Source organism: Mytilus edulis, chromosome 12 (assembly GCF_963676685.1).
Source record: "Mytilus edulis chromosome 12, xbMytEdul2.2, whole genome shotgun sequence".
In the NCBI taxonomy this organism is placed as follows: domain Eukaryota; kingdom Metazoa; phylum Mollusca; class Bivalvia; order Mytilida; family Mytilidae; genus Mytilus; species Mytilus edulis.
Window position 1 is genome coordinate 5,704,976 of NC_092355.1, and position 72,089 is coordinate 5,777,064.

Below are 72,089 nucleotides of genomic sequence, written 5' to 3' on the forward strand. Positions count from 1 at the left end.
ATGATTTAATGTGAATTCAAATTTCAAATAAAAGAAATCTTTTTTTTCAATGTATTAAACAATGAACTGTATGGAGAATTGTTGTTTTAATATTTGATCTTTAGATTTTCTATAAATATGTTTGTTTCAGGATGCTAATGTGAAGAATAAAAGAAAAGTGAATTCAGTATTGATAGAACATGTCCAGTTTCACAAGGTACTTTTCTTAAAAATAGGGAATATAATATGTATGTCCATTTAACATGTAGAAAAAATGGAGAGGAGGCGCAAATAAATAATATGTGAGGTTCCAGTCACATGTAAAAAAGGGGGTGGGGTCAAATAAAATTATATGTGTGATTCCAGTCACATGAATAAAAAATTGGTAGGGGAAGTTGGGGTGTATGCATGGTTTCTTTTCAATCAGTGTAACAATATAAGCGCTTAGAATGGTGCAAAACAGAATTCCTGATAAATTGCAATTTCAAAATGGCTGCCAAATATCAGTAAAGAATGGTCCCCTTCCCTGAACGAGGCATAGAGATAAAGTATTTGACAGTTAGTTTTAACCAATGGCAATGCAAATGTGTGTTACATACATATTGCATTAGAATAGACAATCAACATTAAAAAAAATAGCCAAATGACATATAGTTGATTTATAAAAACATATATATCATACTTTTACAGGAATAAAGCAGATCATAATCTTTTTGATTTTACTGCCAAATTAGAGTTTTGACCCCAATTTCATGTTCAACTTAACATAGAAAATGTACGTGCGAATGTGATATCTGTGTAGTTATATAAGGACACTTTCTTGTTTTTCACTTCTTCACATCTAATGAACAACATATGGTTTTTCTTATAGGATGCCTGGAACAGGGCCTAACGACTTCATTTGTTTCGCATGTGGAATAAGGACGAAACCAGACAGAAGGAGATTTATTGCTGGTCCTGAATATGCTAACTACAGAAAACATTTCAAAGTATTTTCATGCAAAGACAATGATGTAACCTGCATAAAATGTTACTCTCAATTTTACCGTAAAAGTAATTCTCAGGCAAAAAGATATGAAGATAACCAAGAGGAATCTGAAAACCAACTGTCTGAATCAGAAGATGACTATGAACCTCCCGCAAAGAAACAACAAAAAACTACATCAATTAAAAGTCCCAAAATAATACAGCTACCAATAACATCAGCTGGGGAAAGTTCGGATGGATATCTAGAGTAGATGGGATTGACATGGTCATATATAACACCTGTTATGATTGGATATAGCTTTCCCGCCATTAGAACTCAATGAGCCCTGGGTTGTGGCAGGGTTATTAGTGATCAACTCGATATCCCGGATGTTATGACGTCGATCCAATCAAATTTGAATGGAAACACATTCAGAGTAGGGGCCTTGTACTTCCGGTAATCTAGAGTCCTAACTCTTCAAAATTATTTACCGTTCATATGGAACTATAGTCAGAACTCGAGTTCCATCCGAACTTGGCCACCAATGTTTCAAACTGCAATAATGTAAAAACAGCAAAGATAATGAATAATAGAGATGGGCCATTTTGTACATTTACAATGAGGAAACTTCGATCAAGCATTATTATTTGTAGTTTTATTGCATTTAAAAGTTAAACGAGATTTTGTGTCAAATAAACCAAGATTTTTGTAAAAAAATCCACAGATATTTTTGTTATAAAATTTTAAGCATAGATTACTCAGACACTTGATTTCTATGATGCGCTAGCGTTTGTTGTTTACAAAAAGTCCTAGACAACCATTAATGTAAGTTAAAAAAAATCGTCCGAGGTCACGAAATTCGAGCGCACCCTAGAAGGTGTACTTGAATTGGTCCATATATATATATTTGTTTAAACCAATATCTAAATTTATAAACTTGTTTTATGTTTTAATGAAATCATTGCTAGCACTGCTTGCAAAAAATCCAACATATATCAAGTACTAAATTGTCAACTATGAAAGTGCAAATGAAATGCTGTGGATTTTCTATAAAATTTCCATTTGTTTAGCATTGAATCAACACAAGGGTACAGCATCCTTGAACAAAACATAAACCGTAACTCCGCTTCTAATTTATTTTAATACATAGAATTAATTTTTTAATTCAGTCAAAAACTATAAGAAATGAAATTTAATTTGCAAAGTTATTTTGGGAAACCTGTTTGTATGAAACATACATATTATAAACAGGCCATTGATATGAGTGTTTTCATTGGATGATGAATTGGTGCTATGCTACTCCCAATTTTGTGGCAATAATCATTTCATGGTTGAGCTAACAAGGAAGCTAACCAAAGAATCTTCCTGTAGCTTCATACTCGTTGGAATCTGCTGTAATAATGTTGGCATCATTGTTCTTGTAATCAGCGTGATATGGCCCTAACACTGATACAATATATCCTGTAGTCGATACAATAATCATCGGCTTAACTAAAGGCCGTTTTTTATGAAGACTATATGACCGTCTTTGAAATTTAAAGTTGTTGCTCTTTTGAATGTAGATGTAAGTACCATCTGCAACTAAAATGACAGGATTTTTAATTTCCAATGACTAATTTTATGTTATCTCCAATATGTGGTATCTGTGTGTTCGGCAATTATTGTCAGGAAAATATATTTTTTTTATAGTGCTTGCCGTGAAACAAGCAGGAAATGTTCAGCAAACCTTTTATTTCTAACTGTTTCTAAGACTTGTCAATTCTTTTTATATTCTATATTATAAAATATTCAATGGTATCATAATGATATTGGGAATCAAACAGTACCAGATACCAGTAAAAAACTAAAATTAAAGTAATTATTATTCTTAATTGCTTATGTTGTATAATTATTATTTGAAGATGTTAGCATCCAAAGGAAATGCCTTGTTTGAAAGAGTGGTGGAAGAGAAATTAGATAGAAGGATTGCGGCATGGGAAAAAATGGATTCAGAGAATGTGGTAGAAGAATTTCCGAAACGTCTAAGGAGGAATTAACAAACATAACTGTTGGGGTATATCAGCTTAAACTAGCTAGAAGCTACACTTGTGAACATTTAGATGAGGATGGCGACTACATTATTATGTTAAATGATGAGATAGAGGATACACTGCGTGTAAAAATCCAAAGTCGCCATACCTCATCAAAATTATACCAGCTGTGGATCGAGTACGGGCCTGCAGTAATTAAAGGGTGGTATTGCCAATGCAAGGCTGGTGCTCGTGTTGTGGGGGCTTGTGCTCATGTTTCATCAGTACTGTGGTACTTAGGATATGCTAGATATGCTGATTTCGTGCGCAATATCAAGAACTGGTCAATGTATTTAGAGGATGCATCCAATGTACCAGAAGAGATTGAGGACTCAGATAGTGAAGCAAGTGGTCCTGAAGAGTAACAACTTCAGTATGTGTTTTATTTTACTGTCAGTCACTGAATATGCATAATATTGATGAACATGTATATAAAATTATCTATTCTCTGTATTTAATTATATTCAGAACTATTTTGCATAAATTGCTTCAATGAAAGTATGATGAGCTTTTGTCATTGTTTTGCATCTGTCAACATCTATTTGTTGTTGCTGTCTATAGACATCAATCTTCTCTTCCATATCCATTGCATCCTTTGCATCTTAAGTAGTAGGTCATTGGTCAATAGAAAGTGTGACACTGTCTTGTACATTTCTGTGTAATTCTAATGTCCTTTTCAGTATCTAGTAAGTAGTAAATCAACCAAAATGTATGCTGGTATATATTTCAACTTGAACTCAATTTAAGTCTTATCTGATAAGGATATCTTTTGAATTTCATAATTATAGTTAGTTTAAGTCAGGAAAGGTGTTATACAGAGTGAGAGTAGATCATGCATTGCAATCAATATTGCATGCTCGTATGTATTTGATTTGACAATTTTTCATGAGTAAAATGATAATCTCAAAAACCATAGCAAGTATGATGAAGCAATCCCAGATATTCTCATTGCTGTAGAATTTTTATAGATTTTTGCCCAAAAATAATTTGATGTCTTTTAATAAGTATGAAGTGATGTTGTTTTAGTATCAAGTTAAGTGTTTGTTATTAAATGATTCCAGTAATCCTCATGTTATTAAGATTTTTACAGTATTTGGCCAAAAATGACTTTCAAATGCTTTTAACGGTTTTTTTTACAACTTTGATATTGTAAACTGTATCAATTCACAACATACGCACCAGTCTTGTTATTCAAACTATTTGTGCAGTGATTGTTATTAGATTATCCCAGAAATCCTCATTTTATGACGATTTTTACAGTATTTTGCCAAAAAATGACTTTAAAATGCATTCTTATGTATTTTTACAACTTTGATATTGTAAACTGTATCAATTCAAAACATATGCACCTGTCTTGTTATTTTAACTATATGTGCAGTGATTGTTATAAGATTATCCCAGAAATCCTCATTTTATGAAGATTTTTATAGTATTTTTGCCAAAAAAATGACTTTAAAATGCATTCTTATGTATTTTTACAACTTTGATATTGTAAACTGTATCAATTCAAAACATATGCACCAGTCTTATCATTTTAACTATTTGTGCAGTGATTGTAATTAGATTATCCCAGAAATCCTCATTTTATGAAGATTTTTATATTATTTTTGCCAAAAAAATGACTTTAAAATGCATTCTTATGTATTTTTACAACTTTGATATTATAAACTGTATCAATTCAAAACATATTCAATATACTTGTTATTTCAACTATTTGTGTAGTGTTTGTTATTAGATTATCCCAGAAATCCTCATTTTATGAAGATTTTTACAGCATTTTACTAACAAAATGACTTTAAAATGCATTCTTATGTATATTTACAACTTTGATATTGTAAACTGTATCAATTCAAAACATATGCATCATACTTGTTATTTTAACTATTTGTGCAGTGATTGTTATTAGATTATCCCAGAAATCCTCATTTTATGACGATTTTTACAGTATTTTGCCAAAAAATGACTTTAAAATGCATTTTTATGTATTTTTACAACTTTGATATTGTAAACTGTATCAATTCAAAACATATGCACCTGTCTTGTTATTTTAACTATATGTGCAGTGATTGTTATAAGATTATCCCAGAAATCCTCATTTTATGACGATTTTTACAGTATTTTGCCAAAAAATGACTTTAAAATGCATTCATATGTATTTTTACAACTTTGATATTGTAAACTGTATCAATTCAAAACATATGCACCAGTCTTATCATTTTAACTATTTGTGCAGTGATTGTTATTAGATAATCCCAGAAATCCTCATTTTATGAAGATTTTTATAGTATTTTTGCCAAAAAAATGACTTTAAAATGCATTCTTATGTATTTTTACAACTTTGATATTGTAAACTGTATCAATTCAAAACATATGCATCAGTCTTATCATTTTAACTATTTGTGCAGGGATTGTTATTAAATTATCCCAGAAATCCTCATTTTATGAAGATTTTTATATTATTTTTGCCAAAAAAATGACTTTAAAATGCATTCTTATGTATTTTTACAACTTTGATATTATAAACTGTATCAATTCAAAACATATTCAATAAACTTGTTATTTCAACTATTTGTGTAGTGTTTGTTATTAGATTATCCCAGAAATCCTCATTTTATGAAGATTTTTACAGCATTTTGCCAAAAAAATGACTTTAAAATGCATTCTTATGTATATTTACAACTTTGATATTGTAAACTGTATCAATTCAAAACATATGCATCATACTTGTTATTTTAACTATTTGTGCAGTGATTGTTATTAGATTATCCCAGAAATCCTCATTTTATGAAGATTTTTACAGCATTTTGCCAAAAAAATGACTTTAAAATGCATTCTTATGTATATTTACAACTTTGATATTGTAAACTGTATCAATTCAAAACATATACATCATACTTGTTATTTTAACTATTTGTGCAGTGATTGTTATTAAATGATCCGTGAAATCCTCATTTTATGAAGATTTTAACAGTATTTTGCAAACAAATGACTTTAAAACGCATTCTTATGTATTTTTACAACTTTGATATTGTAAACTGTATCAATTCAAAACATATGCATCATACTTGTTATTTTAACTATTTGTGTAGTGATTGTTATTAAATAATCCCAGAAATCCTCATTTTATGCAGATTTGTACAGTATTTTGCCAAAAAAATGACTTTAAAATGCATTCTTATGTATTTTTACAACTTTGATAATGTCAATTGTGTCACTTCACAACATATGCACCATACTTGTTATTTTAACTATTTGTGCAGTGATTGTTATTAGATTATCCCAGAAATCCTCATTTAATGTAGATTTTTACAGTATTTTTCCAAAAAATGACTTTAAAATGCATTCTTATGTATTTTTACAACTTTGATATTGTAAACTGTATCAATTCAAAACATATTCAATAAACTTGTTATTTCAACTATTTGTGTAGTGTTTGTTATTAGATTATCCCAGAAATCCTCATTTTATGAAGATTTTTACAGCATTTTGCCAAAAAAATGACTTTAAAATGCATTCTTATGTATATTTACAACTTTGATATTGTAAACTGTATCAATTCAAAACATATGCATCATACTTGTTATTTTAACTATTTGTGCAGTGATTGTTATTAGATTATCCCAGAAATCCTCATTTTATGAAGATTTTTACAGCATTTTGCCAAAAAAATGACTTTAAAATGCATTCTTATGTATATTAAAACTTTGATATTGTAAACTGTATCAATTCAAAACATATACATCATACTTGTTCTTTTAACTATTTGTGCAGTGATTGTTATTAAATGATCCGTGAAATCCTCATTTTATGAAGATTTTTACAGTATTTTGCAAACAAATGACTTTAAAACGCATTCTTATGTATTTTTACAACTTTGATATTGTAAACTGTATCAATTCAAAACATATGCATCATACTTGTTATTTTAACTATTTGTGTAGTGATTGTTATTAAATAATCCCAGAAATCCTCATTTTATGAAGATTTTTACAGCATTTTGCCAAAAAAATGACTTTAAAATGCATTCTTATGTATATTTACAACTTTGATATTGTAAACTGTATCAATTCAAAACATATACATCATACTTGTTATTTTAACTATTTGTGCAGTGATTGTTATTAAATGATCCGTGAAATCCTCATTTTATGAAGATTTTTACAGTATTTTGCAAACAAATGACTTTAAAACGCATTCTTATGTATTTTTACAACTTTGATATTGTAAACTGTATCAATTCAAAACATATGCATCATACTTGTTATTTTAACTATTTGTGTAGTGATTGTTATTAAATAATCCCAGAAATCCTCATTTTATGCAGATTTGTACAGTATTTTGCCAAAAAAATGACTTTAAAATGCATTCTTATGTATTTTTACAACTTTGATAATGTCAATTGTGTCACTTCACAACATATGCACCATACTTGTTATTTTAACTATTTGTGCAGTGATTGTTATTAGATTATCCCAGAAATCCTCATTTAATGTAGATTTTTACAGTATTTTTCCAAAAAATGACTTTAAAATGCATTCTTATGTATTTTTACAACTTTGATATTGTAAACTGTATCAATTCAAAACATATGCATCATACTTGTTATTTTAACTATTTGTGCAGTGATTGTTTTTAAATAATCCCAGAAATCCTCATTTTATGAAGATTTTTACAGCATTTTGCCAAAAAAATGACTTTAAAATGCATTCTTATGTATATTTACAACTTTGATATTGTAAACTGTATCAATTCAAAACATATGCATCATACTTTTTATTTTAACTATTTGTGCAGTGATTGTTATTAGATTATCCCAGAAATCCTCATTTTATGAAGATTTTTACAGCATTTTGCCAAAAAAATGACTTTGAAATACATTCTTATGTATATTTACAACTTTGATATTGTAAACTGTATCAATTCAAAACATATGCATCATACTTGTAATTTTAACTATTTGTGCAGTGATTGTTATTAAATGATCCGTGAAATCCTCATTTTATGAAGATTTTTACAGTATTTTGCAAACAAATGACTTTAAAACGCATTCTTATGTATTTTTACAACTTTGATATTGTAAACTGTATCAATTCAAAACATATGCATCATACTTGTTATTTTAACTATTTGTGTAGTGATTGTTATTAAATAATCCCAGAAATCCTCATTTTATGCAGATTTGTACAGTATTTTGCCAAAAAAATGACTTTAAAATGCATACTTATGTATTTTTACAACTTTGATAATGTAAATTGTGTCACTTCACATCATATGCACCATACTTGTTATTTTAACTATTTGTGCAGTGATTGTTATTAGATTATCCCAGAAATCCTCTTTTAATGTAGATTTTTACAGTATTTTTCCAAAAAATGACTTTAAAATGCATTCTTATGTATTTTTACAACTTTGATATTGTAAACTGTATCAATTCAAAACATATGCATCATACTTGTTATTTTAACTATTTGTGCAGTGATTGTTTTTAAATAATCCCAGAAATCCTCATTTTATGCAGATTTTTACAGTATTTTGCCAAAAAATGATTTTAAAGTTCATTCTTATGTATTTTTACAACTTTGATGTTTTAACTGTATCAATTCACAACATATGCACCAGTCTTGTTATTTCGACTATTTCTGCAGTGTTCGTATTAAATAATCCAAGAAATCCTCATTAAATGAAGATTTTTACAGTATTTTGCCAAAAAAATGACATTAAAATGCATTCTCATGTATTTTTACCACTTTCATGTTTTTAACTGTATCAATTCACAACATATGCACCAGTCTTGTTACTTCAACTATTTCTGCAGTGTTTGTTATTAAATAATCCCAGAAATCCTCATTTTTTGCAGATTTTTACAGTATTTTGCCAAAAAAAATGACTTTAAAATGCATTCTCATTTATTTTTACCACTTTGATATTGTAAACTGTATCAATTCAAAACAGATGCACCAGTCTTGTTATTTCAACTATTTGTGCAGTGTTTGTTATTCAATAATCCCAGAAATCCTCATTTTGTGTATATTTTTATGGTTTTTACCCCAAAAATGACATTTGACTGCAGTTTAATGTCAATAAAAAACTCTGATATAGTTGTTGGTGTTGTTATATAACATATGCTTCATTGAATACATTTAACTTGTGTTTAATAAATTTGTTATTACTGAAATCCAAAAATTTACACTTTTTCTTGATTTTTTTACCTTTTTGCCCAAAAATGGTGTAAAAATGCCCAAAAGTGTTAGAAAATAACATTTTATGGCAAAGTCATGTTAGTTTCACCAGGAAATCCTTCACAGCACTAGTTTTGAGATTGGGCCAAAAATGGCCCTTAAGGGCTTCCGATACAGTTTTTCGATATAATGTCATTTTGATAGTTTTGAAATATGTTGTAGGCCTTGGCGAATTATAAAATAAAACACAAAATAAAACATAGGTCACCGTGCTGGTTTTCGAGAAAATTGAGGCTGAAAATTGGGGATTTGTGCAATTTTGTAAAAAAAGGCAGGCAATGTTATAAAATTTTTGGAGAAAATATTCTTCGTCGTAAATTATTAAGATCGGGTTTAATTTAAAGCTGTGATAAGTGACAATAAGGAAAAAAATAAATTCCTACACAAATGACTATACAATTATTCAAGCCTTGCTTGACCTTGCGGACCAGATGCTCAAAGTGGTATTTTTTTAATCTAAAAATATGGAAATAAAGTGTTTCTGGAAATGTCATTTGTATCCTTTTTCTGTATAAACTGCATTTTGTCATGCTTTCTCCAAAACTCAAATAAAAAATATATGTCACCGTGCTTGATTCTATGATAAACGCGATTTATCCTAAAAATTGCGTCCCCCTTTGTAACCTCAACGTTAGCGCTAAAATTACACGACGTCGCTGGCAGACTTTTTCGACGTTATCGCTGCAAATTACCGGAGATATTTTTCAAAATGTATAAATATTGCTTGTAAAGAGCTAACTATAAATAGGTAATGTTGTTTTCGGACATAAAATCATGTAACTCATAAATAAATCTCTTTGTTTGTGGTCTAAGTGAGAAATATCTCAAGAAAAGTGATTACGGACTGTTGATAATTTTTACGGCTTTTAAAATTAAAGACTCGGCAATTTAGAAACAGTTTTAAAATTCACAGTTTTTATAGCTCACTATGCGGTATGGGCTTTTCTCATTGTTGAAGACCTGTACGATGACCTATAGTTGTTAATTTCTGTGTCATGTTTGTCTCTTGTGGAGAGTTGTCTCATTGGCGATTATACCACATCTTCTTGTTTGTTGTTGTCAGAAAACAAAAACAAAATCTTATAAAGGAGAATTTTCAATATGCTAAAGGATGCTTCTGTCCAGATAGAGAAACTATACCATAACTATTACAATTTTTGATTTGGCAAAAACGATTGAATTAATAGCTAGATGACTGGACATATTACTTATGCATAATTTCATTGGTAAATTATAACGATATATTTTTTTTTCACCACAGCACGACGCATTGTGGGGTTTATAAAATATCGCACATTCATTCCTCTGTCTGTCCTTCCGGTCCTTATGGTTAATTAGATTTTTCAAGTGTACAATTCTTGCAGAATTTCTATTAAAATGATATCGTATGGACACGTTTGAAAATTAGCGCATATCAACTATCCTTTAAAAGAGTTATGCCATTCGGAAATATTAATAATATTGGAAATTGCATTGTATTTGATGTCATTCTTTGATGTCCTTCTGTCATTTCTCTAATATATTTATAAAAGAAATAAAAGAACAAAATAAACTGCTGCACTACGAACGCATGATACGCGCGTCGTCTTATGAAAAAAACCACAATACATGTTTTTAAAACAACACAGGGTTGGTACAGGAAGTCATGGGAAGTATATTCTGACTCATTCCTTATTCTTGCTCAAAAGGAATTTTGTATATCACAACATGTTTTCTATGATAGCTAAAAAAAATCGCCGAGAACTCATAATGAAGAATCATCACGAAAAAATATACAGAATGAGATCTTAAAAATAATTTAAATAACAAGTATGTGAATTATTTTATGCAATAATTTTCTATAGTTTCTGAGATACGGCGCGACATGTGAAAACCCCCTCTTTTTTCATAAACTCAAAAACTCTGAAAATAGAATTTGAATCATCCTCAAAAAGTATACAGATCTTCAGATTCTTATACATTGTAACTAAGTAGTGTGTAAAGCTTTTAGTAGCAATAATCATAAATCGTTTTTGAGATACAGCGCGGCCCTTGAAAAAACACCCCTGTTTAAGTTACTCATAAAGTTCACAAAAAAGAATACAGATCTTTTGACCATCATGAAGAAAAAAAACAACCATGACATTCGGATAATATGCTGTACCATGTTTACGACGGACAGACGGAATATTTGCCACTGGACGTCAAGCAACCAACAATCAATCAATTTATAGGACATAGTATTGGTATTAAGCTAGCATTTAAGGTAGCGCCTTCCTCATATCAAAAATGATAATTGACATCCATTATATTAGTAACACCAAAAGGGTCAGTCATCTTGAGATTGCTAACTATACGATATTTTGTTGAAGATCTCACAGAAACAGTAATGTGTTTTATTTCTTATGGTTTTATTAGACTGTTATCCTGTTAGCATCAAATGCACTAATATTAATGGTGTAGAAGTTAGATGCGAGAGAAACAGAATTTGGAGCATCGAAAAATCCACATTACGTTTCTAATTACGGAAAATTACACGCATTACGTCCCGAAAAAAGTGACGTTTTGCGGGAATTCAAACGCTTAACGTCGCGCCAAGAGTTAACTCCCTTGAAACTGTATCGGATGCCCTTCATGATCCTTCTCCTTTCAGATATGTATATATGATGCGATTCTCATAAATTAGAGAATGAAAACACTGAAAAGAAATAGTGATTAGAATAGAAAAAAAGCTCTTTAACATAAAAATGCTTAAATAAATAAAATGTCTGACTACGTTAAATTGTTTTGGTTGCAAATCTATACAATGCATCATCCGAAGCACAGATATTTTTGTTTGTTTTATAATTAATTAATTACGAAAAGAACCAGAAGAACCAATAGAGAATGAAAAACGGTACATTCAAAGTTCGTAAATACAATAATCTGATGCTACGGGAAATCAGCAAGTGTCCTGCTATTTACAAAGTTGCTTCTTTCTGACATATATTGTTCAAATATTAGTTACAGGAATATTTTCTTGCTCAGAATTTCAAAAGATTCTGAAACAGTAGTTATTATACAAGGCTATTCGGCGTATTACTTTATACAGACGTATGACACACAAGCTCTTTGTGTTTGATTTTTATTTTATCACGAATTAAAGTTCTAAGAAAGCTTTTGGTCTGGAATCAATGTCCAATGTATAGTTACATACTTAGTACACATAATTTTTTTTAGATGTTTAGAAAATGATATGAAAATGCAGTGGTTATCGAATCAAGTATTTTAGTGTTTAATTTATTAAATTCAGACTGAGTAAATATTAGAGAGAATTCCGAAGTTGAACTTACAAGTATTTGTTTATGAAGTTCTACGTCATTAAAAATAAAATTAATATATTTGTAGCACCGCTATGTAGGAGTAATGAAAGATATTTATTTGTAGATATTGTTGATCTACTACCAGTTCAATAATCTCATTTGATATAAAAGTATATATAAGCAACATTTAAAGTTCGTTCTTAATACTGCCGAATGATTTTAAAACTAATGCCATTTTCTGCATGTTATAAACTATTCAGAAAAGCTGTTCATTTTAGGTAAGTAGATATAAGAAGATGTGGCCTCAGTGCCAATGAGTCAACTCCCCATCAAAGTCACAATTTGAAAAAGTAAACCAGTAAAGGTCAAACTACGGTCTTCATAACTGACCATTGTCTCGAACCGAACACAAGCTATTAAGGGCTCTAAAATAACTAGTGGTAAACCATTTAAATGGGTAAACCAACGGTCTAATATGTATAAAAAACGTGAAAAGAAAAACACTTATGAACCACTTCAACAAATGATAACCATTGAACAACAGGTTTCTGACAAATGCAGCCGGTTTAATTGTTTTGGTAGGTACAAACTGCACCCTTACCGCAAACAATAGTGCTACATCACAGCATAGAAGGATACACTTTAAAATAACAATTAAACTGGCTTAATTCAATCAAAATACATATTCACACAAACGAAAATACACTTAATGAATAAATCTGATCGGCTAATTGTCAATTTTAAAAGTCCAATTATTTTCATCAAAAACCGTGCCATGACCAAACAACATTATCATTCACATCGTTAAAATTTTGTTTTGTGTTAAACCAAGTTAAACAAGTGTTAAAATTTTCGTTCCCTTGCAAGTTGGTATTGGGTTCCAATTTATATAATGTATTCTAGGTAAAATAGGGTCATATATATATTCATCAGGATCATTAAAACCATGTCGTTGAGACGTGACTTTTTTATTTAATCTTGATTCAGATAATATAAATGCGTTTGATCAACATTTTATAACATATTGATTTCAAAACAGGAGATATAAAAAGAGAATGAATAATACAAACAACTCATTTAAATCTGAAACATCTTATTGACATTAAGCCTGAGTCTCTCCTCATAATGGAAAGTATACGATCATAAAGAGGTGCCTACATTGCATGGCAGTTGAATTAAAAAAGATGACGCCCTGCATGACGAAGCACTTTGATCGTTCATCTGGTACTTCCATTAACACGGGTAGTAAGGTCGTCATATCGAGAGGCGTTTAGTACAGTGATTTTGTCATAGTTTGGTTAAGTAAGACATTGTTGTGTTAAGAGTTTTTTTGACAATCAATGACATAATAGACATATTCTGATTTTTCGCTAAACGAACATTTGAATATAAATTCAAGCGGGTAAGTATCTTTTTTATTGCTTGTATATGTTAGTACATTGAAGTTTTCATCATATAGTAATAATTTGACACAGAATAATGCTAGCGTTTGTCAAAATTTATAAGTTGTTGTTCGCTACTAATGTATAAAGTACCGTTATTTTTTTACTGTCTGTTACATCCCATATTTCGTTATGGTATATATCTGCCGTCAATTATTCCTTTTATACATTTGCACAAAATTTAAGATTACAGAAAATTCGGTGTCATTGTTTGGTTCATCAGTGTCATGGTTTAGTTCGTGTTCAACATGGTTCAGTTATGTGTTTCCTGTCGTGAAAGATGGACATGTTACGATCAAAATGAAGAGACATTATGTACAACCATTAAAATACTGTTTAAAAATATATATTCGCTGATACTTTATTCGTGTTAAACACATTGTATCCTATTTTGAGTCAATATAGTGTCGCTATTTAGTTGTGTTGTTGGTTTGTACCCAGACGTGTAGATCTGAGTTTTACATCTTAACGATGATCTTCTACTCACAAAAATACACCGCTCGAGAAAAGAAGCCGATTACAGTAAAGCTCAAATATTATCATTATAATTATCATAATTATAGAACAAGCACGTGAAAATTTCACTTAAACCCCAGTCTCACTAGATCACGATCGCACCACGCTCCCCGCGATCTAAAATAAATTCAGATCGGGGTTAGGTCGCAGAATGAGCGGCATGAAAATGTCAATTGTTGTTGCTTTCAAGATGATACTACGTCCTCATAACACTTCTTCCACTATCCTGCTACGATTATTCTACGTTTTCACCAAATCCAAATGTGTTTAACGCTTCTACTACGACCTGATTTCGCAACGACCGCACCACGATTGTTTTGAAAATGACCAAAGTTAGCCACGCTCACTGAGATCTTGAAGACCTCACCACGCATTTTTTTGTTTGACAGATCATAGTACGATAGTGGCATAGTGGGACTGCGGTATTAGTTATATATTATTAATATATTTCAATAATAGCAAATTTCTTTTAAAGTTGGTGTATTCGGAATAAAACATGACATTAGAAAGCACATAGTTTTACACAATTAATAAATACAGTGTGATTTCCAATGAGACCCCTATCCGATCTAGACCAAATGACGTAAATGTTAGGTCACCGTACGGCCTTAAATAATTTACAAAACTCAAAAAATGTTTATAGCCTGATTTATGTTCAAAACATGTTGTTGCTTTCACGATGATACTACGTCCTCATAACACTTCTTCCACTATCCTGCTACGATTATTCCACGTTCTCACCACGCTTTTTCTATGATTATCATTATCCACCTACGTTCATCAAATTCTCACTACGACCATACCAAGATTCTACTGCGATTATAGCACGTTCTTATCACGACTAGACTACGTTCATACCACGATCGCACTACGTTCTCAGCAATAATCTCAACATCGTGTTCAATATCAATACTGTTCCATTCCTTCTACTTCTGATTAATACGTAGATTTCTCGGAAACATTTCAGTCATGCCACCAAAATCTACCAGTCACTTGGGCGTGGTGGTAGGAGTAGATGTAGAGACAGAGAGAGCTGTGATAGTAACGAATGATCCAGCAGAGATATCAGTCGACCAATCCAACCTGATTTACAACCTTATGTTGGTCCATCAAACTTAAAATAACGATGTTTTAGTGAACGATAGCAGGGATGACACATTTAGATAGAGGGCCGTTAGAGAAAAAGGAGAAGAGGTCCAAATTATATATAGACAAAACCTGTGGAGCTTTCATATATTTTATGTGAAAATGACAATGAGCTTGATGATCGTAGTGTGAACGTAGTCAGGTCGTAAGAAAAGCGTGGTGAGGACGGCATCGGCGAGCTAGAATCGTACTATGGTCTTGAATAGCGTGGTATATACAGGATGGTCGTATTGGAAGTGTAGTTTGGTCGCATTGAGAACGTGATGGTCGTAGTGAGGTCGTAATAAGGTCGCTGTGAGATCGTAGCAAAGTATCTCCGAATAGTATCACGCGTTCACTACACTCTCGCTACGATGGTACAGCGACCTTTTGCAATCTTACCCCGATCTCACTGCGCTCTATCTACGCTTCTACTACGACCTGATTTCGCAACGACCGCACCACGATTGTGTTGAACATGACCAAAGTTAGCCACGCTCACTAAGATCTTGAAGACCTCACCACGTATTTTTTTGACAGATCGTGGTACGATCGTGGCATAGTGGGACTGCAGTATGAGTAATATATTAATGAATTTCAATAATACCAAATTTCTTTTAAAGTTGGTGTATTCGGAATAAGATATGACATTAGAAAGCACAAAGTTTTACACAATTAGTAAATACAGTATGATTTCCAATGAGACCACTATCCGACCTAGACCAAATGACGTAAATGTTAGGTCACCGTACGGCCTTTAATAATTAACAAAACTAAAAAAATGTTTACAGCCTGACTTATATTCAAAACAATAAGCAACCAATAAATATGATATACAGGAAAACACGACAGCTAGTGCGTCACAGACTACACTTTATACAAAGTCATGCATACATAATATAACGTTTTTGAAATGAGTACGGGCTCCCAACCAATCCCTTGTTTGAATCTGGGCATACAGGTCACAGCACAACAAACTTTTGAAAAAATTAAAAGGACTTTACTGATCAGATCGGTACAGAGAAAAGAAATCAAGTAACAAAAACATCAAAGAAAGAACTGATCTGTGAGTATTTCCAAGTCAATAACAACTAATAAAAAAAGATTAGACAAAATGTTTGTTTTATTTATTTCAGAATGGAACACTGTTACCAATATTCATCTTATTATCTTTCTGAGGGAGTTGAAACCTAAGTTTATTGATAATTTTGAAATTTATAAACGGACAATTTCTAGAAAGGTTTATTAAATCATGTCAGTACCGAAGTATTGACTACTGAGCTAAAGATACCCTCGGGGACTGATAGTCCACCAGTACAGGCATCGACCCAGTGGTGTAAAATAATAAAAACTGTATCAATTTTCTATCTTTCTCTTAAATACCAGTTGCTCGTCGAACATAAGTAAATTACAAATGTCTGATCCGGTCGTGGATCAAACATACTAGTAGTCATAGAAGATATGTACAAGTCTTTTGAATATTTTTATTAGGATAATTGGTGAATGATTTTGTATACTAAAATGCTTTACATATTTGACACTGTATGTTAATACAGTATTTTGATTTTTAGATTATACTTTTTTTTATCAATAAACTAATTCATTGTTGTGATATCGAATTGCTTTTTTATGGGTGCAATTTGCATTTACCTTATTGATGATAAGTTTTATCACCAGGATATGCTGAAATAACACACAATACAAACGCATCAGCAACCAACATTCTTCACCCTCAGTTTGTAGAGGGGTTCGTGTTGTTTAGTCTTTATTTTTCTATGTTGTGTCTTGTGTCCTATTATTTGTCTGGATTTTGTTTAATCATGGCCTTGTCAGTTTGTTTTCGGTCTATGAGTCTGACTGTCCCTTTGATATCTTTCGTCCCTCTTTTATATATATAGTAATGTAAATGACAGAATTGATCTTAAACATTAGATTATATCTAATTTTAAATGATTGTTGATTTTATGAAATTTACATTTAAGTAATGTTAACATGATAATCGCAATGCTTGCATATGATTCTCTATAAATAGTTCGATTTTGGTGTATTTATTTTGTTTCAACCAAGTCTTTTGTTTGGAATAGTGATGTTCAGTCTTGAGTTTTCTTTTTTTTTTATTCAACAATATATTGCTTGCTGTTAACAATTTACTTCACTAGTCCAGCATTCTAGTGAAGGATATTTTTATTTTAACAAGAAATCCAGGATTTCTCTCTGTTTAACAATAGTATACAATTTATCTAATCTATATTATAAATATTTCATTTTCGATCGTAAATAAATAAGTATATATGAAATTTTAATTTATCAATATGTGTATCTAGCTTGTTTGGAAAGAAAAAGTTTCCGGAAATAGTTCACACTTGCAGTTATCGATTTTATATTATTGTATGGATATCTCTTCTTAGTTTGGAAATTACCAGTTTTAAGATAGTGATTTATGATTAATATAATTAGCAATTCACAGGTATGTATTAACAAATATTATAATATATTTGTTTCGATTCAGGAAAAAAAGATAGTGTGTAAATATTTTTTTTCCTTTTTTTTAACGATAAAAAACAGTCTTGAGTTTTCTATGGTTTTTTTATTCAATCGTGTCTGTCTTTTTGTTCTTTGTTGTAAAATCACAAAATGTCAGTGTTGAATTCTCGCTAATAGAATACAGGGTCTTGTAAAACAGTTGACCTTCAATGCAGTCATAAAAAAAACAGTTTTAACTTAATCAATTGGAAAAGCAATATTCAATGGCTTCTTTGCAATAAAAATGATTATAGTATCTAATCTTTGCAAAAAAACAACTTTTTGATCCAGATTGATCAATCTGAGTACCATCTTGGGTTTAAATTTTGCCTGTAAAACATAATTACGCTAGTTTAACCTAATTGAATTGCGTGTGGTTTTTTTTCTTATCGCCCCCTACTCGGTTTTAAATATGCATGAAAGTGTTTTTCTGACAATGAAGTATAATACAACAACGAATAATAATTCTAACATTTATTTCTCATATATAGAACAAAAACACAATTTACATGCATCACTTTTATACTCGACTTCGGCACTTGAAATTTAGTTCTAAATCTATTTTCAAATGGCTTCAACTATAACAGTTAATATTGTGCGTTTAAATCACTGAATTATCTTGTCGTTTCGACTATAAGCATTGTTAGCATATTCAAAATTAGCAAACAGTGAAATAACCCTGGATTTGGTTCTTTTGGTCTTTAAAGAAGTATTTACCGATTCAACGAGTCCATGACTTTTAAGTAACTGTATTGTGTGTTTACATCCTGAAAATAGTGCATACATTAAAGCTGTCCGTCCAATGTTGTCCGAAGCATTTAAATTCGCACTATTATCTAAAAGACACTTGATGATCTGTAATTTCTTTGGTATATTTTCGTCGTGCACTTTTAAATTACACGCCAACATTAAAGGTGTAACTCCTGAGGTATTACAACAGTTCACAGTGTGTCCTCCTTCAATTAAAAGTTTTGCAAGTTTGAGTTTCCCAAAAGATAAGGCATTCACTAATGAATTTTCCATTTTCTGAATTTCTTTGCTTAAGCAATAAAGTTTAAATTGTATGTTAGACTTCTGTTTCAAAAAGAATTAGAGGTGTAACGGATTGTCTTATCCTGTGTTAGCTTTATATACTTTCAGAATACATCGAACGTCATACCACGTATGGTATGGTCAATAACGTGACTTTCAGGATATAACGCCTCCATTACAAATAAAAGTATAAATGTCAAGTTTTATTTGTTGAGTCTTTTAGCGGTAACACTATTGTTAGGACTATGATACGAGTCAAACATATGACGTTATCACACCTACATGGAATGATAAATAAATAAAATTGAGAATGGAAACAGGGAATATGTCAAAAAGACAACAACCAAAACCAACATGCCAAAAACGCGCCTCGTCCACACAAGACTCGCCAGTGACGCTCAAATATAAAAGATCGAAAGTGAAAAAAAGGAAAAAGTTGTACAGCACTGAAGATCAAAAGTTGAAAAAGGTTGTGTCAAATACGGCTATGTTTTTAAGCTTGGGATAAGAACATCCTTATCATTTAGAACAATTAATGCTATTGCACACAGTAAATTTTATTAAATGAATATAATAGATAACCAAACAAACTTATAGTAACATACCTAGTATACATATTTTTATTAGATGTTTGGATAGGAGATGAAAATGCAGTGGTTATCGTCCGAATCAAGTATTTTTAGAGTTAATAAAATCAGAGTAAATATAAGAGAAAAATTGAACTTACAAGTATTTGTTTATAAAATTCTACGACATTAAAAATAAAATTAATATATGTGTAGCACCGCTATGTAGGAGTATTAGGTGATATACATTTATAGATATTGATGATCTAGTAACAATTCAATAATCTCATTTGATATTAAAGTATATTTAAGCAACATTTAGAGTTCGGTCGTATTACTGCCGGCCGAATGAATCTAAAGCTAATGCCGTTTTCTGTATGTTATAAAATATTCAGAAAAGCTGTTCATTTTAGGTAAGTAGATATAAGAAGATGTGGCCTGAGTGCCAATGAGTCAACTCTCCATCCAAGTCTCAATTTGTAAAAGTAAGCCAGGAGAGGTCAAAAAACGGTCTTTAACACTGATCATTGTTTCGAACCGAACACAAGCTAGTGTAAAACCATTTAGATGGATAAACCAACGGTCTAATATAAATAACGAGAGTAAAAAACACTTATGAACCACTTCAGCAAATCAAAACCACTGAACATCAGGTTTCTGACTAATGCAGCGGGTTTAAACGTTTCAATACGTACACATCTTCACCCTTACCTAAAACGATAGTGCTACATCACAAAATAGAAGGGCACACTTTAAGATAACAATTGAACTGGCTTAACTCAATCAAAAGACATATTCACACAAATGAAAATACACTAAATGAATAAATTTGATCTATGACACCATGCAAAATACAAAATCAATAAGGTAAGGGGTGTGGTGTAAAACATTTTTTTCCTGTCAGTTGTCGACACTTTACTCTAAGGCTTATCATTATCTTAGTTCTTATAATATGATAGCAAACAACAGAGTCTCTGAATTAATGATATATAACGCAAAAGAAAAAAAAATGTAACACTTGTCGGAATATTTACATATATGATATATACGATATTTAACAGTATTGTCATTTTGTGTTTTTATCTTTTGACCTTTTAGTGATAATTTGTTTTATCATCCTTCACGCGTGAGTAATTAAGCACGAACGTGCAATTGTCAATGTACTTAGCTACGACGTCATAGGCAAAATAGCGATAAACAGATAAGAAATTGTTTTCAAACTCAAGGGTGTTCACCCGTCATATCTGATCGGCTAATTGTCAGTTTTAAAAGTCCACTTATTTTCTTCAGAAACCGAGCCATGACCAGTTGGGGATGTTTACAACGGATTCTTCAGAAACCGAACCATGACCAGTTGGGATGTTTACAACAGATTCTTCAGAAACCGAGCCATGACCAGTTAGGGATGTTTACAACGGGCAACATTATCATTCACATCGTCAAAATGTTGTTTTGTGTTAAATCAGTCATTCAAATTTTCGTTCCCTTGGTATTGAAATCATATTTATATAATGTTGTCTTGGTTAAATATATATGTCTATCAGGATCATTAAAACCGTTGCGTTGAATTCAAGACGTAAACTTATAGAGTTTGCAATGAGTCAACTCTCCATCCAAGTCTCAATTTGTAAAAGTAAGCCAGGAGAGGTCAAAAAACGGTCTTTAACACTGATCATTGTTTCGAACCGAACACAAGCTAGCGTAAAACCATTTAGATGGATAAACCAACGGTCTAATATAAATAACGAGAGTAAAAACATTTATGAACCACTTCAGCAAATCAAAACCACTGAACATCAGGTTTCTGACTAATGCAGCGGGTTTAAACGTTTCAATACGTACACACCTTCACCCTTACCTAAAACGATAGTGCTACATCACATTATAGAAGGGCACACTTTAAGATAACAATTGAACTGGCTTAACTCAATCAAAAGACATATTCACACGTCAAATGAAAATACACTAAATGAATAAAGCGCCTATCATACAAGTCAGAGGTTTAGATAGCTATAAAACCAGGTTTAATCCACCATTTTCTACATAAGAAAATGCAGTTTCCAAGAAAGAAATATGAAAGCTGTTATCCTTTCGTCTTATTTGTTTTATCTTTTGATTTTGTCATTTACACATACATATTATCTGTACCTGCAAAAGTGTTCCTTCGAGTTATTGCCAAGCGAATAATAGATGCTTTAGATGACATACTGCGGAAAGAACAAGCAGGTAGAGCCAATAAAGGGTGTAGTGACGACATATTCACACTCAGAAACATCACAAAGCAGTGTATAGAATGGCAACACAACATCATTATAAATTTTGTGGACTTTGAAAAGGCTTTTGATAACTTGGACAGAGACAGCAAAAGGGAAATAATGAGAACATACGGAATACCAGATAAAATAATTAACATGATCAAATTATTTTACAACAACTACAGATGCTGTGACTTACACAATGGAACCCAATACACCTGGTTCAATGTACAATCTGAAGTAAGACAAGGATGATTCATTTCTCCCCTTCTTGTCCTTATTGTCACTGACTGGTGCATGAGAAGAACACTTGAGACTAGAACAACTGGAATAAGATGGTCGATAAACACAAACTTAGACGACCTAGATTTTGCAGACTACATATGCCTATTATCAACGAATCGAACAAACATGCAGAACAAAACATCAAGACTACATGAGACTACTCTATCTGTAGGTTTAAAGATAAACACACAAAAGACAAAGATAACAAGCCTGAATGAAAAAATATAAAACAACCAATAACACTAAAAAGAAATGAAATAGAAGAAGTTAAAATTTTACATATCTTGGCACCAATATCAGCCAGGACATTTACACCTAGATATATATGATAATTGATATCGTGGACATTTTGGTATTTTTGTGATAATTAATTTTATCATGCTACTAGCGTGAGTGATTAGGAACGCACGTGTCATTGTCAGTGTAATTATCAAAGACATTATAGTCAAAATAGCGATAAACAGATTATCAATAGTTTTCTTACCTCGAGGATGTTCACCCACTTCATCCGATCAGCTAACTTTTAGTTTCAAAGTCATTTTTTCTCCAGAAATCGAACCATTGCTCAAAACAAATGTTATTATCATTTCCTTCGTTAAAATTTAATATGGTGTTAAAATTAAAATACTAAAACCATTACAGCTAATTTCCTAAAGCTTGTAGTGTAAAACTTTGGTTGGCTTCCTTGTTTTGTTTGGAAATACGTTTACCTAAGCTGTTATCTAAAATTGACATCTTCAAACAAAAAATATATGCAAACTTAAACCTGTTAATATTATATTTAAATTCGATAGGACGTAATTTGAATTGATATCGTATAATATACAAAAAAAAAAGCAAGCATGCTAACCAACATATTTTTCTACACATGCTACATGTATTAGGATATTAGCTGTAACACGTGTTAATCATTTCTTTCCCTAGGTATTGAATCAAAGTTAAATCATATATTCTTGGTTAAATAGGATTATATATATATATGTTCGTATGGATCAGTTTTCAAAAACATGTTGAATTCAAGACGTAATGTAGTATTATTTTTATATCTATATAGTTTAACTGTAAAGTGGGGGCAAATTTTAACAAATTTCATATTATGTTGTTGTAACGCATTAATTTCTAAATACTGACCTGTTGTCAAATACAAATATTGGTGAAATACAAATTGTAACTTCCATCTCCGAAACCCCACAATGAAAATAATAAGCGAGATACGTAACGTTAAAATTATCCCATTTCAACATCTATCTTAAATTTCTATATTAGAAACAGAGAACATGCAGAACTGAATTGCATTTTCAAGTTACTTTTAACAAATTTTTATATTATTGACATTTAATCATGATTTAGATAATTTAAATGAGTTTGATAAACATTGTATACCATGTTGAGTTTAATACATTATACTTAGCTTATTGAAATCATATGCTTTCAAAACAGGGAGAATAAAAAGAGAAATTTGAATACAGACAACTATGTGCTGTTGGACAGGTTTTAAGTTCAAGAATCCCCAGATATATAAAACGATTACTATTTGTTTTATATTTTTCTTGGCATTTATCCTTTGGTTAAACTTTTAATTGACATAAAGCCTGGCTCTCTACTCTTAAAGAAAAATATATGATTATAAAGGGGTGCCTACATTGCATGGCGGGTGAATTCAAAAAAGATGACGCCCTACATGACGAAGCACTTTATTTGATCATAATGATCGTTCGTCATTCTGTTGTTGTTACCCTGGATTTGGTTCTTCTGGTCTTTGGGGAAGTGTTTACTGATTCCACCGATGCTACTTGCATTAGAAAATAAGTTGCAAAACGTGTTAAAAATTTCTTTGCCTTGGTATTGATATTCCAATTAAGTAATGTACTCTTGGTTAAATAGGGTCATATATATATATGTTCGTAAAGTGGGGTCAAATTTTAACAAATTTCATATTCTGTTGTTACCCATTGATTTCTACTTACTGACCTGCTGTCAAATACAAACATTGGTGAAATATAAATTTTAATTGACATAAAGCCGGTTCTCAACTCGCTGCTCATAAAGGAAAATATATTATTATAAAGGGGTGCCTACATTGCATGGCAGATGAATTAAAAAAAGATGACGCCCTACATGACGAAGCACTTAAACTTGATCATTCGTGTGGTACTTCCAGGATTTTTTTAACATTTATTTGTTAATTTCAATAGATTTACGAAATTTAAACATATGTAAGCTACTGGTAATGCTTATTGAACCGATTGGTTTAGCCGGATTCATATCTTGTTGAATCTCAAAGTTAAAAGTAAAATCACAAAAATACTGAACTTAGAGGAAAATCAATTTGGAAAGTCCATAATCACATGGCAAAATCAAATAACAAAACGCATCAAAAACGAATGGACAAGAACTGTCATATTCCTGACTTGGTACAGGCATTTTCAAATGTAGAAAATTGTGGATTAAACCTGGTTCTATAGCGCTAACCCTCTCACTTTAATGACAGTCTCATCAATTTCCGATATTTTTACATTGATGCGTTAAATAAACAGACACAATAAATAAAATAGTCAAAATATGGGTACATCAGTCATCATCGTTTAACAATTTTAAAAGGAACAATTTAACAGAACACAAAAACATCTACTATCTACGAACACATTTATTGATTTGAGTGTCTGACGTCAGAAAATTTTATACGTCACATAAATTTGTCGTTCACTGTGCGTACAAACAATTTTAAAATTTTGATGGGAATGTTAGCATACAGGGTTAAAATCAAAAGTATGTAAGAATAAATTTCAGAAATAGACCGAGATTTAAACTAGTCCAAAAGTTATATATAGAATTTATAAGAATCCAAAAATAGTTAATACCACTACGCGATTAAATGGTTTTGACGTTTGTGGTTCAACGTATATTGTAATTCATAATAGAAATATATCATAATGACATATAATAGAACAATATCATATTGACAGGATCATAAAGACTTTTAATAAATGAATAGCATATAAATAACTAAACTTAAAAAGAATGCGAAAAATGATTATCTCTAGGTTTTTCATACTTTTAATATTTGCGGGTTTAATCCGCCATTTTCTACATGAGAAAAGGCCTGTTACAGTTAGGAATATGACAGATTCGTTTCATGTGTTTGAGTTATTGATTTTTGTCATTTGATTAGGGACTTATCTTTTTTAATTTTCCTCGGAGTAAGGTATTTTTGTAAATTTCTTTTTTTTTTGCACCGTTTTTCATGTAAAAATTATGACAAAATAACAGAGATTTTATAAGATTTTAAAAAATGGCTATTCAGACTATATGAATTAAGACTACAAAAAAGAAAAATGGCTTTAAAGGTTATTTTTTTATCGGCATTTCATTGCTCAAATTAAAGATTTCAAATATCTGACAAAAAGTCAAATACAAGAATAGTGAGCACACTTAAATCCGACAATATAAACATATATAAAAAATCAACTCCCCAAAATAAAGACTTATGAAGTTCCAAATAACGACTAATTTGAAATTGATCATTATAACCAACATTCCTAATTCATGGTTTTTAAAATATATTGAATGCTCACTTAATATCCAAACTTAGTGGTTGTCGTTTGTTTATGTGTTACAAATAGTGTTTGTCGTTCATTTTGTTTTTTACATAAATAAGGCCGTTATTTTTCTCGTTTGAATTGTTTTACATTGTCTTATCGGGACCTTTTATAGCTGACAATGCGGTATGGGCTTTGCTCATTATTGAAGGCCGTACGGTGACCTTTAGTTGTTAATGTCTGTGTCATTTTGGTCTTTTGTGGATAGTTGTCTCATTGGCAATCATACCACATCTTCTTTTTTATATTATAATTGAACAGTTACAATTGAGAATGGAAATAGGGAATGTGTCAAAGAGACAACAACCCGACCAAAGAAAAGAAAACAGCCGAAAGCCACCAATGGCCGCCAACACAGCTAGAAAATCCCACACCCAAAAAACGTGCTTCAACTGGTCTCTAAACACAAAAGTGTACTATGTCAGTGATAATGTACATCATACTGAACTCCGAAATATATAAATGAACTAAAATTAAAAATAAAACTTGACTTAGAAAGGCCTAGGCTCCTGACATGGGACAGGCGCAGTAAAACTCAGTTTAAGAGAATTCCGAGTCCGATGTCAGAATAGGTAATGAAAGCAACTAGGTCAAATGTCAATGATACATAAATTATCAGAGAACTGTTAGCAGTTACTGATTGCAAGCTTCTAACCTCAATTAAACTTTTAAAGTTTAAAATTATGTCTTCATCATATGAAAATTAAGCACAATCTCCCGTTAGGAGTTAATTTAAATAACATCATTTAATAGTTAAAAAGAACATAACCCGGATCGTTTTCTTTTTCTCTTTTTTTTTTAATATTAATAAAAATGCCGTCTCCGTCAGTGAAATACTACAGATTATGGACTGTACCAAATATATCGATCAGTACAACAAACATTATAAACCCTCAACTACGATTCTGCAGAGTAAACAGGTGTAATTCTAAAATCAATCAACAATAAAAAAAAAAAAAAAAAAAAAAAAAAAAAAAAATATGTTCTTGATAGGCATGTCAAGTCCAGGTGCTGAATTTAACAAATTTATAACTTTGCCTTTATAGCACATACAGACTATATATCGTAAATTTAAAATACAAAATCAATTCTGTCATGGGTTAAACTGAAGAGTCTTTTGTAGACGAATTGCGCGTCTGGCGTATATACTAAATTTATTCCTGGTATCTATGATGAGTTTATTTAAAACAAAAACAATTGATTTCAATACCTAATGGTTACTAACTGATACTCAATCTTCAAATCCCAAAATATGCTTCTCAGTAGTTGATTTAGAGTTTCTTAAAAGAGGGACGAAAGATACCAAAGGGACAGTCAAACTCATAAATCTAAAACAAACTGACAACGCCATGGCTAAAAATAAAAAAGACAAACAGAAGAACAATAGTACACACGACACAACATAGAAAACTAAAGAATAAACAACACGAACCCCACCAAAAACTAGGGGTGATCTCAGGTGCTCCGGAAGGGTAAGCAGATCCTGCTCCACATGTGGCACCCGTCGTGTTGCTTAAGTGATTACAAATCCGGTAAATAGTCTAATTCGGTAGGTCATATTCATGAAAGGGAAGGGGATTGTAGTTACGACGTAAGGAACATATCCGATATCATTTGTGAAACGGTTATTCCATAACGGTCAACCAACTCGTGATGGAGTCCGTAAAATTTACGAAGGGATGATTTCAACTTCACCATTTGGAACTCTTGGTTTAATAGCTTCCTTGTGAGCAGCAAACCTCTATCAAGAAAATCATGATAGGAAATGCAAGCACGGGAATATCGTATCAATTGGGAGATATATACCCCGTATGCAGGTGCTGCTGGAATGTTGCTACTTAGAAATGGAAAGTTCACAATTGGAAAGCTGAAATCATCTCTTTTGTCGTAAAGTTTTGTTTTCAACCGACCCTAAAGCACTTTGAGATAAAAATCAAATGAACGTTTTAGGAGCTAAACTTTTGAAATGAGTAGTTCCAGGTTTATATTGAGCACATTGACACAATTATATCTATTTGATCTCAGAAAAAACATTATGTTAAAAATGCATGCGCTAGATAATTAAGATTATCATTTAGGCCGGATCTTCGCAATAACTTCCATAATACTATGCAACTGATAGATTAAGTGTTGAATGGTTTGTTCTGTTTTGTTGGTGTTGTTTTTTTAATGCACTTTAGGAAGACTTCTTTTTTTATAAAATGCATGTGTTCACATTGGCATACAAAAACAAATAACAATCCTTTTAACAAAAAATTTAATATATATAAAGATAACAAAAGTATAAAACAATGACTTAGCAGTTCGCCTTAAACAATCCATAATTAACTATATAACAATATTTTAACTTCATGTTTGTATAACTATGATATAATTGCATGTTCGTGTCATATATAAATAGAATTAAAAACTACCAAAAAGAGAATTATCGTTAGATTTTGTTCTCTTGCTACTTGAACATGTATTTACCGAGTCCATCAGTCCGTGGCTTTTAAGTAACTGTATTGTTTGTTTACATCCTGATAACAATGCATACATCAGGGCTGTTCGTCCAGGTGAATCAACTGCATACAGATTTGCTTTATTTTCTAGAAGACAATTGATGAGCTGTAATTTCTTTGGTATATGTTCGTTCACTACTTTTAGAATACTCGCAAGCATAAGAGGTGTAACACCTGATGAGTTACAGCAATTAACATTTTGTCCTCCTTCAATTAAAAGTTTAGCAAGTTTCATTTTCCCGTCAGAAAGTGCGTTTATTAATGTATTTTCCATTCTTTGAATTCAAACACTATTGAACAACGACAATAGAACTATATATTATACGTCTCTTTCTACAAAGTCAAAAAGCTGTGAATGAATCTTTCCTTCTCTTTTCTGCCTTAAGTAACAAGTAATACGTCATAGCTTAAGAAGTACATTACATAGGTTTCTAGAGTATTACGCTTTAAGTTAAATATGTCTAGTTAAAACTTAATCATCAACACCAAGTATAACCTTTACAATTTTGTAGATTGTAGTATAACCTTAGATTTACAAGATAAAGTTACGAGTTCGCACGAAACCTTTAATGTTTTCAGGAGAAAAAAATATGTTCTGCTAATTGAGACCTAATATATTGAATGTTTTGTTTCACACAAAGGAAATTATTTTGACAAGTAATAATTATTTAGAATCATGACATACTAATGCCTACTTTCTTTTGATATTCTACGTCATTTCAAAGAAAGTGAAAATAATTGGTGATAAACATTTTCAATTTCTACACTAATTCCGGTTTCATAACATTAGAATGACCAATGTAGTAGTATCGACGACACGTTTATATACCCTAGGGTATCACTAGCCCAGTAGTCAACACTTCGGTGTTAACATGAATAATAATAATGTGGTCATTTTATTAAATTTCCTGTTTACAAAACTGCAATTTTCGAAAAACTAAGGATGTTCTTATCCCAGGTATAGATTACCTTAGCCGTATTTGACACCACTTTTTGGAATTTCGGATACTCAATGCTCTTCAACTTTGTACTTGTTTGGCTTTATAAATATTTTGATATGAGCGTCACTGATGAGTCTTATGTAGACGAAACGCGCGTCTGGCGTACTAAATTATAATCTTGGTACCTTTGATAACTATTATATACTATTTAGCTTCCAGCCTTACTAAACGACAAAAGAAAAACCACAATTCATTGCTTTCTTTGATGTGTGTTTTTTTTTTTTTTTTTAAACGTGTAACTTTTTTAATGTTATTGAAATCAGTAAAAAACAATAAACAATGTTTCTGAAGACATAAACACTAATTTGTGAACAATCTTGATGTTTGAAATCTCGGAAAAAAGTAAAATCACAAAAAATCCCTAATCAAATGGCAAAATCAAATGATAAAACACTTTAAACTAATGAACAACAACTGTTATATTCATGACTTGGTACAGACATTTTTAAATTTAGGAAATAGCGGATTGAACCTGGTTTAATTTTATAGCGCTAAACTTCTCACTTGTGTGACAGTGACATCAAATTTCATTATATTTTCTACGATGCGTGACACAATAGGTAAACAAAAAGTCAAAATATGGGTACATCAGTCATCAATGTGTAACAATCTTAAAATAAACAAACATTTAACAAAACAGTACAAAAAATACCTATCAAATTCAAAAATCACAGTCATTGCTTCGCATATTGACGTCAGAACATTTAAACGTCACTTAGGAAGAAATATAAAATAATTTTGTCGTTCAAAGTATTTTTCAAAAACATATTATTTCACATGGGGAATGGTGGTACACAGGGTTAAAAAATCAAAAGTTATGTAAGAACTAATTTTTAAACACACTTTAACGGAAAACAGAAACATTGTAGAATATTGTCAAATTTTGGGAAACTATATTTATTATATTCATGTGTATCTTTTCACAAAGCAACGTAAGTTACTCAAATGTTCAGGGGTTTTCTTCAAATACGTTTCAAATGACCAATTCGAAGTAGACTCCTCTTAGACTTATGATATTTGGACCCTTCAAATTGATATCTCTGTTGTCGCCACTAAAATGAAAATATCACTTTAAACTATTCATTGATTCTAATGTGAATTCTTTTGTGCAAAAACAAGAAATTATGAAGCTGTTATTTATTTAAAACTTTGGTGCGTTTTGTGTGTTTATAAGTATAAATTAAACTTTCACGGCTGTTGTAGAACATTTATAGAAAATCTGATTATATAAGGTTAAATTATGGAACCAGTTTATAGAAAAAAATAGATAAAGGAGAAGAATGATCTCTGGTGATCCCGAATGGTATGCTTATGTCTTTTCTTTAATTGTGCATGATAACAATTAATCGAGGTACTAAGGTACTGAACATCGGATGACAGGCACGTTATGTTGGATGATGCATAAATGACAGGCGGTAATATAAAACCTCTCAGACAAAAATGTATATCGTACAATTATTCATAAACATAATATAAATGGCATACTCATCGCAAACATATTTTTTCGATACGTGTGCATATATATATATCAATGGTTTTGTAACTTTTATATATATTATTCGTTAAGATAACACTGCTCGGGATTCGAAATCATGCATATTAATATAATTTATCTAGTATGTTCTAACTCAATATTGTGACGGGTATTTATTAAAGAAATTAATTCGTAACAAGCGATAAAGAATGTAATTTTACACTCCATAACATCTGCATATCATACGAAATTCATTCGTTTATCAGTATCAGTGTGAAGATATTATTGCGGCAAAATAAAACCGGTATGGACTCTTAAGGTTACATCTGATGTAAACATGAATTGATTATGAGCCCATTTGACCAAATAAATTCGCTGCTTGCAACATTTTAAAGGGACAAAACACTAAAACGGTAAAAATGACGTCACCAAAACTCATCGTTGCTGACTTTTTGTGGTAGTGAGCATTGTCTTTAAGTTTCATAACATTTGGTTGAGGCAAACTTAAGTTAGTGATTGAAAACGAAAATTTCAATTAGAAAAGGAACTAATTCTGAAATGGTAAAAGTGACGAAACCCGAATTCACACTTGGTCTGTGTTTGGTGGTTATGATCATTGAGTATAAGTTTTTTTAATATTTGGTATTGACAAACTAAAGTTGGATAACGGAAACCATTTTTGGTACGTATGTAGATATATATCTACGGACGGACAGACGTACAAGTGTAACGCTTAATGCCACCTCCCCTGTGGCGGGGGATAAAACATGTATATGATCAGATCTTATTGTAAATAAAAAGCTAAGGTCGAATTTGTTAAAACAAATTCAAATATTATCAATCGATAATTCTTTTTGCTGACTGCAAAATATTGTTGAATAACACCAGTCATTACAGGCAATTTCATTATGTATTGTAAGTCATATATTTAGTTACCATAAATACTTCATTATTTTCGTCTATATATATGTAAGAAGATGTGGTATAAGTGCCAATGCGACAACTCTCCAGCCAAGTCGCAATTTGTAAAAGACATATATTCCGTTTTGTGCTTTTTATAGGGATTAAGATTATAACACAACGTTTTACCTATTATTTCTGTTTGTTTTGTTCCCGCATCGTTGTCAATACTAGTGAGAGTCTAAGCTAGCTGTAAAACTAGGTTTATTCTACCATTTCTACATAAGAAAATGTATGTTCCTAGTCAGTAATATTACAGTTGTTATATATTCGTTTGATATGTTTGAACTTTTGATGTTGCCATTTGATGAGGTAATTAGCGTTTTGAATTTTCCTCGGAGTTCAGTGATTTTATTTTTTATGAGAAGCGGAAGATACCAAAGAGATATTCAAATTAAGACGTCATATAGTGCACGAAAACACGTGGTTAAAACGAAACATCAAGCATTAATCTACTATATACAACATTAACAATCTTACTGAGCACATCAACCCACTTCAACGACTGGGGATGATAACATGAGCTCTGTAAATAAACTCATCATAGATACCAGGACTAAATTTTGTATATACGCCAGACGTGCGTTTCGTCTACAAAAGGCTCAAATCGAATCCAGAAAAGTTAAGAAAAGCCAAATAAAGTACAAAGTTGAAGTGCATTGAGATCCAAAATTCTTAAAAGTGTTGCCAAATACAGCTAAGGTAATCTATGCCTGAGGTAGTGTTTGCACATCCTGACTCCAAACGGAAGACCATGCTACCGTATTGATCATGTAATTACATATTTTGGAAAAAGTTTCATTCGAGAATGTGTCATTCCAGGGAAAAGTATTGGTAACGACAATTAGAACACTACATCCTCATCTGTGAAACAAATATCAAATAAGTTATAAACCAACCAAACTCAAAGAGAGGACTTTCAGAGAAGCTGTGGTTGTGTAATCCATAAATTTAGATACGACTCATGGCTGTTTATTGATGCTGAAAAATATTATTTCTACACAACATAATTTGAACACTTGAGCAAGATCCATGTATGTTGTCTTTATCGGTGCTAACATTCATTTTGTACTAAGTTAAAACTTAAGGTTTTTCATCTTGTTGATACTATTGAACTTTGGTAAAGCTTACATATAAGATCGGGCTTCTCTCATTCTGTTTGTGAAGTCGCCACAGTGAATTAATTTAGGATCGGTTGTCAGTATTGTATGACCTTTCCGTGAGGTGCTTTCTCTGTGTGCTTCTGATTTGCCAACTCTTTTTGAAATTATTATTGAAAAAGAGGGACAAAAGATACCAAAGGGACAGTCAAACTCATAAATCTAAAACAAACTGACAACGCCATGGCTAAAAATGAAAAAGACAAACAGACAAACAATAGTACACATGACACAACATAGAAAACTGAAGAATAAACAACACGAACCCCACCAAAAAACTAGGCGTGATCTCAGGTGCTCCGGAAGGGTAAGCAGATCCTGCTCCACATGCGGCACCCGTCGTGTTGCTCATGTCATAACAAATCCGGTATATAGTCTAATTCTGTAGGTCACATTCATGAAAGGGAAGGGGATTGTAGTTACGACGTAAGGAACATATCCGATATCATTTGTGAAACGGTTATTCCATAACGGTCAACCAACTCGTGATGGCGTCTGTAAAATTTACGAAGGGATGCTTTCAACTTCACCATTTGGAAGAGTTGTGTGTTGAGCTGGTTTACATCTAGGTCATACCATTCACACCTAGGCTCGCTACATTGGTTTATGAAAAATGAGAATGTGTTTAATACTGTTGTCTAAATTAACCTCGCTCGCGTATGTGAAATGATGAAATATAAAATAATTCATAAAAGTTTGACACCAAGAAAAAACATAATAGTAATATTTTTATACATATGTCAAGATGTCGACTAAAGCTAATTGCAAATATTAAAAAAGGGTTATCACATTGTGTGTTAACATAAAAGGTAACGTCAATGAAAAAAAGATCACATTTAATGCCAAATTAAAATTAACAAGTTACAAAAAAAAGACTGCGTCTTAAATCTCAGGTCGCAATATTTCAAGAGGTCTTTTTTAGAATACATTTTAGCAATATTTTTTAAAATATTTTTTCTAACATAGCAATTGCATATTGTCATCTCAAAAAATCATACATTCGACAACATGGGCAATTCATCCTGATTCAAAATATCTTACTGCAGAATAATTTGCCCGAAAGCTGTCTACATGTGAATGGTACATGTACCTGATTGTCTATAAGCTGCAATACCGACACAATTTAGAACCAAACAAAAAGTTTAAGTTTCGATTATTGTACCCTATACACAAACTTCTAGAATAAACGAGAATCGTTGTAAGCACCTCATAGAAGTTATTACCGTTAAAACGAAACGAACTAACAACACCATAGAACAAAACGAAAAAAAAGACAAAAGACAAACATCAGTTTACACAATACAACATAGAAAACAAAATTCTAGCAAATTTGATCAAACCAAAAACTTAAGCTAATCTTAGGTGCAGTCGAAGCGGAACAAAATATCTTTCCTCTTATGGTACTCGTTGTAACACTCGTGTAAGTACAAATTCAGTCATATGTATATTTCAGTGTCATAATCGAACAACAAGCAAGCAGATTATAGTTCCGACAACTGGAGTACACTCTTCGTTGTCTGAGAACATTGTTTACCACGTACTATGTTTGATTGGGGTCTTTCCGTTTCGAGATTTCCTCGGAGTTCGATATTTTTCAAGTGTTTTTCCTTTTTTCATACAATGTTTCAGATATTGTTTTTCATCTTTTTTTTATTTAACCCTTGGATTTTCTGACCATAAGAAAATAGATACAAAAACTCAGATATGTCTGGTCAAAATGGGAACGTTGAATTTGATCTTAACGATAAGGAAATACACGTTATTTACATGCTACAAATAAGTGTACTGACAGGAGCGATACAACGGACGGACATGTTGAACAGAATCGTTTGGCCTTTCTTAATCACCTAAATTCAACCCTTTCTATAGACTTGGGTTTCTATTGGTTTTAATATAATGTGTCTTAGTAATGATTTGTGGATTTGTTTGATTTTTGCGTTTGAATCGTCAGTTATTCGACTTATGAGTTTTTAATTTCCCCGTCGTATCTTTAATTTTTGTTCACCAAACATCAATGTCAAGTGGTAGTCGAAAATTATGTCCTTTATCTCGTTTGTCCTAATTCGCAGAACCTTTTATTTCCTGTTTCCTGTTATTTTTAGTTTTCTGTTGCCTTAACATTGAGTATGTAGCTTAGTGATAATAAGGGAATAAATCGATACAGATTATCATGCTTATAATCACAACTTGACAATAAGGAGGCGTGATATTAAAGTCAATGAGACAACTACCCACCAAAGTTTAAATAAAGGGGGTGCAAACAAGTCTGCTTTCGCTGCCAGAAAGCGCTGTCGTCCAAATTAGTTGTTAAACCAGTATAACTACTGAGGTCCCGAATGAAATAAATACACGGTATGCACTACTTTAACAATAGCTTAGTTATATACAAAAAACACACTAATGTATCAAATGATTACCTAGCTACCTCCAATTTATTGTTTTACCGTTTCAGCTGCAATATGGTTAGTTAAATATGAGTTATCGCTCTTTTATAAAAAAATAAGTCCTAATTATAGTTGTAAGGTATTTGTATCTGGATAGCGAATTAATTAATGCTCATCCAATTTAATCTATATAACGGAGATACGAAACTATTTTCTTAGACGAAAGACGAGTATCTTGTCAAATAACCTAGTCTTGCTTTTTTACCGGGTTTATCCTAACGCGAGTAACACAACGGGTTCAACATGTGCGGCAGAATCTGCCTTCCATCTCGATCACCTGAGATCATCCACGGTTTTGGTGGTGTTTGAGTTAGAAAAAATTATGTTGTGTTTCGTTGTTTGTCTGTACATATAAAAAAGAAGATGTGGTATGATTGCCAATGAGACAACTATCCACAAAAGACCAAAATGACACAGACATGAACAACTATAGGTCACCGTACGGCCTTCAACAATGTCTGTTTGTCTGGTTTTTTTTGTAGCCATTAGTTATTTCCGATAAATGAGTTTGAATGTCTGTCCCTCTAGTATCTTTCTTCTCTCTATTGTAGGTTGGAGTAAACCATACTTTGGTTCAGTTCTTACTGCATAAATAGAATATTGTTTAACAAAAATCTGGAAACCAAATTCTCGTAATTATACGAAAACTAACTGGTTGTGAGAAAAACTAGTGACACTTTTTAGTACACCAGGAAATAAATAGAATTTGTTCTGTGTTATGGAAACTGAATGATATTTGATCGGTTTATTTCCCAGAATATGAAGAGAAGAATTGTCAATTGTCAACCATTAAAAATGCAAACGCTTAGATATATGCCATCACTGATTGTAGTATAAATAAAGCAAAACAAAGAGGGGCGTATAAGGGGAGTAATATCATTGTCTAGCCACTTAGAGTACAAAAACTTAAAATAAATTCTTTCAAACCTTTCTGTGCTTCTTTGTTAAATATTTGTTTCTTTTTGTTGTAATTGAGATTTTGACACGGTGATGACTCCTGTACCTCTATTTTGACAATTTAACTTATCATATAAAACAAATAAGATGTTGTATGATTGCCAAGGAAACAACTGTTCACAAGAGAACAAAATGACATTAACAACTATAGGTCACCGTACGCACTTCAACAATGAGCAAAGCCCATACCCCATAGTCAGCCCCGATAAGAAAATGTAAAACAATTCAAAAGAGAAAACTATTCGTTTGTTTTGTTCACACATCGTTGTAAATTTAATGGAATTTGATGCGACATACAAGTGTGAGGTTTGGTGCTATAAAACCCGGTTCAATCCACCATTTTCTACATTTGAAAATGCCTGTACGAAATCAGGAACAGGACAATTGTTGTCCATTCGTTTGATGTATTTTATCATTTGATTTTTGTCATTTGATTAGGGACTTTCCGTTTTGAATTTTTGTGATTTTCCTTTTTACAACACATATTGTAGCAAAATTTCTCTTTGGGTAAAGCTGTTAATTATTCATCAATATATTTCACACGATATCAACTTGAGGTTTTCTAGTTTTTATGTTTTGCTAATTGGGATATGAATTTTAAAACCCTAACGCCAATGCACAAGAACAAATGTCATGATATAAAAATGATGTTCAACAAAATTATCTTTAATAAACATCAAAAGTATGTTATTTGGTACACTTCTTATTATACTTTTTAATTTTGAATTCAATCTAGCAACAATGTGACCTTATCCTTTCTTTTCCTTTGCTTTCAAGAAAATACATTTCTAAACAAGAATGTATGCTCTTTCTCTATTCCGTTAATCAGTTGACTGAGGAATTTAGGTACATTACATACATAAAAGTTCAAATCGTAATGAACATGTGTACTAATTGTAAAGTTTAAGTAAATACAATTATAATTAAACTGTTTTATCCAAAACCTTCGGCATTTAAATATATGTATTCATATTTTCACAGTCCACCGTAAAAAAAAATCTTGAAAAACGCCTGGGCGGACGAAGAGATCCTTAACAAAACCCAATCTTACTATTATTACTGGGAAATACATATCAATGACCATATAGCGAGGCAACATTCGGGGGAAAGACTTAGCACAACCCTAATTAGACAAACTAACAATCCCTTGACATAGTATTGCTATCACCTTTCTTATAATAGTGAAGGGTGAGATTAAGTTTAAAAGTGTGAAATTAAAATTTTAATTTAAACCACAAAAACTTTTATGCAATCTCTTTTTCACAATGCAATGAATTCGTATTTCATGAACAGCACAATGCCCATTGGTTTCAAGGCCTCATGCGTGTCCAAAATAACTACTAGCGCATAAATTATCATTATTATCTATTAGCGGATACTTCTTTCAAGAATAGAAAGGACATGTTACATCATGAAAACACAAATAGGGAAAATCATTTGAACATATTCATGATTTTAATGTGAATTATTTTTATTCATATACAAATATAGTAGGTAGTTAAGTGGCCTACGGTAGAATAAAGTGTGACATTGCAAATAAAACACAATGTGCACCTTCAATTGAAGTTAATAATATCTTATACTAGATTTGCATTTCTTAAAAACCTGATAAGAATTAGGATTTATTTTAGTATATGTCAATTTCACAAACAGGAGAACATATCAGGTTACATAACGAATTAGATTATTTACCGGATTTGTTATAATATGAGTAACACGACGGGTGACATATGTGGAGCAGGATCTGCTTACCCTTCCGGAGCACCTGAGATCACCCCCAGTTGTTGTTTGTTTTGTTTTTTGGAAGGATGGGGGTTCGTGTTGCTTATATTAAGTTTTATATCTTGTGTCATGTGTACTATTGTTTGTCTGTTTGTCTGTTTGTCTTTTTCATTTTTAGCCATGGCGTTGTCAGTTTATTTTCGATTTATGAGTATGACTTTTCCTATGGTATCTTTCGTCCCTCTTTTACAATTATGATTTATAATACATTTTTCCATATACGGTGTAACAACAGATGCAACAAGAGAAGAACTGCTTAAACCTCAACAACATCTTTTTTTCAAATAGCATTTAACGAAAGCGACGTATTCCTCAGTAATTAGTTGTTTCTGTGGTCATTTGAATTTTTTTTTCTTTCGTTTTCGTTTTTATTTCACGCTTTGTTCTCTCTTTTATTGATTGAAATCATTTCATATCTTGTTATGTATTTTTAGTTTCTGTCGATCCACTGGCAAGGTTCAAACATTCTACGGCCATAGTCAGATTTTATGGATTTTAACCTTCTTTATATTACCATTGCAATTGCTTAATTTTTTTAACTCAGTCCTTTGATTTGCAAGACATTGAATCTAATTTAAAACTATAGTATCTAGACAATTATAAAATTTTCTCTAATTTTTGTGCTATTTGCACATTTCTTGATCGGTGTAAGAAAAATATTTCTCCTCACTAGTGAAATATCTGTTCTCAGCAAATGATTAGTCAAAATTTGATTATGACGTCAAAATGTTTTGTTTTCTTCTGAACTTTCCTATTGTGACGTCATGAAAAAAGGCGACCATGTCTGATGACGTCGCATATTAAGAACACATGTTTCTGAAAGTATTTGAAAAAGAAGGACAAAAATCATCAGAGAAACAGATTCCGAAATTATAACTCGTGTATTACGATATAGCTCCACTCTCACGGGTTAAATCTTAATCATTTAAAAAGCTCGGCAAACCTAGCGCTTTAAATAATAAAATTTAAATGTCTCGAGTAGAAAAGTATCGTAATACATTTGTTGCAGTGTAGGAATCAATATATATGCATTAATGAAACAACTTTTAAAGATTAAAGGTAAAGAACATATTTGTCGCTATGAAAAATACAAAAGGATAAATAAATGTTTAATGCAACAACAAAATAAACAAGACATAATAACAACTTATATAACTATTGTTTTATTCATTTCATGCCCATTTTCAGAGTTTTTTTTCTTTGCGTCATCTCTTTTTGCGATATGAAATATGAATATGTAAATAACGAAAACAATCAACCCTACTCCAACTTCAACAGAGTTCAATGTGTATCGCATAGCTTCAATATCATACAATGCGCATGCTCCTTTTGTTCCACAGGAAGTACTCCATTCTTTACATACACTGTCAAACAAGTGACCAAACACTATCGGTGCAGGGATGAAAACTAGAAGTAAACAATAAGAAATGTTTAGGATTAATGTATGACGGTTTTCCACTTGAGTAACTAACCACGTTTTAGAGAGAATGTTGTTTACGATAAAACTTCCGGAACAGCATAATGTTGTATTTTTTTTTCACTCTTTGTGGTATTTTTTCAGACTGTCTGTTCTGTTTTCGATACAATGGTATGCATAGCTTATTATTGATATACACGATATATTCCAATGAGGACGTTTACTGAATTATAAAATCTAATACATTGGATTACAGATACCATAATCACTAAATGTGAATTTGTGTTTTTTATTAAGTATATAATACTTTGTAATAAACAGTTTACCTTATTAGTACGTATATTTTACAAGAAGTTATGTAGATTTTGTTTTGAAGTATAAATTAGAATATTTTGTGTTACAGCTGCTTATTATTTGAATGAAATTTGTACACAAAGGTTTTTTTTTCTAAAGGTCCTTTTTTTTGGAAACAACACAACGGCATTTATTTAGTTGATAGAAATCAATAATTACATGTATCAATACTATAATAAATTTGGCAAAACTTCATTATGCTTGTGATGTTGGAATGAAAATGTCTTCCCATTTATATATTAACTCCGTGAAATTGCACCCCATTGATAAATTTGACATTTCAAAAACAAATTTACCATCGCAAAAAGCATGGCATGTTTGGGTAAACTTTTAAATCAGATGAGACCATCCCTTGCTTGTTTCGTTCTAACAATTTAGGAAAGGTTGAATTTAATTCGAGAAATTCATTTTAAAAATGAATGAAATAGAGAACGTCATCTTTTATGAAACATATTTCTATTTTTCTTATCGGTCAAAAGGAAATGATAAAAAGTGTCTGCTTCCACAATTTTAACATCATATTATGGCTATAACAAAATATTTTGCTCAAAAATTAAATACTCTTTTTCGGTTGACATGTTCTTTATTGCCAATTATTTCGAGAGTTTGAGAGCGATTTTATTTTTTGGTAATTGTATTTTGGTTAATTTTATTCGTGAGTAAATAAGCTTGGTGTAAAATATGCGGAACCGGGAAATTAAATATCCACAAAAATGCCTTTTTTATACTCCATCCAGGAATGTTGGAACCCACAAAACAAACATCTATCTAAACTATTAGTTCTTAATTTGTTACACAATCCGTTTAAAACCCTGACATCAACTATGCATCTTATATGTTAAGAAAAAAAAGTAGTTACCTGTGAGTGATAAAATGAATGATTGCATTCCAAAAGCAATCGACTTGTCTCGATCATCTAGTGACCTAAAATAAAATAATAAAAACTGATTCATTCTTTGTATGGTACTTGTTAATTTCAAAATCATACAGTAATGATATTGTGATAAACAACAAAATTTGCCAATCCATCCACCAAAGTTGACCAGATTATGGTGTATATTGTATATAAAGGTCCATTAATGCAACTCACATACAAGTGAGAGGTTTAGATATCTATAAACATGGTTTAATTCTCCATTTTCTACTTTAAAAATGCTTGTACCAAGTCAGGAAGATGACAGTTAATTTCCATTTATTTGATTTTATTCACCATTAAAATGTTATATTCACCATTAACATGTTATATTAACCATTAACATGTTATATTCACCATTAACATGTTATATTCACCATTCACATGTTATATTCATTATGAAACAGTACATTTTATTATGGCTTGTACTATGATTATGTTCATCCTTTATTACATGGTTATCCTTTTTTTATATAGATTAGACCGTTGGTTTTCCCGTTTGAATGGTTTTACCCTAGTAATTTGGGGGTCCTTTATAGCTTGTTGTTCGGTGTGAGCCAATGTTCCGTGTTGAAGGCCGTACATTGACCTATAATGGTTTACTTTTTTTAAATTGTTATTTGGATGGAGAGTTGTTTCATTGGCACCCACACTACATCTTCCTATATCTATAATGTAAAAACATAACAGAGCACAATAAATAAAAATATACAATGCATTTAAAAACTGAAATTCAATAAAGCCTCACTGTTTTCATATCAAAACTGTTCTAGGTGTTAGGAACATAACATGAAAATCAGTTGGTTTAATCAAAACACGATTAATGGCATGTATTACTTATAATATTCGGAAACAACAACAATAGAACTTGTATGCAGAATCTTAGATCAAAGAGCACTTACTCAAATTCAAACATGATCATTACATTCTTTGAATGCATTTGATGTTTGTCTAGGTGATACATATATCATTTAAATAGTGTTTCGTAGTTTTTATCATTTAATACAACCCGTCATTGTGTTATTCAAATTGTTTGAAGTCTTGTCTTTAATTTTTGCTAATGTTGTTTGTTTATATGCCTTTTTGTGCTTCGTTGCATATTTAATTGTTTTATAGTGATTAAGATTATAACACAATGTTGACTACTGTAGCCCTATTTTTAACATTTTGTCCTGATATTTCTGTATGTTTTGTTCACACATCGTTGTCAATATAATGAAATTTGATGCGACTTTCATACAAGTGAGAGATTTACCTGGCTATAAAACCAGGTCTTAGTCACCATTTTGTACACAAGAAAATGCCGGTACCACGGCAGGAATATTACTGTTGTTATCCATTCGTATGATGTGTTTGGGTTTAAGATTTTGTCATTTGATAAGGAACTTTCCATTTTGAATTTCCCCTAGAGTTCAGTATTTTTGTGATTTTTAATTTTTATACAATTTAAGTTACTTACTTGTACAGCCCTTGGATGGTGTAAACTTCCCAAAAAAACGTGTATGGTGTAATGGTGTAAGGTGTATGGTGCAATGGTGTAAGGTGTATGGTGCAATGGTGTAAGGTGAATGGTGTTATGGTGTATGAGGAATGGTGTGAATGTGTAACGTGTGATCGGGAATGGTGTGAATGATGGTGTACGACATTTTATAAGTTGAAAACGAAGTTCTTTTTATTTTGTTTTTTTTTCAAATTGTAAACATAAACAATAATAATAATCTTAATATTTGAAATTTATTGCATTATGGGTAATTTCGGATCTTGTAGATAGAATGGGTAATGGTGTATGGTGTAATGTGTAAGGTGTATGGTGCAATGGTGTAACGTGTATGGTGTAATGGTACAAGGTGTATGGTGTAATGGTGTATGGTGTATGGTGTATGGTGTTATGGTGTATGGTGTATGGTGTAAGTGTGAAGTTTACACCATCCAAGGACTGTACTCTAATGCTGCAGTTACGAATATTATAAGATCAATTGCATAACTTGTCAGTACTTTAGGTTTTTAATGCATCATAACTTTGTATTTGACTTGGATTTCCAACTGCAATGCAAGTAAGTTATGAATCATGCGCCTATGATGAATCTTATGTAAATGACAAAACTCGCGGAGTTTAGCAAATTATGACCCTATTATCTTTGACTTTGTTCTTGCACAAAAATATTAGACATAATGCTTACCGTAAAATAATAAGAGAGACTGGAATGACTCCCATAGTTCCCACAAATGTGAGTAACACTGCCACAGCTACGTATGGTATCAAATATGGACAGTTACTCTGACATATACCAATTGATACTGTACCATTGGCTGTCTCACTACAGTTGCTATATATCTGCATAAAACGAATTTACATGTTCATGTTGATAATGAAAAATGATACGTCATTTATGGTGAATATTATCATATGATTAACTCTAATACGGTAATCTACAATATGCAGCAGTCCGTCTATTTATTTGTTTTTTTGTGTTCACATATCGATGTAAATGTCGATGTATTTCTGAGAATCAGCCTCTATATATCTTTATTAGGTAATAATCGGGAGTGTATTTGTTAGAAAATGTGGTATGAGTGTCACTGAGACAACTCTCCATCCACTCTTGAATTTAAAAGTTATAAAAAAATATTCCCTGCAGTCATGACTGTAACGTGGTACATTGCTAGAATCGAATGAAAACAAAATTGAACAATTTTAACACTCATTATACTACTAAATACGAATTAGCACGAGTACAGGTACGCATTGGACACAATTATCTTTTTACACTCGTTGGTAGCGTTAGTTGAAAAGATTTCATTCGTATAAACGTATTAGACATCAACAACATACACCAGTACGACATACTCACCTACTGCTAGAGTTGGTTAAAAGTATTATATAGACAAATGAACAAATAGAATTTGTGGAAGAACTTTACCTATTTCTTTTTGAACAGGGATAAGGTATTTCTTTATTTTTCCATTGTGAAAACCTAGATAGTTGTAAAAGATGCGAAATATACCAAAGGGACAGTCGAACTCACAAGACGAAAAAAATGGACACCACAATAGCAAACATGAAAAAAGACTAAAACCAAATAGTATATATTATAAACACTACATATATAACCAGTAGTAATGTATGAACGTATAAAAGAGTGGCGAAAGATACTAGAGGGACAATCAAATTCATAAATCGAAAACAAACTAACAACGCCATGGCTGAAAAAGAAAAAAAAAGAAAAACAGACAGACAGACAGACAGACAGACAGACAGACAAATTATACTACACAAGACAAAACATAGAAAACTAAAGACTACGCAACACGAACTCCATCAAAAGCTGGGGGTGATCTCAGCTGCTCTGGAAGGGTAAGCAGATCCTGATCCAATAAAATACAAATAACGCCTTTAATGTGTTTGAATGTTATCATGGTAAATATAATGCAATGCCATACAAGTCTTCTTTATGTTTGTCACTTACATTAGAAATCATAGTCGTACATCCAGCATGACACGGTGAATAAAACGTTCTCCCAACCCCATCACACACTCCCATAAACTGTACACCTTCACATTGACAACTTTGTGATGAACTATAAGTAAGAAAATATGTGCTCATTGTTACAATACAAACATCAAAATATAACATAAGTAGCTGTGGTAGAAATTCGTATGAATGCTATTAAGACGAAAAGTGACATAAAAGGAAAGGTGTATCTCTTTAGTATCTTTGAGGACATAATTTATATCGTTTTCGTCAATAATTCACTCATTTCAATTTTAAAACTCATTACTTTATCAAACTATATTAATCTATGTTTGATGTTTTGACCCATTATTCTGTGTTCTGTGAATACCAGCGGCCTCGGTGGCTGAGTGGTATAAGTAGTGAGTACTGTAATCACTAGCCAGTTCGAACCCAACTTGTGCGAATGCACTGGACTCTAGTCTTATTTGACTTGGATTGTCAGTTTTCATTTCGAAGGTCGGTGATTTTCTCCGGGAGTGCCGGCAACCTCCACCAATAAAAACTGACCGTCACCAGATAGCCTAAAAGCGGTGCTTAAAAGTGGGGTTAAATCACAAAAAAATAATCAAATCAAATCAATCTATAAACCCCATATAGACTCTCCTTTAAAGCTTTATCTTACCTCTTGTCTTTACCAATGATATCAGGATTCTCACAACCAAATATAAAGTTCAGTGAGTTGAGTGACGTACATATTGCCGCAATAAGCAGACACATTTTTATACAGCCTTGTCTGCCCAGCTTAAGTCGTGACGTCAGATAACCTCCAAGAAAAGTACCTAGTGTTGCTGTCACTAACTTTTCAGCGCCTGTTTAAAACATATAGATATAAGAAGATGTGTTATGAGTGCCAATGATACAACTCTCCATCCAATTCACAATTTGTAGAAGTAAACCGTTATAGGTGAAAGTATGGCTTTCAACACGGAGACTTTAACAAAATAAGTTTCACTGAAATTAAGTAAGCTAATTTGAAACAAATCAACAAAAACCTTTTATTTAGACACGTGTTTCTTTCTGACTGATATCCTTTGTATTTATAAGATGAAAAAATACTTAATAAAATATTATACATTGGAAACTGTATTCATATGTGTTTTCTGAGCATTGTGAAAAGGGGTAGTCTCTATCAGATAATACATAAAAGATGTTAAACGTAAATCATATCTGACAGACCTAACAGGAGTGTCGTAATATATTGATATATATGATTATCAATATACAGTTCCCAGTTATACACGTTGCTTTTGCAATGATTTTTTTTTTGTTTTTCGTTATATCATCAATATTTATATATTATAATAAAGGAACCATGTATATGATATACTTTACGGAGAATACAAGCTAGCACAATCTACATGAATGTATATGAATTAAAATTAGAATTGACATGCAGATTGCAAAGTGATAAAAGGAAAAAAAATCAAATTTTGCTAGAAAGAACTTAAATGTGTTTGATAACAAGGAAACAAAAATATGTACTACATTAAACGAATTCAAAACTTTGAAACTACTTTTTGTAAATACACAACATCTTTCCAATTAAAACCGAAATTAAGTAGTCGTCATGGAAATCATAGGCAAATGAATGTTTGGAAAACTTATAGACATTCATTTTCGCTGATCAAGTACAATTTTTTTCAGAGGCAATCTATAGCCCAACTTCGGGTGAGGGATTTTTCTCAATGTGTTGAAGTCCCATTGGTGGCCTTAAGCTGTTTTCTGCTCTTTGGTCGGGTTGTTTGCTCTTTGACACATTCTCCGTTCCCTTTTTTAATTGTATAATAGTATTGCAAACTGCCTTTGAAATATCTCATATTTTTTTCATTTGCAATCACCCTTTTCAGGAACCTCTTGTTCAGTGATTGTCGTTTGTTGATGTTGGTCATAAGTGTTTCTCGTTTCTTGTTTTTATATAGATAAGACCGTTTATTTTCCTGTGTGAATGCTTTTACACTAGTCATTTTGGGGTCATTTATATCTTGTTGTTCGGTGTGAGCCAAGGCTCTGGTTTGAAAGCCGTACTTATAATAATGGTTTATTTTATACACATTGTGACTTGGATGGAGAGTTGTCCCATTGGCACTCATACCACATCTTCCTATATGAATTTCAGTCGTGTAATCCATGGAGAGCAGGAGGAGGCTTACATTTTCGTACGACCTTCTCTCATGTTTTGTATGTTTCCTTGATTTTTCTTCTTAATCGCTTTATGACTCGGAATTGTTGCTTTTATTTAACAGATCAAATAGATTTAGGAAGATGTGGTGTGAGTGCCAATGAGACAACTCTCCATACAAATAACAATTTAAAAAGTAAACCATTATAAGTTAAAGTACGGCCTTCAACACGGAGCCTTGGCTCACACCGAACAACAAGCTATAAAGGGCCCCAAAATTACTAGTGTAAAACCATTCAAACGGGAAAACCAACGGTCTAATCTATATAAACAAAACGAGAAACGAGAAACACGTATATATTACATAAACAAACGACAACTACTGTACATCAGATTCCTGACTTAGGACAGGTGCAAACATTTGCAAAGCCTACCAAGTTGGGATTTATTTAAAGACAACTAAAATTAAAAAAAAACGTTACTCCTGCATCGGATGGTTATCCCTTGTTAAGCATGATAATAACCAATTAGAACGTTTTGCTGTGCCCTTTTAAAAATCCTTACCGAGAATGCATTCGTGAACGTCGACTTATTCAATACCTACCTAATATAATGCTTGCCTTCCATGTTGGGATATTGAACTGGTTTTCTGTGTATTTAGTACATACCTAATATAATGTTTGCCTTCCATGTTGGGATATTGAACTGGTTTTCTGTGTATTTAGTACATACCTAATATAATGTTTGCCTTCCATGTTGGGATATTGAACTGGTTTTCTGTGTATTTAGTACATACCTAATATAATGTTTGCCTTCCATGTTGGGATATTGAACTGGTTTTCTGTGTATTTCGGACCAAAGGACAATCCTCCAATAACACCAAACAGTTTAAACAATAAAGCTAATATAGTCAGACTGTACACGGGTTTTCGTAGAATTCTGAATAAAGCTATTGGAATATCTATAAATGAAACAAAATGATAAAATGTCATTTACAACAAATGGATTGACTTGCATGCATCACAGGATACGCTTACCCTCAGACTATCTATATATATATAGACTAAATAAAAACAAATTATTTCAGTCACGTCTTTAATTGTCTGTCACAAGTTAGGAGCCTGTTACAATGGTTTTCGTTATAAGTTTTTTTGGTTATTGTATAAAGCAAATATTCGGTTGTTCGTTTCGGTTAATTTAAATGTTTAGCATACTAGGGTCTTACATAGCTTACTTTACGATATGATTTCGCTCTGTGTGAATTTATATAGCTGTTTTGGTAACATATAAAATGCAATGATTTGGCTGAAAAGTTATGAACCAAAAGTTCGTTAAATTATTCCTATCGAATATTCCAGGAATAAAGCTATACGCCATAGCGACTACAGTTCTCCACCGATGGTCTACTTAATGCCATGATCTGCTAACATTTACTAACCCTTGCAACAACTCTTCGGGAGGTCTGTTTGAAGTCTCATGAAATGTAATATGTCCTTATCCAACATAATCTTATTTTTCAGAGATAATCTACATCCAGGTCATCGACCCCTACATTGCAGACCAGGAATCTAATGCTCAGTGGTTGTCGTCTGTTTATGAGGTTCGTAAGTGTTTTTCGTTTCTTGTTTTTATATAGATAAGACCGTTGGTTTTCCCGTTTGAATGTTTTTACACAAGTAATTTTGGGGCCCTTTATAGCTTGCTGTTCGATGTGAGTCAGGGCTCCGCGTTGAAGGTCGTACTTTGACCTATAATGGATTTACTTTTATAAACTAGTTTAGTCTCTGATGCATGATTTTTTATTATTAATTGTTTTTGGCTTTTAACTAGCTTTCAGTAACTGCGAGTACTCTCAAATCGTATTTTCTTGTTAATTCGACCTGTTGATACTGTTTATAATGCTTTTTTGTTATTTTAATTATATTAATATGGAACTTGTCTATATTCCAACTTTGATTATTTGGGATATCTTTTAATTTTCACTTACTACATTTGTATAAACTTCAAGATTTACCTGTATTATTAAAACAGGTTTTTTTTCAAAAGTTATAATTTTCGAAGGGTTAACTATTTCGCAGTGGTGTCTTACCATGGCTTTGTTTAGACTTGTTTGTTTGTTTTTTGGCCTTGAATGTTTGTCCCTAATACTTTATTAACTGTGCATTTGCATTCAGATATCGCAGATCAAATTTATTTGTTCATAGTGTATGAATTTACGTATTTTGATTTAGTTAAGCCTGCCAATTGATATTTTACCGTGTGTTTTTCTATGCTGTGATGTTATGCTTTTGTTTCAGAAAAAGGGAGAAGGTTTAGTACCATTAAAACGTTTAATTCCGCTGCAAATGTTTTGCAAGTTATCTGTCCTAAGTCAGGAATCTGATGTACAGTAGTTGTCGTTTGTTTATGTAATGTATACGTGTTTCTCGTTTTTTTATATAGATTAGACCGTTGGTTTTCCCGTTTGATTGGTTTTACACTAGTAATTTTGGGGCCCTTTATAGCTTGTTGTTCGGTCTGAGCCAAGGCTCCGTGTTGAAGGCCGTACATTGACCTATAATGGTTTACTTTTTTTAAATTGTTATTTAGATGGAGAGTTGTCTCATTGGCACTCACACCAAATCTTCCTATATCTATCTACTTGTGACTTGGATGGAGAGTTGTCTCATTGGTTCTCATACCATATCTTCATATATCTACATACCTATTGTTTTCTTTTTAAATGTGTTCTTGTCCTGAAAATGCATGCTATATTTTTGTTGAACGATCAATCGATCAATCTATCTGTTTGTATAAATATCAAATGAACAAGCTTAATTTTCTAACCTTTCAAAAAAGAAAAACAAGAACTTTCGCCATCATGTTCCTGTTTCTCATTAACTGCATTATCAGCTGGTTCAATATGTCTTGGACAGAAAAATAGAGGTAATCCTGCTGCAATCCCGAGGACTCCAAACAGAAGAAAGCCAATCCACCATGCGCCAATCCACCGCGGATCTGTAGGTTCCATTGTAGTTTCTATTAAAATAAAATCGTATTTATCAAATTCTTTTTGTTTCATTTTGAGTAAAACTGTATTTAAAACCAGGCTTAGGCCTCTTTTTCTGAAAATATCTGTACAAAGTGACTATGTATTCCCATTCGCTCTGTTAGTTGATTTAATCATGTTATTAATCTAACGTTTGATATTGTATAAGGTTTGATGGATTTCCGCCTCGATCTTTTCAATTTACCATGGAGTTCTTTAGTTTTGAGATATTTTTCAAATAAGGGCATTTGTATGGAGATGGAAATCGAACAAAACCATGAAAATAAAAGCAAATATTTATAATAAGAATCAGTTTGCATGATACTTTACACTGCTACTTTTGCACATATACTTTTCGGAAACGGTACAAAAATGTTGTATTGCTTGGTACTTTCAAAATATTACACCGTTTGAATACCACAATTTCACAGTACTACAATTATACTGCACATTTAAGAGCTGTGTAGTAATAATACGGTATGATAAATTTTGAAATTGAAATATCTGAAAAGCACTGGACTGTATGCATATTGTATGTTTTATTTCATATTTGTTGTGTCAAATTAGGTATGGGCCGGTTATGGCCTCAAATTTCAAGTTCATCTGACGAAAGATTTTGGACACTTTTTAAACACTTAAGTGTCTATTTCGGTTGATTCAATTAGTTTATGTGAAAGATTTTTACTGATTTAGTCATTTAAAACGCTCTGATTCAAGCTAAACTATGAAAAATATATCAAATATGCCAAAAAATATCACTTTTCGATGTTTTTGGTCAAAAATGAAAGTTACTGCATCCGTGTTCACCATCAACCGCTATATATGTTATGTATTATCATTATTAATACTAAAAATAAACACAAATGCGGCCACTTTCATTTAAGACGGAAACGGTCAAAAATTTAACTAAAATGCTAAAATTGTGAAGATTTCAGTAATTTAGCATGAATTCTAAGAAAGGAATTGATCTATAAATCAGAAATGAATCTGCATCTGAATGATAGACATGCAACAATTTCAACTTTCCTCTTGAATAGTAGAAATCGTAAATTCAATAAAATGCAAAATACAGTATAAACTGAAACTGTATCTAATTACCTTTTAAATCAACTGGTATTTTGCCAAACACTCCACCTAAGGTAATGGCTAGAAATGGTCCGAACAGAGCCATTGTGCTGGATATCCCTGTAATACATTTCAATACCTATAATTCGTATATGATTTCATTTGCATTTAGACAAATATTCAAATTGGATTGGTCAGTTAAAAAAGCTGTCTTCAAAAGATCATACATGTATGTTGGTGTGTAAACCTTGTGTCGGTTTCAATGTGATATATTCATGCGCGAGATAAATATCGAAATCAATGTGATGCTGGGTTCCACGATAGGTCAAAGTTAAACAGAAGACAAATCAAATATTTTAATTTAGGATTAAAATTATTTTAATTTAGGATTAAAATATTAAACGTATTTTTTTGGCTGGGATATTTAAAATGTTTACGACCGTTTGTCTCAAGTTTGTATGCATAGTCTTAAAACTATTGTTATTCCGCTATATTTGTACGTGTCTGAAAGTGGCTGGATGGAAATGGTTTAATTTGTCACTGCAGCTGCCTAATCAGGTGTTAACCTATTCAAAACTTGTTGTTTTTATAAGATACGTAAGCTTACTAGATGTAAAGGGGGAGATTCAAATGAAATATCATAAAACATAATAAACCCCTCCGCATGTTTGCATCTGTCCCAAATCAGGAGCCTCTGGTCTTCGTTAGTCTTGTATGGATTTGTTTTTTAATTTATTCATTAAAATGTTTTGGGGTATAGTATGACTCCAGATTTACTGAACTAGTTCACATTTGTGTTTAGGGGGCATATGAAGTCCGCCTTAATTCGGGTGCGTGATTTTCACGCTGTGTCGGAAGTCCAATGGTAGTCTTTAATCGTTTAACTTCATAATTGTATCTGGTTTGTATGCTCTTAATGGACCCTGTAATTTGGAACAAAAATAAAATATTCTTTTCTAGCCTGCATAAACTAATACTGTGTTCCCTACCCAAATAAAATCCGGTCCTAGTTTTATCAGGCACATTACTGTCAATGTAAAATGTTCCTAGGGAACTTCTAGGGGCTTTTCCAAAACCTTGTACCCCCATAAAAATACACAGAAGTATAAATGCAATTTTCATTCTATAAACAGATCCAGAAGAGTTTTCGTGTCCTTCTGTCATACAGTCTAGGGTTGTATTTCGGCTTATAACACATAACAAGTTAGAAGTTGTGTTTCTTTGTGATATAGAGTTTTCGTTATCATTTGGTATCCCATGGTCCGATAAAAATCTTAGGAAACTTGTGGATACGCCAGACAGTCCATATATAATAGTAAATAATGACAGCACACGTGGTATGTGATATCTGCAAAAAATAAGGCAATATGTTTAACCACGCCACATGTAAGGTTTTTCACGTTTGTATTACGTGCTACTTATGTTCTATTTTCACACTAAAGTAAACACCTGTCCATTTGAAACAGTACTTCTGTATCCCTATTTTTGACATTTTTACCTATTACGTCTGGGTTTTATTGTTCAAGCACCGTAATAATTGAATTTGATGCGAGTGTCATACAAGTGAAAGGTTAAGCTAGCTTTAAAACTAGGTTTACTCCACCATGTATTATATTAAAAAATGCCTGTACCAAGTGATGAATATGACAGTTGTTATCTATTCGTTTGATGTGTTTGAGCTTTTAATTTTGTCATTTGATTAGGGACTTTTCTTTTGGTATTGTCCTCGGAGTTTAGATTATTTGTGATTTTACTTTTTATGTATGTGTAACATTTAACGTGACGGTACCCAAATTGCACCTATTTTGACAGTTTTTTCGCCTACGTTTTTTTATGATAAAGACAATAATGTCCATTCTGTGTTTATTTTGTAGCCGTATCCTTCTTTATTATAAAGGTATACCTATTCGATTTTTAATCCATATGGAATCATAGAAAAATTGGTCTAAACTGACCTCCAAACCATCAATGATTCTGAAATGAGGAGTACCCAAATTGCATCTATGCTTAAATTCGCATCGTCAAAAGTCGAATAACAGAGCTTTTGTTTCATTTCCTCAAATATTTTGAACAATCGGATATAAATCCATGCTTACTTTTCATTTTTTTTTAAATGGGTACTTGTAACATATTGTATTTGATCATTTTAAAAAGATGACGTTTTGATGACGTCGCATGGCGACGTTTCAGTACATTTTGCTTTTTCAGTAAACACTTCATCTATTGATAAATACTGTGAACGTTTTGTGCATATCTAAATATTTTTACCTATGGGGAAAGATGTGCATAGTATCAAATCATAAAAATACAAATTGTGTAGTCTCTAGGAAATCTTGTAAGATGTCCGCTGCTATTTTTGCTAAATAGGTGCAATTTGGGTACTCGTTGCAATTTGGGTACCGTTACGTTAAGTGTTTTAAAATTTTCTGACATTCTTGGTTCAAGAAGAAATCATCGGAGTCGTGTCGTGTCGATAGATAAAATTACGATGGCTAAATTCAATATTGGTGTCCATTATTAAAGTAAGAATTATATACGATTCAGAATTCGATTAATGTATGTTGTTAATGCGATGTCGCTTTGTTCTTTTTTTTATATTATAGAACTTTGTGGTGCTTTGTTGTGATAAGAACTTTTTGTTGGTTCGAAATCCTATTAACATTGGAATGTTATTGATTGATTTAACCTGTAAATTTATTAATTTAGATGCAAATTTGCATGAAAATTTTCAGTAAGTGTCCTATTGACTAACATGAATAACTATTTGTTAGAGTCATCACGAGTTGTTGGTTTAATCAAATATGTGTCCTTTGTTTTGTGGCCTCCTGTTTCATTAAAGAACGTCAATTGTCGAAATGTGCATCTGGTGCAGTATTTTTTTTTTTTGGTCATTAATGGTATAATAGAAATTAGATTAGTTTGAGATTTTTTGGTAAGGGAAACTATATCTTATATATAGATACCTGATTCCAAAATGGCTGACGAATAGAACAGTTACAGTAAAACCAATATCATTACAGCTGAGTATAAATCCACTCTGTGAACTCGATAAATCAAACTGTCTCTCTAGTGTGGTGATCTGTGATGATATATAGACAGTCAGAGCATTGGTCATTAGAACAGTTAGTCCATATATCACAGAATAAACAGTAATATTGTGGCATTTCTGAAGACACGTCTGCTGTCCATATATATCTTCATTATTTGTTTTATTGTTTGTTGCACTGTAGTTTTCTTCTGTGATACTTTTAGCCATTGTTCTCTGGTTCCTTAAAATAAATAAACATTTTGAAATAGGAAAAACAAGACTGTGTCCAAAGTACGCGGATGCCCCACTCGCACTATCCTTTTCCATGTTTCATGGACCGTGAAATTGGGTAATAATCTAATTTGGCATTAAAATTAGAACGATTATACTATAGAGAACATATGTACTAAGTTTCAAGTTGATTGGACTTCAATTTCATCAAAAACTACTTCGACCAAAAACTTTAACCTGAAACTCCCACTTTCATTTTCTATGTTCCGTGGACTGTGAAATTGGAGTCAAAAGTCTAATTTGGCTTTACAATTAGAATGATCATATCATGAGCAACAAGTGTACTAAGTTTCAAGTTGATTGAACTTCAGCTTAATCAAAAACTACCTTGACCAAAAACTTTAACCTGAATGGACGCACAGACGAACGGACGGACGAACGGTTCAACGAACGGAGCCACAGACCAGAAAACATAATGCCCCTCTACTATCGTAGGAGGGGCATAACTAATAAAGAGATGTGTTATGCTTGTCCATGAGAAAACTGTCTATCAGAACTCATGTCATATACAACTACCAGTGTAGGACATAAGACTGTAACAATGAGCATACCACATACAGTATAATCTGCTTTAAAAAAAGGACATGGCAAAATGTGAAGCAACTCAAACGATTAAAAGCAACTTTAAGATTTATGACATACAATCAACAAACACAAATATTGAAAGGCAGCAACCCCAGCATTCGTTGGGTTATAGGATCATAAGTTCGGACACATTAAGAAGCTAAAATATTTTGCACTTACTAATAACGTGTAAACAAAATTCAATTAAGCAGTTATATTTAAGGCCTTTCTCATCAAACTTATCTAAATATAAAAAATAGTAATTATACACAAAATATTGTTTTGAATTAAAAACAAAATTGTTTTGAGTTTTATCGGTTACTTACAGACGTAGAAAGGTTGATTACAGCTGCACACAAACTCTCATTTGAAGTAAAAACCTAAACCAAGGACATGTCCTAAAAAACATTTTACGTAAACGTTACAATATTACAACAGTACACATAACGTGATACAGTAGTTTTCTTTTGTGAGAAGCACCCAGGGTCATACTGTAGTAAAATCGTGTTTATAATATTATTAACACATTTTTACTTTTCATGTATGTAGTTATTGATATTTAAAGGAGATAAATTTCAATAAGTAAGACAAATTGTGAAGATTGTACATAATGTGTAAAACATTTTGAAAGAAGTTGCAGATCGCTATGACAACGCTTGAATATTAAACCGGATCTAATATTTTTACTAAAATTAATTTGGGTCGTTTAATTTTCATAAAATTTTGACAAAATATTTACTTGACCTAAAAAAATATATGAAAATTTAACTTTCACGGAAATATTTCATTGGATATATATATATAGCAGTTTGACAAACACTAATTTTGATCATTGAGAAGCTTATTTTTTCCTCAACAATAGAAAATAATTTAAACGTTTAGTTCATTTTACAGAGTTATCTGTAGTGTTAGGTACCGTTTTTCCCAAGGTATGACATCGGTTACAGGATATTTAACGATTGTATTGTATAACGGTTATAAACCGTTCCTCCCTCTTTTCCTGTAATCATATAAAACATATTTATTTTATAGCATGACATGATATAATGTAAAAAAAACAAATACCACGTAGCCATAGAAATAGACTTTTCCAATAACGTCAGACTTGGCACCAGGTGTTCTTGAAGAAAAACGAAATTTTGATTTATATGAACTTGACTAAAATGTGTCTAATAGGGTTTAGACAGGGGGAAAAGAATACAAAGTTATAATATGTTTACTGTAGAGTATAAATATATCCGAAGACAAATTAACTACTAAATAATAAGAACTCTTGACAATGGCGCGTTCTTTCACATCTGTTTGTAAAACTAACAATGTTTTATTCATAGGAACCATGGTTATACCATTTTGTAAGCTTTTAAATCAATTAGATTACCATAATTTATAGAAATGGTAAGCAATGGCGTAGGATTATTTTATAAAATGTCATACAACTGTAACAGAAGAGCCAACCATTATTTTTGTATCCGCGTGATGGATGGATAAAAACTGTCTTACGAAACATTGTTGAACTGGTTTATATTCTAATGATTCAACTTGACCTGTTTACAACTTACCAGTGAAATGCAGTCAAAGGTATAACCAATCTAATTAAAAACCGATCTCTCATCGCTCCTGTTTCTGATATGTCGCGTGGGAGATCTAACGAAACCGGCTTTGAGGTCACATGTGAGTGAACTAAAAGTCATGAATTTATAAAGATATGCAAATGAGTTGACGACCTATTAATAAGCCAATCAAAAAAGTTTATGAATTATTTTGACTGACGATTTCGTCGTAAATAAAATGAGTTACATCCCTTTGCCTTACGTTAAACTTCCAAGATCATGGAAGACTCAATTTCATTGGTCGAAAAAGACACACCTACGAGGTCACTCACATGTGACCTCAAAGCGGGTTTCGTTAGATCTCCCACGCGACATATCAGAAACAGGAGCGATGAGAGATCGGTTTTTAATTAGATTGAGGTATAACAAGTTTTAAATTTCAGAATGGAAATCGAGATACCATGTGTCAAAGAGACAACGACTCGACCAAAGAGTAGAAACATAACAACTGAAGGCCATCAATGGGTCGTCAAGGCAACGATCCCGCATCCGTCGGCGAGCTTCAGCTGGCACCTTTGTGTTATGGGATTGTGCAATGATAACAATATATTTATGAATAAAAACAAAACAAAATGTATCATTATTGGAACAAGTTAAAAAAAAACACTTGTTGAGTAGTTGTAGCAGTCAGGTTTTGAATGGATATCAAAATTACAAAAGAGAGCTGCTATGATAATTCTAAAAACAGATCCTTTCGCTCTTTCTGGGCCCTTATTCATACACGACAGTGGAACGTACGGAGAATAGAATATCATTATTCAAACACGACAGTGGAACGTACGAAGAATAGAATATCACAAGTTGATGATCATTTAACATGACATTTAAGTGTATCAAAATTAATTTCTCATGATCATATATTACTACCAGTTTTCATTATGTTTAAGACAAAAATCTAAACCGCTTGCGAAAAGCTGTTCAATAAAACCTCTTACTCTCTAAATGGAAAATAGAATTGTTCGAGATTTTTTTTCATACATTCGGGACTATCCTTGTGGAACAATTTGCCTACATATATATCATTACGAATGATTAAAAATGTTAATTCTTTTAAATACAAATTAATAAATCATTAATTTTATTGATATCAACCTATTAAGAAATATAAAATATTAATTATTTAATCATATCTATTCTCTCATTACATTTTACGGAGTTGTATTAAACATTGGTCATTATATTTGGCTTTTATGCTGTGTGTCATGTTCGTGTTTTCATCATTTAACGATATGTTTTTTTTTTATATATATAATTGTCTATGATGAGGGCCCCATGGAAGATTTGTTATAAAGATAACTCTGTAACCCTCTTAAAATAAAGTATTGTTGGTGGTGTTGTTGTTATTGTTGTTGTTCCTTCTTTTGATTTTCATTCAGGATTCTTCTCCTCATGCATGGCATTTTCACTATCATTTGTTTCACCTATATTTACTTCTTTTCTTTTTCTTTTTTGTTTTGTTATTGTTTGGGGGGTGTGGAGGTCGATTGTTCCTGGTAAAGGTTTATCAAAAACACTCCTAGAATTCTCCAAATATAGATATCACGTACATACATTATCTATAGCAAGTGGTTGATACAGCGAAGTGGGAAAAAAGGGGGGGGTAACATCACGACAGCTGTCAGTGCTTCGATATTGACATACTTTATAACTTACTTTTCATTCTTTTTTATCCTTATTAAGAAACTAACTAAAGGAGTTTCATCTCCCTCGAGAAAAGTATTCATTTTGAGAATTTGACGGCACTGTTTTTAGTACCTTATTGGTCCGATAACTCAGCAAGTACATATGTAATTATAAATCATTTGCTTTACATTTTGTGGGTTTCGACATTTCTTTTGAAGGTAGATCTAGAAAAGCTCTTGGTTCCATTATTTTTTAAGGTAATGATGGGGTTCATAGATAAGAGAAAAAATAGCATTAAAATAAGAAAAAAAAGAATAAACGAAAATTGGTTGCAAAGGTATAAAGGATAACTGTGGAAAAATAATTAGGTATATAATACAAATTACAGAAAAGAAATTACAAAAAAATATACAGAATATAATAGAAATCATATAATAAATAAAAATACAATCATTTTCATGGAAATTTCACAAAATATGCGTAATTTTTAAAGATGAAAAAATGCCTTAATGAATTACAGCAATTATTCTTGACGAATAAGAATATTAACTTAACCTCTTACTGACTTACCATTAAATTGTTGTACATTCACTACCCTCTTCTCACAAAATATAACATGTTATGAACAACTGTCAAAAATGAATAATTGGGACATATAATACTCTTATAGGGTCAATATGTAGAACATGATGGTACATTTTGTTTACAAATACATCTACATGAATATGACATCATTTGATTCTGTTGATCTGTTATTGGTTGTTGTTTTTTTATAATGTTTTGTGTATTGGTCTTTATTCTAAACTTTTTGGGCCATTTTTCTCATTTTTGTTTTATTTTTTTTGTGTCCATTATTCTCTATTCTTTATATCTTAGAACTCTATTATTCTCTATTCTTTATATTTCAGAACTCTACTATTCTCTATTCTTTATGTTTCAGAACTCTACTATTCTCTATTCTTTATATTTCAGAACTCTACTATTCTCTATTCTTTATATTTCAGAACTCTACTATTCTCTATTCTTTATATTTCAGAACTCTACTATTCTCTATTCTTTATATTTCAGAACTTTACTATTCTCTATTCTTTATATTTCAGAACTCTACTATTCTCTATTCTTTATATTTCAGAACTCTACTATTCTCTATTCTTTATATTTCAGAACTCTACTATTCTCTTTTCTTTATATTTCAGAACTCTACTCTTCTCTATTCTTTATATTTCAGAACTCTACTCTTCTCTATTCTTTATATTTCAGAACTCTATTATTCTCTATTCTTTATATTTCAGAAATCTACTATTCTCTATTCTTTTTTTTTTCTCTATTCTTTATATTTCAGAACTCTACTATTCTCTATTCTTTATATTTCAGAACTTTACTATTCTCTATTCTTTATATTTCAGAACTCTACTATTCTCTATTCTTTATATTTCAGAACTCTACTATTCTCTATTCTTTATATTTCAAAACTCTACTCTTCTCTATTCTTTATATTTCAGAACTCTACTATTCTTTATTCTTTATATTTCAGAACTCTACTATTCTCTATTCTTTATATTTCAGAACTCTACTATTCTCTATTCTTTATATTTCAGAACTCTACTATTCTCTATTTTTTATATTTCAGAACTCTACTATTCTCTATTCTTTATATTTCAGAACTCTACTATTCTCTATTCTTTATATTTCAGAACTTTACTATTCTCTATTCTTTATATTTCAGAACTCTACTATTCTCTATTCTTTATATTTCAGAACTCTACTCTTCTCTATTCTTTATATTTCAGAACTCTACTATTCTCTATTCTTTATATTTCAGAACTTTACTCTTCTCTATTCTTTATATTTCAGAACTCTACTCTTCTCTATTCTTTATATTTCAGAACTCTACTATTCTCTATTCTTTATATTTCAGAACTCTACTCTTCTCTATTCGTTATATTTCAGAACTCTACTATTCTCTATTCTTTATATTTCAGAACTCTACTCTTCTCTACTCGTTATATTTCAGAACTCTACTATTCTCTATTCTTTATATTTCAGAACTCTACTATTCTCTATTCTTTATATTTCAGAACTCTACTATTCTCTATTCTTTATATTTCAGAACTTTACTATTCTCCATTCTTTATATTTCAGAACTCTACTATTCTCTATTTTTTATATTTCAGAACTCTACTATTCTCTATTCTTTATATTTCAGAACTCTACTTTTCTCTATTTTTTATATTTCAGAACTCTACTATTCTCTATTCTTTATATTTCAGAACTCTACTATTCTCTATTCTTTATATTTCAGAACTCTACTATTCTCTTTTTTTTTTTATATTTCAGAACTGTACTATTCTCTATTTTTTATATTTCAGAACTCTACTATTCTCTATTCTTTATATTTAAGAACTCTACTATTCTCTATTCTTTATATTTCAGAACTCTACTATTCTCTATTTTTTATATTTCAGAACTCTACTATTCTTTATTCTTTATATTTCAGAACTCTACTATTCTCTATTCTTTATATTTCAGAACTCTTTTATTCTCTATTCTTTATATTTCAGAACTCTATTATTCTCTATTCGTTATATTTCAGAACTCTACTATTCTCTATTCGTTATATTTCAGAACTCTACTATTCTCTATTCGTTATATTTCAGAACTCTACTATTCTCTATTCGTTATATTTCAGAACTCTACTATTCTCTATTTTTATATTTCAGAACTCTTTTCTTTGCAAGTACTTTTGTCCTGCACTTGTTGTTCATTACTCTTTATTTTTGTTATATTTAATCACTCCGTTATTCTTTATTTTGTTTTATTTTTCTGGTACTTCCTCTGTTCTTGATATGTTAGACTTTTGTTCTGCACTTTTTGTTCATTACTATGTATTAAGAAAAAACCCATCCGTACCCTCATTTAAGCCAGTAAGATAGATACACACATAAAATAACTAAAAACACATCCATTAAAAAAATAAACGTCTATTTACTATAATGCAATCTTTATTTACATCAAAATGATGGTTGATAAAAATGTATAAATAGCAAACTTCACATCAGAAGAAAGCAGGGTATGTTTTAACCAAATAACGCGAACAATAACATGCATATGGGTCGATCAAATAGTCTCTTAAAAATATAAATTATTTTCCAATTTTAAACGATTTTCTATAATATTTTTTAAATGTTAGTTTGTTGTCACATCAGACCATAATTTAACGTAAACGTCATTCTCATGTTTTGATTCGTCTAAATATTAAATTTTCGCTTCAGATATTAATCTTTAACATAGACTTACCTTGAAGGTCTCGACAAAAATAATAATATATAAAGTGATTCATTTGACCATGTTGACGTCTATACATGTTCATGTCAACTTTGTACGTGGAAATTTATTATATACATGGTTAATAATTATGGCAAGACTTTGATATTTAAAGATGAGAATATTGCTCATTTAAACATAAAATACCAGAAAGCATACACCAATTTAAAACCGCAAACAATGTGAAGGTTTTTCCACAGTAATTCTTTGTTGGTTCATTTCTGATATATTTACTGCTTTTAGCGGATTGCGGATGCCCAGCAGAAGACGGTTACCCTGTCTCCGCATCCGGTCTTACTTTGATTTATTAATAAGTTCATGCGATTCATTTCATGGCTGATTGTTTTCCTCTTTGGTGAAAGTTGTATGGTGACATATAATTCCTATAAACCACTCCATTAGACTTTGTTGCTAATTGTTTATTATCGTTTAGTTTTTTATTTCATTCTTTTATATATTAACCAGGCCGTTAGTTATCTAGTTTGAAATGCTTAACAATTGTCCTTTTGGTGTATGTTATAGGTGTATATGCTCAAACCTTGACGTTGTATATGTACCAACCTATAGTTTTTTTTATGTCTGGTGTCATTTGGTCTCTGGCGTAGACTAATACTCTCAATGGCAATCATACCACACCTTCTTGTGTATTAAACGTAGTACATTATGGGCTGTGTATTTGATATGAATAAAAAGAGATATAACAACAATTTAACTATATAATGTATACTAGTTACCCATTATAAATACGATCAGATGTCAATGTACGGTTTATGAAGTATGTGCCAGTAACTGCACAGTATGACAACTACTAAATCGTCCTTGTTGTTGTTAAGGTATGAATGAACTTAACATATTTGTTTTTCACAGATTTCTCTGTTATAACTTAGGTCGTTAGTCCTGCCAAATGATTTATTTCTTATTTTCATGTCGAACGTTTTATAGCCGACTTTGCGTTTTTTTTTCTCATTGTTAAAGGTCGTACGATTGCCTCTAATCGAATACATACACTTCATTTAAACTTTGGTGGATATAGCTGTGGTGATGTGAAAACAACGACATGCAACAGAAAAGTCCACAGACAAATGTTTATTACGTAAAACATCTCATGTGAATTTAAAGTTTCATATGTAATATTTTTGTTTAATTCATTTGGTAAAAGTGGGGCGAAAAGACATTAGAGGGCCAATTAAACTCAAAACGTGTCCAATCAGAGATCAATTCAGAAACCGAATTATTATTGTATCAAAATTCCTAGTGAAATTGTATAACTGGTTTTTGTTCTGACAAATAAATGCAGTTATTAAAAGTATGACATCTTCAAAATCAACTTTACATGATGGTGTCCCTCAAGGGACCGTTTTAGGACCCAATCTACTTTTTGTATGTTACAATGAATGTATTTGCCAAATGATTTGAATATGATTAATTATACGCTATCTTTACCACGGAAATATCCCTAAGAGAACCACATCATGTCAATAGTTTCTTTTTCTTGATTTTTATGAAAGAGAAAGACTGCATGTGTTGTCTGCAGCTTGACAATGTGGAGTTGTACGCATGATTAATACAACTACTTCCTGTGTTCAATGTGGAGTTGTACGCATGATTAATACAACTACTTCCTGTGTTCAATGGATTGGAATTTACAACTCTCATTGTACAATGGAAACGAAGTCAAACATTCCTTGGCCTCTATGAAGGGTATGATCAGGTTTGCTTCATTTCTACATTTCTACTCATGGAATAGATTATCTTAAAGTTTATAGCTCGTACTTTATTTGGCCTGGGTTTTTTTTTTTTTTTTTTTTTTTTTTATATCATCTCGTCACTGATTGTCTTTTGTAGAAAAAACGCACGTCTGGTGTACACAATTTTAATCCTGGTATCCATGATGAGTTTATTTTGTATACACATGCAACCTAAATACATTGCATAAAGCGACACAGGCCCAGAAAGGGTATTTAGATATCAGAATATTTTGTATGAGTGCCAATGAGATAACCCTTCATCTAAGTCACAAAGTGAAAGAGTGAATTTAATAGGTCAAAGTACGGGCCTCAATACGGAGGCATGGCTCGCACCGAATTGTTTTGTTTAATTTCTTGATTATGCTGTGTTTGATCATAGCGTCCATACGCGTAACAAACACGTTGTTGGCCGCTATTCTTGCAGTTATATAATATTTTATATTAAAAAAACATTGTTTTTAAATTGTAGTTATTAAGTAGCTCTGTTATGATCCACTACAGTTGAAAGTCAAGGTTCAAAGAATTAAACACTTCTCGCGCATTTGTCATTTTCCCTGACATGTGAAATGTTGTGTATAGTTAATTTTATTCTTAGACTGTTTATCGTTCTGTCCAAAATCGGTGATATATTTCTGTCCATTGATCAAAAATTGTTTTTAATCTTTACATCGTATTCTCATGTAAATCATTGATATGGTATCTTTATTTATTCATTTGTATCCTTCTTTGTTATAGGATGTCAGTACAATGGAACCTATAGAATAATAGAATCTGAAATTCAGTACGTTGGTACGTATAAAAGAGGTTCTCAATTGGGGTTTACATGATAGAGAATAATGGTCAAATAAAAAAAACACTGACTAACGTTAATGTAACAAGAATCTCACGTAATTTCACCTCAAATGAGCATAAAAATTCTCATATAAAAATTTGAACTTCAATATCACTTTAACAGTACCACAGACATTTGATATATCAACTTTATTTTAGAAATTCTCGTGAATTTACGTTAATAAAAATGCATGTGATTATCACGTGAATTTACGTGAAAGTTGCGTGAGTTTCGCATTAGATTTATGTGAAATCACATGAATTCCTTTCACTTGAGTTTCACGTATAAGCTCGTTTGAGGTGAATCCAAGTGAGATTCACATGAATTTAAATTGATGTAAAATTCATGGGAGTGAAATTTCCTTTTGTAGAAATTTATAAATGGGCTAGATATTAAGGAATAGAGAATAATGGAATGCATTAATAAATAGAGTCAAATTAGTGGGCAAAAACCAAAAAAAATATGAAGAAAAATAGCCTAACAAAATAAAGTAATGAAGGACCTCCATTAAATTGTAAAAGATGCAAATTCCTTGTACAAAATGATAGCTGTACTAAATGTTTATCAGTTGTAAACGTTTCTGCTTTTTTCTAGCGATATTACACATTTTTACACTTTATTTGATCATTTTCAGCAATTTGGATGAGACATCGGTAAGTCGTACTAAGGAAGTTTTTGCTATTATTTGATTTCGTAGGCAGCTTCCTTATAGTAACTGCGCCTTACATTCATATTATAAATTTTAAAGTTTATAGACATAAACATCTTTGACTCTGACTTTGACTTTGACTTTTATAACATAGATATCTATAATACTAAAATTACGAGGTCCAATTTATCAGCCGGCATCAGGTAAAAACGACATCAAAGAATTCAACTTTATATATAGCTAATATAGGACAATTGTGTAGATTAAAAATTACACCACTCCAGACCCTTTTGTTTTCCACATAATTAATATTGCCAATAATTAACAAGTTCCGGGTCGAATCCGGTATCGATACCAATAGTATATTCACCTGTTACATATTACCTTATCTGTACGTTCCGCATCTAACAGGCGCACCACCAAATATATACACGGGTCATAACCACAAAGTCGACATAACTAAATTCAATCATTGTCAAATTGTTCCCTATTGTAGTTTTTTTAATTAGTAAGACTTTCTAAGGTAACAATACGAATACTAAAAATTTGGACTAAGGCGTAGAGGTACAGTTTTCAATTTGTTAGCGGGCATGACGTAAAACAGCGAATCAAAGATATTCATTCAAGAACTTTATTAGACAATGCTGTTGATTAAAAAATACTCAAGTCCAGGACCTGAATATTACCAATAATTGAAAAGTTCCAGGTCGACGGGTTTAAACAGAAAGATTTGAAAGCAGAGAAAACTGTGTATCTTATAATAATCGGCACGACTTTATCAGATGACAATACCAATACTAAAATAAGGCTTACACAAAGTTATATACTTTAATTCAGTCACGGACCCGCGATATCACGGGTGTGTTCTAGTATATATATATAATTATATACTAGATTCATTCCTTAATATAGTTTACTTGTAAGTACCATATGTTGGCTAGTAATTATATGAGACTGTGATGAACAGAGTTGATTGTACTGATGAAGCAACGACCCATAGTACAATATATCACAAATTGACAACTACAATCACAACTTTCTTACGGCATAATTAGCAGTTCTTATAGAAAATAAGAAATACAAAAAAACATATTCACATATTAACAACAACAAAAAGATGAACTCCGTTCGGTAAAATCGTAAAACCTCACATATATAAAACTGTGACAAGCAGAGTTGAGTGTACTGAATCTAGAAAAGTCTTGTCCATGGGACAATACAACACTAATTAACAAAGGTGATTACAAATGCCTTACAAGATCTTTTGCAGTAGGGAAAACAGGAACTCCATTAACACGGCCGACACTCGGCTAACCGAGAGATTGGTCGGTTAATCTATATTGAGTATGCGGCTATATCGGCGGATGGTCTGTTAATCGGGTTGGCTAAAGTCTGTTAATCAGGTGTTATCGAGAAAATCATTGAAAGATTAGCATGTTTCCTTGTATAACTTTTTAAATACATTTTTATTATAAACATTATTCATGTCTAACAAAACAATTCAATATACTGAATCCAGTGGTGTAATTATTATTTTTCTAGCTTCGATGTACGATCTATAAAATGTAAAGGCGGGTTACTCATCAATAAATTTATACACATTTTACACACACCAAATGTACACAAAATGACACGTTGGTTGATTTTACTTGCATGCAATATTTTGAACATCGAAAAAAGACAGGCATTATGTTTGTTTACCATATTGATATCTTTGTGTGAAAAATCTACACGAAAATCTGTATTTTGGTGACATAAATCAATGTTTATTTAAAACCTGGTCTGTTAATGGGTCGGATGTATAAAACCCGGTCTGTTAATTGGTCTGTTAAGAGTTATGAATGCAATAAAAATATAATTGTATTGCTATATGGGTGTTATCGGATCAAATGGGTAGGCTCAAGACGAGCAGCTAAAATATACGGAAATAACACATGAGCAATGAAACATAAAATATACGATAGCAACACATGAACAATTAACAATTAAGACAATGGAAATTGAAATTTGATAAAAATGGTTTCAAAAAGTGTTATATTAAAGTAATATTAATTTCATCCAAGAAAGGTAGCATATATCGTATGGATTCTGTTTACATAATGATTGACACCAATTTGTCATCTTCATTGGTAACCAATATATAAATCAGAGATATTAAACGTCGTAATGTAACTAAACATCAGTAAGTAAAATATATTGGGATGCTAAAATATAAAGAATAGAGAAAGAATAATATACATTTATTTCCCGTGCCTCAGGGAGATATGAAAATTTGTTCAATGACATGTGGGATAGTCTCAACCAATCAGATATTGATTAAACTATCAATGTGTATAAACAGTGGAATAATATACAATTATAGCCTTTGTATGAGGACAATACAAGAATATATTGACCTGAAAGAAGTATATTGACTGAAGACGAACTCCAGTACTAGGTCGAAATACTTCTTTGGGTCGATATATCCTGTATTGACCTCATACATAGGCTATGATTGTTATATTATTAAAGTTCCAAACATATTTGTATCAAAATCGTCATTTGATTTTGTTTGAATTTTATAGATATCATATTGTCTCCTATACATTAACGACATATAAATAAACCGTGCAATATGCTTTTTGCTGTGCAATATGCATTTTGCGATCCGCCGTTTTTTGATCACCTTCGAAATAAAGTTTAACATGTGACTATCCCTGAACGAATCAAATAATTTAAAATATACGAATTAATAATACTGAGTAAGATAAATAAAATGTAGAGAATAGTGACATAACAATTTAAAGAATACAGAAATAAACACCACCCCCTATCCGGACCCTCATGGTATACACGAGAATCTGGATGGAGACTCAGAATATAGAATAGTAGATAAGGACAGTAGTGATTGATACATTGCTAAAAAAGAGAGAAAAAATAATAACTGTTTAAGAATACAGACATGAAACACCCCTGGGTGTTAAAACAGTAACGGATTGCGATGTACTCATATTGGTGACTCATGCTAGAAGTTTACATTTGGACAACTGCAGTTCTCCTCTGCACTTATGTAGAAAGGAACTAAACGGAATAAAATGAATTAAAACTTAAGTTAACAAAATGTAGCTGCATTCGCTCCTTTTCATTTACTTCTTTAGAATGATTTGAAAACAACATGTGATTAAGTAATAGAAGAAAAGAACCAATTGGATGATGCTGACGAATTATGGGTTAACGTCCAGTGGCAAATATCATGTGCATATGAGAACGACAACACGTTATATGTACCCCTGTGTTGTATTAGAAAGACACTTTCAGTCGGATTTAAGAACGGGCTACTTTGAACAGATTCCAAAAATTAAAGCTGATTGAAAACGTTGATATTAAATTCATGCATATTCCAGCGGCCATTCCATATCATGCTATATTGAAGTGACACACCTTTCAATAAAATGCAAAGAAAGTCAAAATAAAAATGCTCTTACTAGAACGATACTGTTGCACCGTATGTCATTTTTTTAACTCAAGAACATCTCATTCTATACTTTTTCAATGGGAAAATAGAAATGTAGCAAAACTATTGCCGTGGCTAAATAACTCTTAACTGACACAAATTCAATTGTCCATTCCATTAACAGACTTTATTTCCATAATTTTCACTAAAATGTGGTATTATTCACGTTATATTACAATTATGAAATATTTACTCATGTCAATTTATTTTTTAGAACCAAAGTACTATTTTGTGTCCTTTAAATAATATCTAAAATTGTTTGTTTCGCCTTTTATTAAAAAATTGCTATGCGTATAAGCATAAATTATACATACTTGCGCGACGCCTTTTAGTTTTACTGAAAACTGCGCAGACTATGAAATGTTTTTACAGGCGGAAAATATTCTTTGATAGATATCATTTTGTCAGACACTTCTCTTTTTTTTATTTGGTTCTTATAATATGCCAAAAATCTGTTTATTTAATAGAGTTTAACATAAAATTGTGCATTTTACTCTTAACAGACGTATAGCCAACCCGATTAACAGACCAATCGTTCATATAGCCGCATACTCAATATAGATTAACCGACCAATCTCTCGGTTAGCCGAGTGTCGGCCGTGATTAAGTTCAAATCGGAAAGTGGAGAAGACTATTAATTCTGACAAAACCAACAGTATGATTATGGTAACTTTATTTCCTTTTCTTCGAAAGTTTAATGACATTATAAACTAGAGGCTCTAAAGAGCCTGTGTCGCTCACCTTGGTCTATGTGAATGTTAAAGGAAGCAGATGGATTCATGACAAAATTGCGTTTTGGTGATGGTGATGTGTTTGTACATCTTACTTTGCTGAACATTCTTGCTGCTTAAAATTATCTCTATATATAATGAACTTGGCCCATTAGTTTCAGTGGAAAATGTTAGTAAAAATTTACAAATTTTATTAAAATTGTTAAAAATTGACTATAAAGAACAATAACTCCTAAGGGGGTCAATTGACCATTTCGGTCATGTTGACTTATTTGTAAATCTTACTTTGCTGAACATTATTGTTGTTTACAGTTTATCTCTATCAATAATAATATTCAAGATAATGACCAAAAACAGCAAAATTTCCTTAAAACTAACAATTCAGGGTCAGCAACCCAACAACGGGTTGTCCGATTCATCTAAAAATTTCAGAGCAGATAAATGTTGACCTGATAAACAATTTTACCCCATGTCAGATTTGCTCTAAATGCTTTGGGTTTTGAGTTATAAGCCAAAAACTGCATTTTACCCCATGTTCTATTTTTAGCCATGGCGGCCATCTTGGTTAGATGACCGGGTCACCGGACACATTTTTCAAACTACTAACCCAAAAGATGATTATGGCCAAGTTTGGATTAATTTGGCCAAGTAGTTTCAGAGGAGAAGATTTTTGTAAAAGATTACTAAGATTTACGAAAAATGGTTAAAAATTGACTATAAAGGGCAATAACTCCTAAAGGGGTCAACTGACCATTTTAGTCATGTTGACTTATTTGTAAATCTTACTTTGGTGAACATTATTGCTGTTTATAGTTTATCTCTATCTATAATAATATTCAAGATAATAACCAAAAAGAGCAAAATTTCCTTAAAATTACTAATTCAGGGCCAGCAACCCTACAACGGGTTGTCCAATTCATCTGAAAATTTCAGGGCAGATAGATCTTGAACTGATAAACAATTTTACCCCATGTCAGATTTGCTCTAAATGCTTTGGGTTTTGAGTTATAAGCCAAAAACTGCATTTTACCCCATGTTCTATTTTTAGCCATGGCGGCCATCTTGGTTTGATGGCCGGGTCACCGGACACATTTTTCAAACTACTAACCCAAAAGATGATTGTGGCCAAGTTTGGATTAATTTGGCCCAGTAGTTTCAGAGGAGATGATTTTTGTAAAATATTACTAAGATTTACGAAAAATGGTTAAAAATTGACTATAAAGGGCAATAACTCCTAAAGGGGTCAACTGACCATTTCAGTCATGTTGACTTATTTGTAAATCTTACTTTGCTGAACATTATTGCTGTTTACTGTTTATCTCTATCTATAATAATATTCAAGATAATAACCAAAAACAGCAAAATTTCCTTAAAATTACTAATTCAGGGCCAGCAACCCTACAACGGGTTGTCCAATTCATCTGAAAATTTCAGGGCAGATAGATCTTGAACTGATAAACAATTTTACCCCATGTCAGATTTGCTCTAAATGCTTTGGTTTTTGAGTTATAAGCCAAAAACTGCATTTTACCCCTATGTTCTATTTTTAGCCATGACGGCCATCTTGGATGGTTGGCCGGGTCACCGGACACATTTTTCAAACTAGATACCCCAATGATGATTGTGGCCAAGTTTGGTTTAATTTGGCCCAGTAGTTTCAGAGGAGAAGATTTTTGTAAAAGTTAACGACGACGACGGACGACGGACGACGACGGACGACGGACGACGACGGACGACGGACGACGACGGACGCCGGACGCCAAGTGATGAGAAAAACTCACTTGGCCTTTTAGGCCAGGTGAGCTAAAAATAGTTCCTTATATTAGAATCAGAGAGGAGACGTTTATGTGCGAACGACAGATGACAGACTATACGTTAACAATAAACAAGCCTTTATTTAGTTTAAGGGGGCTCCTGGGTATAAATCAATTTTTTTTTTTCTAATATAGGATTTCGTTATATTTTTTGTATAAATGAACTTTATCATATACTTAAAAGAAAAATGAAATAAAAAGATGGGGTCACCGTTCATTTAAGCTCACAATCTGCCTCTGGAAGAAGCATACATTTTTGTTAATGTCCTTTTTTTCTGTTGAACTAATAGGAGAAATAGATGTAATATCGAAATAAAAAAATTAATTAATTAAATCGCTTAAATTTTAGAATTATTTAGTTTATGTACAGCTTATTTGAAAACAATAATAAAAAATATAGGTCACCGATGAGTTAAAAAAGATATTTCAAATTTAATGCAAAAAAATGGCATTTTTGCACCAAAGGCAGATAATTTGGAGCTTTTTCAATGATATAAACATTTTAAAAGTCATCTAGGGCAAAACCGAATCAATTTTTTGGATTGATTTTTGCAACTACATGTACTCTATTAGGGATAAAAGGTTGAGCTGTTTACAACACAAAACTCCTTATATCAAACCCACATTTGTCTATCAAGAGATGTTATTCCCGCAGCCAGCTCACATCACATAAATTATCTATTGTATTTGTTTTGTACCATATCATAAAGTAATATCTTATAGTGTAATAAATAAAACTTGTAATGAAAAAATAAAGGTTTAATTTTTTGCTGACATTTTTGTACCCAGGAGCCACCTTAAAGTCAAAATACGCCGTTTCAGAATCTAATGCATCCTGGGTAATACTTTCATATGTGTACACCAAAACGTCTTGATTGGTTAAAAATGTCATAAACAATGGAAATCTATGAAGTGAAGTTATTTTCAATTTGGGGTACAATGAAATTACCCATGATGCTTTAGAATCTGAAACTGACAATTGTGACAATTAAATTATTCAAACAAACGCTCTCACATTTGTAAATTTACTGAAATATGCAAAGTTGTGTTTAGTAAATAAATAAAAAAAATGATTTGAGGTATCCATTCATGACACAAAATCAGTACAAGCACAGCAAAATACAAAAACGAAAAATTAAAGTCACAACACTTGCAATGCTCTTTTTTGTTTGTTGTTTTCTTGTGTCTAACAACTGTGATATAGTTTCTTTTGTAATGACTAGTAAACTGATCTTTAAATCATTTTCCAGTGTAGGTTTTTTTGTTTTCAATTTTAAAAGATTCTAATTCTATTTATTCGATTTCTTTTTTTCCATTTCATAAGGGGAGTCTCAGATTCAGTACAGTGCATTGTAAAGAAATCAAATCTTTAAAACATAATTGCACAATATGTCATATGTTGTTGATTTAATGTACAACAAGGATAGTCTTTCTTACATTGGGAGAAACCGCAGATTGGATGAGTTTATTTTCTGATGATAAAATCCCATCAATTCAATTAGAAAGATTTAGATTTAATAAAAACTACTGAAGGAATCACATGAACTGATAAATCGTAAATTATCTGCCTTTCCCTCGCAACATAACAGTTAAACATATAAAAATACATTATTCCTAGATCTAGTTTCCGATTTATACATTAGTATGGCTACTCAATGTTCGTGTTATAGCAACATAAGTTACTGTCATTTAACTCTATATAATATGTAGGTCTTTAAACTTTTCGATTGGAAAATCTTATGTTTGTGTTCTGATTATAACCCCTGCTATTTAATGTTAATTAAACATTTTTTTTTTTTTTTTTTTTCTTCATA

The 72,089-nt window shown here is 31.6% G+C and overlaps 1 protein-coding gene and 1 pseudogene across 1 annotated transcript; one reads left to right on the plus strand and one right to left on the minus strand.

Annotated features, from left to right (window-relative positions):
* Positions 1-2,823: 2,823 nt before the first annotated feature.
* Positions 2,824-3,380, plus strand: LOC139497377 (uncharacterized; annotated as a pseudogene).
* Positions 3,381-39,299: 35,919 nt separating this feature from the next.
* On the minus strand, positions 39,300-54,865 carry LOC139499544 (solute carrier organic anion transporter family member 3A1-like). The gene is made up of 11 exons (XM_071288267.1): positions 54,778-54,865; positions 53,532-53,837; positions 51,558-51,916; positions 50,602-50,688; positions 49,302-49,493; positions 47,272-47,436; positions 44,979-45,165; positions 44,309-44,420; positions 43,022-43,176; positions 40,788-40,852; positions 39,300-39,564 (listed from the first exon to the last, which is right to left on the minus strand). Exons 2-11 carry the CDS (start codon positions 53,822-53,824, stop codon positions 39,305-39,307), a joined length of 1,875 nt encoding a protein of 624 aa, XP_071144368.1. The 5' UTR covers positions 53,825-53,837; positions 54,778-54,865; the 3' UTR covers positions 39,300-39,304.
* Positions 54,866-72,089: the final 17,224 nt, after the last annotated feature.

Coding starts and splice junctions, on each gene's coding strand:
- LOC139499544 (XM_071288267.1), bottom strand. CDS start 53,824: ATGGCTAAAAGTATCACAGAAGAAAACTACAGTGCAACAAACAATAAA. Junction 50,689..51,557: donor TAGGACCGGATTTTATTTGG/GTAGGGAACACA, acceptor AATGTATTACAG/GGATATCCAGCACAATGGCT. Junction 47,437..49,301: donor TTGTTTTTCTTTTTTGAAAG/GTTAGAAAATTA, acceptor TTTCATTTATAG/ATATTCCAATAGCTTTATTC.